The 52047-nt window shown below is 43.2% G+C and overlaps 1 protein-coding gene across 2 annotated transcripts; it reads left to right on the top strand.

Annotated features, from left to right (window-relative positions):
• The first annotated feature begins 7273 nt into the window (after positions 1-7273).
• FERMT1 (FERM domain containing kindlin 1) lies at positions 7274-40858 on the top strand. Of its 2 annotated transcripts, XM_006749420.3 has the most exons (15): positions 7274-7367; positions 11034-11202; positions 13252-13485; positions 16649-16795; positions 17904-18117; positions 19062-19164; positions 24108-24215; positions 24639-24770; positions 26380-26429; positions 31410-31534; positions 32523-32629; positions 34058-34279; positions 34861-34985; positions 36503-36644; positions 38534-40858. In XM_006749420.3, exons 2-15 carry the CDS (start codon positions 11049-11051, stop codon positions 38705-38707), a joined length of 2037 nt encoding a protein of 678 aa, XP_006749483.2. In that variant the 5' UTR covers positions 7274-7367; positions 11034-11048; the 3' UTR covers positions 38708-40858. The 2 variants fall into 2 exon arrangements, with proteins under 2 accessions (XP_006749483.2, XP_030876452.2); XM_031020592.2 differs by lacking the exon at positions 7274-7367 and having other exon boundaries at positions 10751-11202.
• The last annotated feature ends 11189 nt before the right edge of the window (positions 40859-52047 follow it).

The following is a 52047-nucleotide window of genomic DNA, read 5'->3' as shown; positions in this document are numbered from 1 at the left end:
CTGAAACAAATAATGCAATATATGTTAAGAAAAAAAAAAAAGAAGAAGATAGCAGGAGGGGAAGAATGAAGGGGGGAAATCGGAGGGGGAGACGAACCATGAGAGACGACAGACACCGAAAAACAAACTGAGGGTTCTAGAGGGGAGGGGGGTGGGAAGATGGGTTAGCCTGGTGATGGGTATTAAAGAGGGCACGCTCTGCATGGAGCACTGGGTGTTATACACAAACAATGAATCATGGAACACTACATCAAAAACTAATGATGTAATGTATGGTGATTAACATAACATAATAAAAAATAATAATAATAATAAATAAATAAATAAAATTAAAAATTTTTTTAATTAAATTAAAAAAGGCCTTGGTCCTTATGTTTTCCAAAGTCTAATGGGGAGAGTTTACTTGGTTCAATTAACTGTACCTTCATATCCTTACCATAAACTCCATTTAATTGTGTCTTTTTACCCTTTTAAGACAGAATTGGTTCATGCTGCCTACAACCAAAGTATCCTAACAGCTAAACCCAGTCTTCCAAGACAAAAGGGCTGAGTGTGGTGCGTGTGCATCACTCCCATCTCCCTTCCCTTTGGACCTTGAAGAGTGAGTTGGCAAGAAGAGGCCAAGGGGTTCCTTTGTCAACTTAAATGAAAACAATAGGATGGGGTGCCTGGCTGGCTCAGTCAGAGGAGCGTACAACTCTTAATCTCGGGGTTGTGAGTTCCAGCCCCACACTGGGTGTAGAGATTACTTAAATAAATTTAAAAACTTAAAAAAAAAAAGAAGAAAACAGAAGGACTTTCCAAGTGACTTTTTATTTAACAAGGGCACCTTTTTCCCTCTGTATTTTAGTTCAAGAAGCATGGATGGTTCACCAGCTAGACTGTGTTGAATTCCTGCCTAAACTTATCACAGGGCTATTGTGACAATTAAACAGGAGATTAAAAACATGAGCTTCAAAGTGTTACACAAGAATGAAGGCCCGCATCTTCAAATGAGGAGGATCAAGCAGTAAACTTTAGACTGAAAAGACCCCTTCAGTTAAAAATCAATCCCTTATCCTGCTTTATTTTCCTCTGTAATCTGATATTATGCTTTATCTGTATTTATTTATTTACCCACTGTCGGTCTTCTCCACTTGAAGACAAGTCCCGTAAAGGCAAGGGCTTGATTTCACTCACTGCTGAACCCACAGTGCCAGAGGGAATAAATGAGGGAATGAACAAATGAATGAAAGCAACAAGCTCCAAACCAGCCTTATTGTTAGCGCTGCAGATATATTACTTCACCTGAGTTTTAATCTCCTCATCACTAAAATGGGAATGCTAAAATCTACTTTTTTAGGTAATTACAGGAATTAAGATGAAGTAAGGCTAGGGCGCCTGGGTGGCTCAGTTGGTTGAGCGACTGCCTTCGGCTCAGGTCACGATCCTGGAGTCCCTGGATCGAGTCCCGCATCGGGCTCCCTGCTCGGCAGGGAGTCTGCTTCTCCCTCTGACCCTCCCCCGTCTCATGTGCTCTCTCTCATTCTCTCTCTCTCAAATAAATAAATAAAATCTTTAAAAAAATTAAAAAAAAAAAAAGATGAAGTAAGGCTAACTATTCAAAATGTAGTCTGGAAAGTATGGTACTGGCACAAAAACAGACACATAGATCACTAGAACAGAAGAGAAAACCCAGAAATGGATCCTCAACTCTATGGGCAACTAATCTTCGACAAAGCAGGAAAGAATAGCCAATGGAAAAAAGATAGTCTTTTCAACAAATGGTGTTGGGAAAACTGGACAGCAACACACAGAAGAATGAAACTGGACCACTTTCTTATACCATAAATAGAAATAAATTCAAAATGGATGAAAGACCTAAATGTAAGACAGGAGTCCATCAAAATCCTAAAGGAGAACACAGGCAGCAACCTCTTTGACCTCAGCTGCAGCAACTTCTTCCTAGACACGTCGCCAGAGGCAAGGGAAACAAAAGCAGAAATGAACTCTTGGGTTTTCATCAGGACCAAAACCTTCTGCACAGTGAAGGAAAAAATTAACAAAACTAAAAGGCAGCCTACGGAATGGGAGAAGATATTTGCAAATGACATATCTGATAAAAGGTTAGTATCCAAAATCTATAAAGAACAAACTCAACATCCAAATAAAAAATAATCCAGTTAAGAAATGGGCAGAAGACACGAACAGACGCTTTTCCAAAGAAGACATCCAGATGGCTAACAGACATATGAAAAGATGTCAACATCACTCAACATCAGGGAAATGCAAATCAAAACCAGGATGAGATACCAACTCACATCTGTCAGAATGGCTAAAATTAACAACACAAGAAACAACAGGTGTTGGCGAGGATGTGGAGAAAGAGGATCCCTCTTGCACTGTTGGTGGGAATGCAAACTGGTGCAGCCACTCTGGAGAACAGTATGGAGGTTCCTCAAAAAGTTAAAAATAGAGGGGTCTGGGTGGCTCAGTTGGTTAAGCCTCTGACTCTTGGTTTCGGCTCAGGTCATGATCTCATGGGTCATGAAATCAAGTGCCACTTAGGGCTCAGCACTCAGCAGTGAGTCTGCTTGAAAAATTCTCTCCCTCTGCCTCTCCCCCACTCATATATGCTCGCTCGCTCTCTCAAATAAATAAATAAATAAATCTTTTTTTAAAAAAAAGTTAAAAATAGAACTACCCTATGATCCAGCAATTGTACTACTAGGTATTTACCCAAAGGATACAAAAATACAAAATCAAAGAGGTACATGCACCCCAATGTTTATAGCAGCATTACCAACAATAACCAAACTATGGAGAGAGCCCAAATGTCCATCGACAGATAAATGGATAAAGAAGAGGTGGTATATATACACATTGGAATATTACTCAGCCATCAAAAAGAATGAAATCTTGCCATTTGCAGCGACGTGGATGGAGCTAGAGGGTATTATGCTAAGTGAAATAAGTGAGTCAGAGAAAGACAAATACCATATGATTTCACCCGTATGTGGAATTTAAGAAACAAAACAGACGAACATATGGGAGGAGGAAAAAAAGAGAAAAGAGAGAGGGAAGCAAACCATAAGAGACTCTTAACGATAGAGAACAAAGTGAGGGGTGATGGAGGGAGGTGGGTGGGGGATGGGCTAGATGGGTGATGGGTATTAAGGAGGGCACTTGTGATGAGCACTGGGTGTTATACGTAAGTGATGAATCACTGAATTCTATTCCTGAAACCAATATTGCACTGAATGTTAACTAACTAGAATATCAAATAATCAATACCATAATAGTAAGAAATACCAGGTTACTTACAAAGTCCAGGTTGTAGGCCTGTGCCCCAGCTGCAGGGGAGGTTGGGAATTTGAGTTCCGGTTTCTAGATGGGGATACTAATGAAAGGATTTCTACAAACATAAAGAGGACTTTCCAAGGATGGTAGGTAGTCATGATACCCACTATAATCACAAGATATTTTAAAGTGAGAAAAACAAAAACACAGAACAATATGTATAGGATACAATCACTTGTATAAAAAGCAAAAATAGTCTACATGCATAGACTATCTCTGGAAGGTTCTAAAGGAAATAGGTAACCATTTTCTCTGGGGAAGGGAACTTTATTATCAAAGAGGAGGAAGACTTGATTATCAATGTATACTCTTTTGTATGCTTTGATTGAGATGGATGTAAAGGAAGGAAGGAGAAAGAAAAGGGGGAGGAAGAGAGGGAATGAAGGAGGGAGTTGACCACCTTCCTTGCTGCTCTCATCCTTGATGGTGAGCTGAGTGTGGCCTCCAGCAAGGCCTGCTGACTTTTCTTTCTCCATCTAGTGCCTATAGATACATCAGGACACACCCTCTCCACCCTCGCAAGGAGAAAATTATAGAACTTGCCTGGGCATAGAAAGCGCTCATTATCCATCCAGCTGGAAAGGAGGGTGTAGCTTTAATAGGCACATTCAGCTTCTTTGCGCTGAATGGAACACGTTCGCCGCAAACATGAACACAGCTCCTGAGTCCCAAGGACTGGGTGAAAATTAAAAAATACATTTTAGGTATCCGTTGTCATTTCTTAGTTGCTAGACATTCAGCATGTTGATAATACCTAATGAAGAAGATTACACTGGACAACATCCTGTCTGGTCAAATAAAACCATCAATCCAGAAAAAAAAACCCACCCCTTTCTCCTCCCAGCAGCTTTTTCTCATTTTCTCTCAATTAATTATATAGAATTTTTTTTAGCTCTGAGGGCTCACCTAGTGAAGGTGGAAAGGTGCTAGAGGAAGGAAGTTGCTAGTATTTAACAAGACAACTAGGACCTTCAAAGGTCCTCTACTTGTTTACTTACTTCCCCTTTCCATTCAGTGAATAAGAACGTGGTCATAGCTGTCACCCAGTCCAATCCACTCATATCCCATACGATATTGCAGGCGTGACTAACTTACAACGGGAGGACACTAATCTTCACGTCAGTTTTTCAGCATATGGGTGTCTGATAACAGTTATTGTTTCAATATTTATTTGTACCATGAACAAATAACATTTTGAGGTCAGGAGATATAGCTCCTCTTTATCGCTCACCTTCTGCCAACTGAAGCTAACTATAACTATTTGTTAACTTAAAAACATCTTAAAACAGGGTGCCTCAGTCGGTTAAGCGTCTGCCTTAGGCTCAGGTCATGATCCTAGAGTCCTGGGACTGAACCCCGCGTCAGCTCCCTCTGCCCCTACCCCTGCTTGTGCTCTCTCTCACTTGCTCGCTCACTCTCTCTCTCAAATAAATAAAATCTTTAAAAAAAATCTTAAAAGTTTTCTAGAGACTTCAGGTTATTATAGGCAACTATCAAGCTCTTACCCAATGCTTCAAAATCCATCTCAAAAATCATCTCCTTTCCGAAATCTTTTCTCACACTCTCCCAACTCTGCAAAGTTGGCTGAAATAGATAGCCCTCTTCTGTATTTCCTGGCATCATAACTATGATCTGAAGATAAAGTCTCTGTGCCTAGATAATCTGAGTATTTTCAGCACATATCACAGTGTCTAGCCCACAGTAATACAATGGCTGAATGAATTAACAAACTAATTCATTACTTAACATGTGTAAATTAATTAAATAGCTGATTCAAAGTTGATTTTGCTTGTTTATACATATAAACATATGAAATTTTAAAGTCCAGAATGCACTTTTTAATTCATTTCTAACCCAGGACCTCAAGGGATGTGTTAGACCTGTGTCACAAGAATGGTAATAACCAGGGGTTCCTGGGTGGCTCAGCTTGTTAAGTGTCAGACTCTTGCTTTTCACTTGGGTCATGGTCTGGGGTTTGTGGGATCCCTGCTGAGCATGGAGTCTTGCTTGGGATTCTCTCTCCCTCTGCTCCTCCCCCTGCCCACTCTCGCACTCTCTCACACACACACACAAAAGAATCTCTCTCTCTCTCACACACACACACACAAAAGAATGGTAATAACCAGGAAGTAAAAAAAAAAAAAAGCTTAGGACACACGATATAGATGAAACTCAAAAACATAATGTTTAACAAAAGAAACCAGACAGTAAATATTTTGTTTTAATTATAAAATCCCACATTTGCTGACAATTATTCAACTGATTTTTTACTTTTTAAATTCTTCTAAAGATTTTGTTTGAGAGAGAGATCGAGAGAGAGAGAGAGAGAGAGAGAGCGCGCACAAGCAGGGGGGAGGGGTAGAGGGAGAAGCAGACTCCCCGCTGGGCAGAGAGCCCTATGGGGGGCTACGTCGCAGACCCTGGGATCATGACCTGCCCAGAAGGCAGATGCTTAACCCACTGAGCCACGCAGGCACCCCTCAACTGATCTTTTTAAAGATTTTATTTTTTTTTAAGTAATCTCTACACCCAGTGGGGGCTTGAACTTACAGCCCTGAAATCAAAGTCAACTGACCTTTTTAAAATTAAATGTAAAGGGGCGCCTGGGTGGCTCAGTCGTTAAGCGTCTGCCTTCGGCTCAGGTCATGATCCCAGGGTCCTGGGATCGAGCCCCGCATCGGGCTCCCTGCTCAGCGGAGAGTCTGCTTCTCCCTCTCCCACTCCTCCTGCTTGTGTTCCCTCCCTTGCTGTGTCTCTCTCTGTCAAATAAATAAATAAAATCTTAAAAAAAAAATTAAATGTAAAATACTTTCAAAACCATTATAACGGCTGAATATGGTAATGTGCAAGCAAAAACAAGGATTCCACTTCTAAATTTGATAGCATTTTAAATTAAGTTATCATGAGCCTATGTACTCGGTGTAAATCGCTAAAGCTTGTATTATACTGCATGAAACCTTGGAATGGTGGTGGACATTCCATCTCTACCCATTTCACAGATGAGGAAACTATCATTGCCTTGACTGTCTCATTAAACCACTGCATCCTTAGAGCTCAGCCCCATGTCTGGCACGTAGTAAACACTCAACAGATGTGTGTAATATGAACCAAGGAGGCTTGGACAGGTTGTGTACATTGCCCAAAGTCATCCACCCAGCCTTCTTTGGGAGTAAATCCGACAGGAAGGTGACCGGCGAGACCAGGTGGTGAATCTGAGGTGAGCCACCCAATTCCGGCCTGGGGCGTGGCCTTGAGTTGCCCCGGGGTCTTGCATTGTGCGTATTTTGGGTGCCTCGCCCTTGTCGGCGGTTTACATCACCCTCTTACTCAGAGATGACCCGCTCTCGTTTCTTCCACCTGGCGATCGCAGGTCCCCCAGGCTCTTTAAAGGGGAGAAGGGAGTCTCCGGACCTGGACGCACCCCGGGGTGTGAGTGATGGATATACCTGGAGGGCAGGGCACGTAGCCGTACTTCAGCCACCTGGGCTAGTCCCCGAAGGGCCTCGGGGAACCGGAGAAACTGGAGGCGGCCTGCGAGGGGCCGGTTGAGAGTTCGCTCGAGGGGCGCAGGCGGCGTGCGTCCGCCCGGGTTCTCCCTGCCCTCCCGCCGCGCCGCAGCCCTTCGGCCACCCTCAGCCCTCCCAACTCTGCCGAGCGCTTCCCTCTCCCGGAGCGAGACCCAGCAGGCCCGGGGCTGGGCGTGCCCTCACCTGCCCCGCCGCGCGCCGTCCTCGGCCGGGCCTCCGGAGGCCGCGCAGGGCGGAGACCGTGCACCCCGCGTCCTGTTGGGGGCGGGCGCCGCGCCTCGCCGGGAGGTCCGGGGCGGCTTCCCCGCAGCGGCCGCGCGCAGCCCAGCGGGCCCAGCCTAGCCGAGCGGCCGCCGCGAGCGCGGACCCCGGCACCCCGCTTCGTCCGCTTCGCCCGCTTCGCGCGCCCGCCCGGCCTGGGGCGCCTCCGGCGAGACTCGGGGGCGCAGGCGTCCACGTGCGCGTCCGTGAGGCTGCACGCCACCCGCGCGGGGAAAGCAGGTGGGTGCCGGGGGCTAAGGCTAGGGGCGGGGGGCGGGGAGGCTGTGACGGGCACCGCCCAGGCTGGAGACCCTTGCCCCTTCCTTTCTTCAGCGCTTGCACGTAAATAGCTGCTGAATTAAAAATAACGTCCCCGGCGTGTGGCCACTTTCTCCGGCCTTGCCTATCTGGCCTTGCAAAATAAACTCTCCTTGTAGCCGCGGGGGCTGCCCTATGGGTCAGGGGCACCCACCTCACTCCCCCTGGCCCCAGGACCCTGCAGGACTGGCAACCGACAGGCGGAGTGGCCTTTGGACAGGCACACTCTCCGATCTTCCAGGGGAAGCATCAGGGGCTATTTCCCTCATCTTTCTGGCTGGCTGGCTGGCTGGCTGCCTGTCTGTCCTTTGTTGCATTTTCTGTAGTCAAGGAGGAAGGAGGAGGTGGACAGCTGGTCTTCCCCCAGGGAAGGCAGGTCAGCCTGCGCGCTTTGCCTTCTGTTCTCGTCTCCTTCGATGTGCTTTCCCGGTTGGTGTTTGCTGCTCCCCTTAACAAGTAGCAGCTTGCTGCGAATGAGAAGTTCACTCAAAAATGAAGGTGCAGAAAGATAGAGGAGAGGAATGCGGGGAAACCGGATTGTCCAATTTTAGCCTGAATTTCGCTGTAAGGGAGTCACCATATGTTGCCTACATGCGAAGTGGGTTTTCTTTGTTTTTTTGGTTTTTGAGAAGTGTTTTGATTGCCCAAGTTAGGAAAAGACCAATGTGTGATACTCATGAAACAAGCAGTAAGGAGTCACTTTAAAGTACAAACTTTTTTTTAGTGTTCAGTTAGCCACTGTATAGTTCATCATTAGTTTTTGATGTAGTGTTCAATGATTCTTTAGTTACCTGTAACACCCAGTGCACATCACAAGACGTGCCCTCCTTAATACCCATCACCCTGTTACCCCTCCCTCCAACCTCCTCCCTTCTGAGACCCTCAGTTCGTTTCCGGGGTCTCTCATGGTTCGTCTCCCTCTCTGATTTCTCCCCCTTCAGATTTTCCTCCCTTCCCTTGTAGTCCTCCATGCTATTGCTTATGTTCCACATATGAGTAAAGTACAAACTTTTAACTCGACTATACCTCGAACCATAGCAGTTTAGAAATTGTGAGGGTCTTAAAGTCAAATAGTTCAATGCCATGTTATGGTGTTATCTTTATTGCTTCCTCACTGGGAAAGATGTTAGTTGAAATGCTTAGTGAAGCCTCCTGAGAGTTTAGCTAATGTGGTTTTAAGAGTTTTATTTCATGTTGGTGTTGCAACTTTATGAAGGACGTGTCCCAGTGTAGTGGTTAAGAGTTTGGGGCTAGAAAGACCTGGATTTCTGTCTGGGCTCCACCATCTAACTTGCTGTGTGGCTTCCAATGAGTTGCATAACCTCTCTGAGCCTGAGTTTCCTCATTTCTAATGGGACTGCTGAGCAGATGAAGGAGATAACACAAAATAGTGGTTCACACAGATTATATATCCGGGTAAGTACATAACAAATGATATTTGAGCCTGATGATGACAGTGAAGCAAGTGGTTAGGCCAAATATAGTCATTACATGGCCTTCACTGCCCAAGCAGGAGGTCTCCACGTGTGGCTCTGTGCATGGGGAGGTACAAGCATTATATCCCTTCTGGTCATACAAACACAAGGAGCTACTTCTGAACTCCTGAATTTGATTTAAACAAATAAAATCTGCCCTGAGCCCATTCAGATTTAGTGTATCTTTGTGTATTTTGAGATTCTCTTATGCTTTCAAATGTGAATAGTTTCAAATGCACACAACACTGGTATGCCACTCGTGGGGTAATTATTATTATTTTTTTAAAGATTTTATTTATTTATTTGACAGAGAGAGACACAGTGAGAGAGGGAACACAAACAGGGGAAGTGGGAGAGAGAGAAGCAGGCTTCCTGCTGAGCAGGGAGCCCAATGCGGGGCTGGATCCCAGGACGCTGGGACCATGACCTGAGCCGAAGACAGACGCTTAACGCTTAACGCTTAACAACTGAGCCACCCAGGTGCCCCTGGGGTAATTATTATTAAAAATAATGTCCCTCAGGTGTCACCACAGTCCCTGGCTTCATATTGATTTGGGTAGATTGAAGGGTGGAATGGAGTCCTGAAGCTAATTTTTCACGTGGCTGTTTGGACTCAAAAGTGTGAGCCACAGACCTGTTAACCTGAAGCTTGTTATAAATGCAGGGTCTCCACCTGCACCCCACACCTGCTGAACAGAATCTGAGGTGAATAAGATCCCCAGGGGATTCATGCACGTGCCCTTGGAAAAGCCCCTCAGGAGTTTGAGTGCGCTGATGTTTCTCAAAAATAGGCCTTATGAAAACATGGACATCTCATAAGCTGTCTTTACATAGTGAAGTGAAAAAGATGTATTAATGTTTAAATGACTGATTTTTCTTTTCAGTATTAAAATAGTCAGGAATGGTAAGATCATTTGTTTTCTTTTTAGAAGTAAGACAGAGCCCTTATTTTAATTCTGCCAATTTCAGGTTCTAGTGTTCCTATTACCCCTGAAACATTCCAGTTTTGATACTGCGTAGCTTGTTTTATTCTTGTTCCTCCAATAAGAGGAAAACTCTGATTTTGAAGTTCTCACCCCATCGGTATTTTGAAGAGTGGGCTTGGTATGTCTGTCACTCCTGTTTTAAATCTTTTGCCAGAGGTATGTCCAAAAACTTAATTGATGCACTTAACTTATCAACTTTGATATGATATAAAATGGTAGCTCAAATAAGTCAAATACATGACAATAATTATTAATGACCTATATCTTCATAGGCATTTAAGGTACAACTACATAGTGTATGACTGAAATAGAAACTATTTTGCTGTACTTCCATTTTTTGAATTGTCATACCAGAAGATGTCATCAATATGTATGGGAGAATATAATAATATAGATAGATAGAGGAAGATTTTTACGGCATCCTTTTCTAAAATAAACTTTAGCTAAAGGCATAATTTGCATATAACAAAGGCATCAAACTGTACATTTAAAATCCGTGCATTTTTGTGGTGAGCACAGCATAACATAGAGTTGTTGAATCATTATATTGTTCACCTGAAACTAATATACTCAAAAAAGAATCTGTGCAGAAGTGCCTGGGTGGCTCATTTGGTTGAGCATCTGACTCTTGATCTCAGCTCAAGTCTTGACCTCAGGGTCGTGAGTTCAAGCCCCATGTTTGGCTCCATGCTGGGCATGGAACCTACTTAAAAAAAAAAAATCTATGCATTTTGTTATATGCAAATTACACTTCAATGAAGTTGATTTTTTTTTTAAAGATATCAAGGATTCCCATGATTTGTTGCCTATTGCCACAATAGTTCAGAGAAAGTCAAGAGAAGTCAATAGAGACAGAAAGTGAAGATTGATGCATTGGGCAGGCACGGAAAATAAATAGGCAAGTGCCTATGGAAAGATAAAGTTACATACATTTGGAAGGCTTGAGACCATTTTTATAGGACTTTTTATCTTTAAAGATAAGATGTTGAATTTAATATGGAGCACTGGGAACCCTGCAGAGTTCCTGAAGAGGCTAAAATGAGAAAAAGTTTTGCCCTGCAGGGTCTCCTGGCAAGCTCCAGCTACCTTCTCATATTCTGATCTGTGTCTGCCTTTTTATGCGGCAGACACCTGCGTTTGCCATGATGCTCTCCTCCAGCGACTTTGCATCTGCTTCTTGGGAGCTCGTCGTCAGAGTTGACCATCCAAATGAGGAGGAGCAGAAAGATGTCACACTGAGAGTGTCCGGAGACCTGCATGTTGGGGGGTTGATGCTCAAGTTAGTAGAACAGATCAGTAAGTTACTGTTTTTTTATGGTTTCCCTACATTTGAAACCCTCTCTATTGCACTAACAGTAAATGGCTGATCGAGGTTGTCTGATCATCTAAGTTTTTCTGCTTTTTTATCTTGTAATGGCTCAGAGAACAAGCCCCCTCCCACAGGAAGAAGAGAAATAGAGAATCTTACAAAAGCCATAAACTGAACCCCCCAACTACTCTTGTAAAAACTGGAGTCTCTGGTGGCAAACTAAAACTCCTCAGTAGGTATGAAACCATGTTTCCACAGGCTCATCCCACTGGTGGCATCTGAAGTGACTTTATGTGACATGGCATTAGATTACTGTGTCAATTCTCTTTGTTAATATGTTTGATTGCTCAGCGATGAAGTCCGCTCAGTGCTAATGTATCTTCTAACACATATCCACCACTTGCTACTCTTCCTGTTTAAACAAAGAAAGAGAAGTCTTAAGGGTCAGTCTTCACATCAGGAATCAACATGATCGACCTAAAACTTAATAGTGTTCTGTTTTCTCTTATTTGTTTTTACCTTCTACCCAAAGTTGTCCAGATGTTGGCTTTTCACTTACACTAATGAGATAGAGATTTTTTTAAGTAAGTCTTCATTAAAGTATAATATGTACACAGAGAAGTGCACTTATCATTAAGTGTACTGCTCAGTGAATTTTCACAGTCATATAACTTCCACTCAGATCAAGAAATAGAATATTACGGACTTCCCCCACCCAAGTAGCACATCTGACCCCCTCTCCCAGTCACTGCCCCATGAAGGGAAACCACTATTCTGACTTCTAACACCATAGGAATAATTTTACTTGTTTTTAAACTGCATATAGGTGTACTCATGTGAGGACATACTCTTATGCATCTGCTGTAAGATTTACCCATATTGTTTGTTTTGTTTTGTTTTTTAAGATTTTTTTTTTATTTGAGAGAGAGAGTGAGAGAGAGAGCATGAGGGGAGAGAGGATCAGAAGGAGAAGCAGACTCTCCGCTGAGCAGGGAGCCCGATGTGGGACTCGATCCCAGGACCCTGGGATCATGACCTGAGCCGAAGGCAGTCGCCTAACCAACTGAGCCACCCAGGCGCCCGAGATTTACCCATATTGTTGCATACAGTTTTGGTTCATTTACTCTCATTGCTGTGTGATATTCCATCGTATGATTATGCCACAGTTTACCCATTTACCTAGTGATGGGCATTTGGGTTGTTTCCATTTGCAGGCCCTTACAGATAGGGCTGCTATAATACATGTCTTTGGTGAGTAGATTTCTGTTGGGGTACAGCTCAGAGAGGAAATGCTGCATAATAGGACTTTCTAAAATAGTTACAGCATTTATATTTCTACTAACAGCATTGAAAGAAAGGTTTTCTAACATAAAGTGAGAGAACAAGAGAGAAACATTTTTTTAAAAAAACAAACAAAAGATTGAATATTGGTTCCAGCATTGACAAAGGAAAAAGATTCAACTTTGCTCTCAGCATTGAAGGAGGGGAAAGAGTTCACGTTGACACTGACATTGAGAGAAAATATTCAGCTGATCTCAGGTAGACATTTTGGAAACTGGGAATCTGGTGGTGCTGATAAGAGAGCTGGTCATTATGCAGGGGGGGAATGTCGACTTTATGGTCCTTCTGTGCAGACTTTGGGAGTTATTGATATTCCTTTGTGATGCAACAGTGTAAGGATTCATTTCTTATAGGGAAATAATCTTGATTAAAGTCAAATGCTCCTGGCTTTCCCAGAAAGGACCATGCCCCTAAGGGATTTTAGGGAAAAGAACTCCAGCTATTTTATCAAGAACAAAATGTGTATGTTTCTGTTCCTTTCACCGTGTTAAAATATAATCATGATAAGGTTCAGTCTCTGTTTTCTACCTGCCCCACCTTAGAGACTTTGAAGAGAGTCCCAGGCTTGTGGAGCCTCGGGTTGTAAAAGGAGATGGGGAGCTGAAGACCATGGGTATGTTTCAGCTCTCGCACACAATGGAATGGACTCCAGAGTTCTCTCTCATTTCACTTCATCGTATTTTCCATTTTTGCAGACATATCCCAAGACTGGTCAGACTTTGCCCTCTGGTGGGAACAGAAACATTGCTGGCTTCTGAAAACGCACTGGACTCTGGACAAATGCGGGGTCCAGGCAGATGCAAAGCTTCTCTTCACCCCACAGCACAAAATGCTTCGCCTCCGCCTGCCAAATGTGAAGACAGTGAGGTTGCGAGTCAGCTTCTCAGCTGTGGTTTTTAAAGCTGTCAGTGATATCTGCAAAATCCTGAGTGAGTACCCTGGAGGGGCCCCACGCCCTTTGGACTGTTGGGCAAGGAGGACAGGAAAATTATGTGTGCTTTCCGCCTACACTTCCCTTACTAGGAACCATACTTTTCAAGCTTTTTCTGGGGACTTTAGCCATGTAAGTAGAGTTAAACCAAATGAAACATTATTGGAATAAATCAGGTTCATTTCCACAAAGCTTAACACTATTTCAAAAGAGATCTGTAAACAGAAGAAACAAACCCATTAAGATTTCCCCCCCAAAAAAAATTCATTCCTCTAAGCCATAGTAATATCATCATTATATTTAAGGCAAACAAGAAAGTTCCATTCCATCATCATCACCATAGAGCTGATATATCTTTATTGTTTTTGAGATAATGGTGTTTTTTAGTGTCTTAATTGCTTTATTAACACTTCACTGCAGTAAATATTCTAGCCACAAAAATTATTTGTGGAATTTATTTTAAGCAGGAAGGTACACTTAATTATGGATTGAAAACTAATTCTTATGGTTTTAACAGTCATTAGGAACAACACTGCCAAACCATGTATTTGGGGAACTTCTATAATGGAAGTGAACCCTGTGTCATGAAGATTTTCTTGTTTTATACTTTTTGAAAGTGTGTAGGTACATTCTTTGGTTCCAAGGCTAAGATTTAGCATTTACAATATCTGAGTGCGTAATCTCTCTTCCCCATTAAACTATAAACCGTTCATTCATTCCTTCAACAAATATATACTGATTAGGCAGGCATTGTGGCGAGTGCTAGGGATCGGTTAGCAATAAAAATAGTCCAAACCCCCTTCCCTCCTTGAGCTGACATTCTAGGATACAGAGACAGAAAAGAAAGAATGAATGTAAAAGTAATTTAAAAATAAGATATTAAAAGGAGATATGTGGTAGAGAGAAAAAGAAAAACTCTAACAGTATATGCAGGATTGGGAGTTCCAATGTTGGTCAGTGGGGACTACTATGGTATTAAATAGGGTGAAGACAGAAACCATTACTTGAGCATGCCCAGGTTCCTAACACCTAGCACAACACCTCGCACACGTTCGTTGCTCATCAACTGTTAAGTGAACAAGTGAATGGAACCTTCCATTACAGAGCTCACCAGCAGTGCCCCTGGTGCATGATGGGCAAATGGCAAGTAGCAGGGCATGTTGTTTCCAGCAATATTCCAATGACGATTGGAAAACAAAGGAAATGATGAAATAAAACCCAGGCCACAGTAGACTGGAAACACACATTGTGGCCGGGACCAAAAACTTGAGGCTGCAAAATATATAGAAGCAGTCAGATGTTCTTCTCTTTTCCAGATTATATCTTCATAGTAGTTCTAAAGGGCTCAACCTGGCATTTCTAATCATTGTATTTTATATCTGTTCAACTGAAGCTAAATCAAATTTAGCAATATGATGGGTTTTCTCACAAAGAAAAGACACAAATCTTGGGCTTGGAGATGCAGGTTTGGTTTGGTTGTTTTGTTTCTAATGCTCCTACTGGAAATTCTGATTCATCTCCTGGTCTCATGTATAAATTATGCATTTGGAATGGGCACAGGTGTGTGCTGCCACCTGACAATCAAGCATCCTTGGTTACAGGGGAAGAGGATGGAGCTGAACTGCTAGCCTCAGCCTCGGCACTAAGCAGCGTTTGAACTGAAAAATGGCCAGACCTCTGGCATCAGTGCATTTGCCTCCAGGAAAACTGCTTTCAGACTCTAAACATCCACATTCCTTAGCTTTTACTTGGAATCACATAGCAGCTCAGTGTGGTTAATGGTTATCAGGAGTTCTGATTAGCAGTGGTGGTTATAAATATATTTAACTAATAGAGAAAACTGGGAATCATCTTGGTTTCGTTGCTCCAGAAGCAGACCCTGAGATAAGAATTCAAGGACAGGGCGCCTGGGTGGTTCAGTTGGTTGGGCGACTGCCTTCGGCTCAGGTCATGATCCTGGAGTCCCGGGATCGAGTCCCGCATCGGGCTCCCTGCTCGGCGGGGAGTCTGCTTCTCCCTCTGACCCTCCCCCCCTCATGTGCTCTCTCTCTCATTCTCTCCCTCTCAAATTAAAAAAAAAAAAAGAATTCAAGGACAAACAGTTATGGGGGGTGGGGTGATTCCAGAAAACACTGGTTGGGGGGTGAGGAAGTAAGACTGGAAAGAGAAGGCCACCCATAAGAGAGTGTCACCAATCCAGTCGCATTTGGGGGCTTCTGGGAGATGATGTCAACATGCCTCAGGACTAGCCCACCCAAGGGGCGAGGGAGCGGGAGTGTTAATATGCCACTCTCGTCAGTCATTGAGGGCTGCTTTTGGGGAGTGTTAATTCTCTGAACTTGTGTGGCCTTTTGCATCAGCATTTGGGCAGTGCAGACTGTGGCATCCAGAGCAAGCCCTCAGGCAGAGAGATACTTGTCCTAGCTGCCACCGGAAGTCGCCTCAGAGTGCACGGAAGTGGTGAGGGCCACCAAGAGATGTGCGGGGCACCAATGCTGTCTGCCGTAGGGATGAAATTAGCGACTGGGCCCAGTGTAAGAGAAAGGCTTTCAGGATCTATGTTCTATAAAGAAAAAGGTGGGATTCTTGGTTGTTATTTTAGGGAAAAAAACTGAAAAAAGAGGAAAAAGAGGGAGGGAAAAATGGGTAGTAAATAGATAACGCAAGAACAGCTAAATGTTGGTAGTGGTTGAAGCTGGCTGATAAAAATATGAGGGTGCCATTATACTATTCCCTTTGCTTTGGATATCTTTGAAATATTTTCATAATAAATTAAAAAACAACTAGTAATTTTATTAGACTAAATCTCCCTCCACTCTTTGACACCCCCCCCCACACACACACACACATGCACCCATTTTAGGAGTCTCTGGTCCCCTTCTATTTCTTCCAAAGGGATATAATTTAGTTCCATCTACTTCTCAGGAATTTCCTGAGAAATGATTTCAGATGCCCAGCATGACTCTGGGTCTTAGAAGGAATTTTCTTTTTACTTTTTTTTTTTTAAGTTTTATTTCTTTTTAGTAATCTCTGTGGCCAACGCGGGGCTCGACTCACAACCCTGAGGTCAAGAGTCGCTTGCCCCTCCAACTGAGACAGCCAGATGCCCCCTCTCTTTACTTTTTGATAGTTTTTCATTCTTCTTTATATTTGTTTGTTAGATATCAGACGATCAGAAGAACTTTCCTTGTTAAAGCCTTCTGGTGACTATTTTAAAAAGAAGAAAAAAAAAGACAAAAGTAACAAGGAGCCCATCATTGAAGATATTTTAAACCTGGAGGGTTCTCCAACGACTTCAGGTCCACCAGGTATGATTCCTGACAGCTGTTTTATTGTTGTGTTTCATTCTTGAATCCAAGGATTTCTTAAATCCCAAGAACTCTCCTTCCCTCTGCTCCTCTTTCCCTCGTCTTCTCTTCCCTCACCTCCCTTGCCCCAAACAAAGAAGGACTAAAATTGCAGGATTCCTGTGAGGAAGAAAGGATATGCAATTACTTTTAGAACTCACAGAATTTTTTTTAATAAGGTTTGTTTTATAGCTCATTATTTTTTTTAAGTGGGCTCCATGCCCAGCACGGGGCTTGAACTCACGACCCTGAGATCAAGAGTCACGTGCTCTACCAACTGTATAGCTCATTGTTTTAACTGTGTATATTATGTTGCTGATGAACGCAAAGCTTTAGGGGAATTGGCTGTGAATTTGGGAGGAAAAGAGATTAGTTGGATCACTCAAACCATACTTTTCTCTTCCTGAGTCTGTCTTCATGTGACTCTTTCCTGAATTCAATTTAAATTTTGCATCGGGCATGTAACAAGTGGGCAGGTAAAAATTCTGGAAAGACACTATCCTTGTCTTTTTACATAAAAGCAAATCAATCTCTAGCTTGCTTGCGACAAAGGTCTTCTTGCATAGTATATTCCAGTGCAAAGAATAAAAAGCATTTTTTGCATTTTCCTTACACAGACCATGTGATTTATTAATCATCAACTAGCTGGATTCTTAAAATTGGCAAGTACTATTATTTGTTTAAAGGATTTGCCCAAAAATATAGTCTGTATATGCACTCTTGTGAGATCTTCTGTTCTCTGATGGTGCCAAAACTCACTGCTGAAATAGAATTTTGAATTATTGACAAGGAGATAGTCCCCAGCATTTGCCTGTGTTGGTTTTAGAAGCTTTTACGGCCTGTGAGTTCTCTGCCTTTTCAGGCGCTAAGAACTCCTCTCCCATCAGCCATAACTTACTTAAATGTTACAGACATTTAAATTCAAAATCCATTTTAGTATAAGCAATGTTAGTACCTATTTTTCCAAAGATGCCTCCCTTGATCTTAATATTCTTAAGATCTTAATGATCTTAATATTCATTAAGATATGAATCTCATATCATAGTGCATGCTTCCCTTTGCCTTACAGTCAGCCCTGGCTTGTACAGTAAAACCATGACTCCCACATATGACCCCATCAATGGAACGCCGGCGTCCTCCACCATGACTTGGTTCAGCGACAGCCCTTTGACAGAACAAAACTGCAGCATCCTCGCATTCAGCCAACCCCCCCAGTCACCAGAAGCGCTGGCTGATATGTACCAGCCTCGGTCTCTGGTTGACAAAGCCAAGCTTAACGCAGGGTAAGGACATGGCTCCGGTTTGCTTCTCTCTCACATGTTCCTCTATTATGAGGCTCACTCACCCCCACTGGACTGTCCAGAGATTGTATCTCAGTCATCTTTATTTCCCCCCAAAGCCTGGAATAATAGACATTCAGGCCATCTTCACTCCATGGGACTGGATGGCATTCATCCCCGCCTCATTCTGTTGCTCACTTTTATTCTCCACCCCTCACCACCACCCAGTATTTATTTTTCAGCTCTAGAACTGCACCATCCAATACAGGAGTCACTAGCCACGGGTGGATATTTACATTTAAATTTGAATTTAATTAAAATTAAAGTGTGGCCCTAGCCACATTTAAATCTGCAGTAGCCACATGGGACTAGTGGGTACCCTATTGGACAGGGCAATATAGACTATTTCCACTGTTACAGAAAGTTTTAGCCAATACGATAGACCCAGCATTGAGTCAGACCAGCTTGTGTAGAAGAGAGGCAGTGCGGGAAGTCAGCAAGTACAGATTTTCATTCTGGCTCCACGACAGGGCACGTGACCTTGAACACGGCACTTAATGTCGCTAAGACTCCATTTTCTCACCCATAAAACTGAGAAAATATGAACCGCCTTGGCCCTTCACTGGGTTATTTTAAGTATCGGTGTAAACAAAATATACATACAAAAAGCACTTGGAAAGTTATAAAAGCTATAAAATTAAATGCAGATATAAGGTATTACCAAGTCCTCTCCCTTACAGGTTTTTGGTTATATTACTTACTCAGACTTTGTTCAAGGAAATACACACACACACACATACACATGTATGTGTACATCTACATCTATATGTATATAAGTGTGAATACATGTATATAAGTGTAAATATGTATATAAACATATTAGGTAATACTCTAATATATGTGTGTAAAATTGATTGACTTTTAAAACTCATCCTGTTGTTTTCTAGTTGGCTGGACTCCTCACGTTCCCTTATGGAGCAAGGCATCCAGGACGATGAGCAGCTACTGTTACGATTTAAATACTACACGTTCTTTGACTTGAATCCCAAAGTAAGATACTTTTTATCTTCTTTTTTTTTTAAGATTTTATTTATTTGAGAAAGAATGAGCAGGGAGCAGGGGTAGCGGCAGGCAGAGGGAGAGAGAGAGAAGCAGGCTCCCCACTGAGCAGGGAGCCAGATACGGGACTCGATCCCAGGACCCCAGGATCATGCCCTGAGCCGAAGGCAGACGCTTAACCGACTGAGCCACCAGGTGCCTCTTCTCTCTCTCCTTTTTTCAATGTGAAGGCCTGGAAGTGGAAAACTGAGTCATTTAGTTCTCAGAATTAGGGTTAATTTGTATAATCTTCTGTTTAGCTCTGCAGGGTTAGACCAATGAATATATACTGTCTTTGGATTTTCGTCTTTAAGTTTCTAATGAGCATGGTCAGCTGCCCCTGAGTTAGCAGGAGTCTCTTGGGGACTTCCTGCCCAGCATGGTGTGCACTGCCCCTCTCCATCCACACGATCAAGGAACAAGAGGAGAGTGGCTCACAGAGCTGAAATCTCCTTCTAGGAAGGAAGGATCATCAGAGCCAAGGTTAAGAGCAGGCTCTCATGAATAAGACAGGACTCCCCACTGCAGGGCTGAATAAGTCTTTGGTAATGAGAGAGAGGGATCATCTGTAAAAATAAAGACCCCAGCTGGTCAGCAACTCCCATTAAGTGCCCATCTGCCACCTGAAGTTTACTAGGACAACTGAGTAGTGAAATAAATCCTCTGAATTTCTGCCCCTTCCTTGGCCCTGCCTGGCCTGTTTGTGGAGTTGTGAGTCAGCACTTAACCTGCCAAATGTCAAGAATATAAACTGAGTCACGGGCCCTCCAAGTGCCCCCTTTCTCACCCACAACAGTGATTCTGCCTCTCGTGGCACTCTCTTCTCCTTGATCCCGATGTTAAGTCTGGTCTTCAAAGGTGCATCTCTGGTCCCACTGGCATCTTCTTCAAAATGAGCCTTGTTCCTGGTCAGTCTTTGCTTTAGATCCTGGTTTAATGCCCCTGGACCTAGCTTGTTTCTGGAGTGCCTAACTTCCACCGAATTATGGCAAACGAGCAAATTTTGGCTCTTTGATAAAACCTTCAGGAGAAACTACTCTACAGCTTCTCCCAAAAGGGAGGGGTTTTTTTGTTTTGATTTTTTTTTTCAAGGGTGCTATGAATGATCATATTTGCTTAATTGGTAAGGAGTTCTCTCCACATGGCTCATGAACGAAACCTATTTGAATCTAACAGCCAAATAGAAGCTGTCAACCCAAAGGTGACCAGAAGACTCAGGCTTTGGGGATATGACTTTGGGGCACAGGAGAAATGATCCCCAACCACTTTAGAGTTCCCTTCTCCCCCCTTCAAAAGTATGGATGCTATAAATATAACCAGGTTTAGTTCCAAGTTTCTACTAGGTAGATAGAGGGATACAGAAACTTAAGATGCGCTTTATGTTTTCATAGAATCTACAATCAAATCAAGAGCAAAGATAGCACCCATGAAACCTTGTAAAACAGACAAGGCACCTCCAGATGGGAACCAGACTGTATAGTAGAATCGAGGAGTGTCTCCTCTCCAGCTTTCAGCAGAGAGATGCAGGCAGGCAGTGACACCAGGGTTACAAGTACTGATTAAAATCTCAAATTTACAAAAATACTAGAATATACAAAATTTCAAAAAATAATATACCCTAAAAATGCAAAATCCAGAATCCAAAAAAAGATAGGTGCATTTTCATAAATTAAAATTTTATGCATGCCAAAAAACCATATACAAAGAAAAAAGGTCTTTGCAACACATACTACAAACAAAAGGCTAATTTCCCTAATAAAGAGCTTCCGGAAATCAATAAAAAAAAAAAAAAAAGACCAACAACCCAGTAGCCTAATGAGCAAAGGATACGAACACATAGTTCACAGAAAAGGAACTAGAATGGCTTTTAGCCTTGTATTGGCAAAGATCAAGAAGTTTCATACACTATCTTAGCAAGAGTGTGGGGAAAATGGCTCTCTCGTACCCTGCTTATAGATCAAAGTACAAATTAATCTGATCCTTATGGAAGGCAATTTGGCAATATCTATCAGAATTACAATTCTACATAGCTTTGATGCAGCAAATCCACTCCACTGTATTTACACCACAGTTATACTCAAATATGTGCATTAATATGTCTGTACACAAGAACAGTTATTGCTACATTATTTGAGGAAGAAAATTGGAAACTACCTAAACATCTATCAGTAGGGAAGTGGTTAAGTACATTATGATACACCTATATAGTGCTGTTGCTAAGAAGAATGAATCAGCTTTCTTTTGATGTAGAACATATTCAAGGTATATTATCGAATGAAAAAGAACAAGGTACAAAACAGTCCGGAACAAGGAAGAGAAGGAGACTAACTTTTTATTGTACCTTCTTTTGTCCCTTGAGAATTCATTCAGAATGAATTCCTTCATTATCTCTTATTTTGCCCTATTTGAATGTGTGAATAAAAATAACTTATAACTCCAATAATCAAAGTATTTTTTTAAATGTTCAGTAGAGAAAAGGAACAACAATTTTAATAAGAGTCCTGGAGATACTGAAACCTGCCTCCCAGCTAATTGGGAATCCTCAGTGATTAGATCTCCCTGGTGAGAGAGTGAAACTCTGGGAAGCAGGTCTTGTTATTTGTTTATATTGGTGGTTGTGGGAAGGAGAGAGGGGTTAACCTAATTGCCTGGATGAAGAGAAACAGGGATTCAGGCCATGGAGGTGGCAGAAACCGTGTGCTTCCCACTCTGGGATTTCTTTTTTTTTTTTTTCTAATTTTTTTTTTAAGATTTCATTTATTTATTTGACAGAGACACAGAGAGAGAGGGAACACAAGCAGGGGGAGTAGGAGAGGGAGAAGCAGGCTCCCCGCTGAGCAGGGAGCCCCATGCGGGGCTCCATCCCAGGACCCTGGGATCATGACCTCAGCCAAAGGCAGACGCCTAATGCCAGTCTGGGATTTCTATTTTCAGTAAACTGGAAGACAAAGGAAATCGAGAGCCAAGGAAGGGCGAGAGTAGCCAATCCCCACCAAGGGGAAAAATTTGTCTCTAAGTCAAGGAAACCACTGACAGAGTTCTCAGAGAGAAAAAGACCTACTGGGGTGCCTGTTAATACATGACCCATGAAAACCTGGGACCTGTGATGTTCTTCTAGAGCCTCGGGGGGAACCTGAACAAGACTCCAGAGAAGAAAATCCAGAGTTCTGCTGGCTGCCACAGAGAAATCCAGTGTTCCTCAGTGGGAGCCAGGGCTTATCCTGTCCTTTATAACATCTTGTACTAGATCCTGTTCTCCTAATGTCAGTTTGCAAATATAGGCCAACTTTTGTTTAACCAGCGTTCTTTCAAGGAATTGTTTTATTTGGCTTTGGGGGGTGCTAGGGGAATTAGGTTTGTTCAGGTGTGGAAGCTTTGTAAATCTTTACTGACTGCATTTGAGAGAAAAGCCTGATCGGGTGATTTAACTTACTCTCACTAAAACTCCTGCAGCATTAGAATTGTAGACACTATGACTGACTGGTGGACAGACAGAGACAGACAGATAGGACAGTCCAATTCAAATTTTAGTGGCTGCACATACTATTTAGATTTTGTCTTTAAACTGTTCATGAAGCAGGAGTCTTTTGGGGGGGGGGGCAGGGGTTGCTTGGTTTTTGGTGTGCGTGGTGTGTGTTTTTTTAGTTGTTGTATCTTGATTGCCGTATCATTTACATGCCATAAAATTCTATTATAATGATTGTAGTGCATTCATATGGTTGTGCAACCATCACCACAATCCAGTAGTAAAACACTTGCATCACCCAAAAAAGTTTCCTCATACCCCATCTGTGGTCAGTCTGGCTCCCAGCCCCAGCCCACCACTGGTCTGCCTTCTGTGTCCAGGTTTGCCTTTTCTAGAAGTTTCCTATAGATGGACTCATACAGTATGTCATCTTGTGCGTCTGGATCTTTCACTCAGCATGTTTCTGAGGTCCCTCTGTGTTTTTACGTGTATCAATAGCATGTTCCTTCTTACTGCTGAGTGGCGTCCCCTTGTGCATGTGGCCCACGTTTCGTTTATCCATTCACCAGCCGAGGCACCCTGGAACGTTTCCAGTTCGGAATTGTTATGAACAACGCTGTTGTGAATATTCTCACGTGTGTTCTGTTTTGGTTTGTTTGGGGAGGGTCCTGGGGCTAGCTCCTGTGGTGTACCCTGCAAAGTTCACAAAGCAAAGACAGACTCTCTTAAGGTTCTTAGTCCTCCAGCTTCCTGAGGTCCACTCACATGGGTTCGCATTTGTCTTGCTTTGGCGCTGCTGAGAAGGAGCATGCCTCTACGATAGGCCCCATTTCCCGCTGACCTGATAGCAATGCTCTTTGCTGGTTTGGGCTTGCTACAGATTTTTACATCCCCTATCACCTTTTTTCTCGTGTGTATAAGGTTAATGCAAAAGGAAAAATAAACTAATGCTTATCAACCTGTGATAAATCTGTTTAGGCACTCTTTCTATTCCTGCTCCGTATTTTCCTCACCTTTTTTCCTTAAGGATACGGTAAATCGTATACTCGGGGGAAAAAATAGGAGTTACGGTTTAATCAGTACAGAGTTGCAGTTTTGCCAGATGAAGAGAGTCCTGTAGACAGGTGGTGACAATGGTTTTTCCTACAGGTAGAAATGTGATAAAAGAGAGGGAGAAATAATGGAATCTGAGATGGGTCAGTTTGGCCCCTTGAAGAAGCTCTAGAAAATAATCTTGACAAAACAAGTTCTACGTTCAGAAGTAAAATGAGCTGGGGCAGTGGAAAGATAGGCATTTCTTTCACTTACCTGAGCGAAAGTTTACTGCATTAACAAGGAATGGCCTCCGTGTTTCCAGAGTTTTCATACGGAGGAATATAAATACGTGGCCCTCCCCAACACATACACACCTACCTGTTTCTTTCTTTAGTACGATGCTGTCCGAATCAACCAGCTCTATGAACAAGCCAGGTGGGCCATTCTCTTGGAAGAAATTGATTGCACGGAAGAAGAAATGTTGATCTTTGCAGCACTGCAGGTATGGGGACTCTAGTACCTTCTCTCTGGAAGAAAACAAAGCAGATTTGTTTTCTTCAAGTTTCATTTTCTTCATACTGTTTCTTTTCTTTGAAGAAAGAACTCAAAGTGAGGGGAGTCCATTTCAATTTAAAATTTTCCTCATAACCCCCACACGCGCCCATCTTCTATAAGGCATTAGTCTTGCAATTCTTATCTCATCCCCACTACAAGCTGAACCAGTGATGAAGAAGAATCGAGTTTGACCATGACTAACCATACCTCTCAAAATAATTCAGATTAAAATGTCATTTTCCCTTCAGAGGAGGGAGACGTCTTTCCAGGAGACATTCGGAACTACAGGGGGGATTGTCTTCAAAAAGAGAAAGGGCTGATGGATACATGTGTGTTTATAACATTTCTAAAACCTCTGTTTGCATCATAGTATCACATTAGCAAACTGTCGCTGTCAGCTGAAACACAGGATTTTACAAATGAGTCTGAGGTGGACGAAGTAGAAGCTGCACTCTCTAATTTGGAAGTGACCCTAGAAGGTGGAAAAGCAGACAACGCTTTGGTATGCACTTTTCTGGTAACTCAGAACAGTGGCTGTGTTCTCATGGACTGACACGTGTAAATGAGCTCTCTTTTATGAGAAATAAGAGAACCTTGTGTCTGATTTTGAAAAAAGAAAACATACTTGTCACAAGCTTAAAGCTAGCAAGACCTGACTGGCTTTTCTCGGGTCAGTTCTGGAAGGGACAATGAGATATGTTCAATGCTGTTAATGGGAGTACGTTTATATGTATTTCTTAGGGAGAATCTGTGGGGTATGAGGCAAAGGCACCCACCACCAGTGGCTTTTCTTCACTCGCGGGGAATATGGAGACGGTCCCTCCCCTCAGGTCTAGAGAGAACCACCCAGCGTGTTGTATGGCTAGCTGTGAGCATGGACAAGATGCTTCACAGATACAGAGCCTATTACCTATTTACCTAGTCATTCACTGCAACTGGGCAAGGTTGACACAGTGAGGGCCTTTATTCTGGGACACTTTAAAAAGCCCCTGAACCCTTCTGACTTCAGGAAATAGACAAAAATCTTCCAGTGAGACATAAAGTCATACAGCTATTTTGTCATCTCCTTATCCCTGAAATGTGGCCGAATGGCGGCTTTATGACCGGCATGCCTCTCCTGTTTGATTCACCTGTTGAGTGCCACCCTTTTGTTTAACTAACTACTTCAGTCATGGGAGTAATTATTAGTTTAGTGCACATTGAATCAGAGAGGTGGATCTATTGTAATTGGATATAAATAGTAAGAGATAAAAATGAGTCACTGTATTTTTATGGATTTAATGCATGTTTCCTTATGATTAATTTCCTTAAAATGGGAAGTTGGTATCATGCAAAAGAAAATACTTCATACAAACTAAATGCCAAGATTCTGTAGAGATTCAAAGCCCTGTCTCACATTTATAGGAGACACCAGGCTCATTGAATTTGAGTGTTCTCACTTGTTGACTTCCTCCACTGAATAGATAGACTGTGATCCTTCTCAGAATAAATGGAAAATTCCCCCCTCCCTTCCTCCCTCAAAATTTTCATGTGATGCTGAACAATAGGCTTTTCATTTAGAAAGTAGACACCAGCCTACACCGCACAATGAACTTTGAACCGGGTTCCTTTTGAGAAGTTAATCAGTGAACTAGACGTAGCTAGATTTACTCCCTCCAAGGTAAAATTTGTAAAATATTTTGTTTGTACATAAAAGTAGCAGTTTCTAGCTCAAATTTTTAACTTGAATGGTAGTGCTTGGTCAATTTTTTAAATCTCTTTTTTCATTTGTGTGACACATGACACATACAGAAAAGTGGGGAAAAAGTGTACAGCTTAACAAATTTGTATTAACACCCAAGTCACCACCCAAATCAAGAACTAGAACTTTGCCAGCCACCCAGAAGCCCCTGCATGTCCGCCATCCCCCCGCCCACTCCTCACCCACTAAGGTCACGACTAGAAATGTGGCTCGTGTGACTGAGGGACTGCGTTTCTCATTAATTTAATTTTAATTAATTCACATTTTAATAACCCCATGTGGTGAGTGGCTACAGTATTGGGCAGTGCAGGTATAGAGTATCAATACCACCTAATTAACTACTTATGAAATGTTATCTGTTTTTCCTTAGGAGGACATTACTGATATCCCTAAACTTGCAGATAATCTCAAATTATTTAGGTAAGTCACCCTCAAAGGGGAAATGGATTACCCCTAACAAGGCCTCACAGGTAAAGAGTCCAGGAATTTAAATTGAACCCGTGCTAGGCAGGTTCCTGGTTCAAAGGCAAGAGCACGAGCTTTGGCATCACACAGACGATGGGCTGAATCCCAGCTCAACAACACATACTAGCTGGGGTACCTCGGGCATTGTCATGTGCCTGAGCCTCAGTTTCCTGATCTATAAAATGGGGGCATACCTCCTCTTGGGTTTATTGGGGGGATTGAATAAGATAACATATATGAAGCATTGAGCATGGTACCTGGCTCATAGTACGTGCTCAATAAATAGTGGTGTAAACACGGCCGATGTCAGCAGTTAGTGAACAAATATGCTAGACTGGTCATCTGTGAGGCTCAGGACTTGACACCATTCAAAGGTTCTTTCATGGTTGAAAAATCAGTTGTCTCTAGAACTTTGGTCCTGGGCTTATCCAGAGTAGTCACCTCAGTTTATCTACCTTTGCCTGTTAAGTGTTTCTGATAAACTCCCCAGTTACCTTACCTCAGATCAATCTGAAACTGTTAAAAAGGCAGAGGAGTTTTTTATTTCGTGGAAAGAAAGAAAACATTTGTGATGGTGCCAGGGTGCGTTAAGATGAAAAGAATAAGGCCCCTTTGAAGTTCTATCAGTTACTCATGTCACTTTATGGTTCATTGACTTTTCTTAACACACTGACACTTCAGTGGGTCAGTTGGCTTGAAAAGAAACGCAAGTTGTTTTGGGAACACGTGATGCAAAGAAAGACTTAGAAAGAGTGAACAGTGAATCAGGTATAAGTGAGAAGCATCCAAAAGTAACCATTTTTGTCACTAGGTTTCTACAGGTTGCTTTTTTTTTTTTAATGTGGTCTCAAACAATAGGATCATTAATTTAACTTTTATGGCATAAATGGTTGCAACCACATATATTGTTATAGTCAGAGCTACAGAAAAAAAGTAATAATTTGAATCCACGAATACATCTTTATGATTTTTTAATAATCATTCTGTGAAGAAAGTAAGTTGCCATATTCTCTATCTAGAGCAAATCTGGCTCTTCACAAACCAAATAATGGCCCTTCCCTTCCTATCAATGTTTTCAGTGAAGGAGATGACATTCCAGAGTTAAGCCCTCCATCCACTTCACTTTAATGTGATTGCTTTGCTCAAACACACAAAATTGTCTTCTGTTTCACAGTGGTCGCTATATCTACCAAAGGTCTGAAGATATTGACTTTAATAGACAATATAGTTCATGGAGGAAGCAAAGAAGAAAGGAGACAAGAAGGGGGGGAAGGAGAATGGAGAGTGGAGCTCCACTCCTACTTATTAGCGTGCGTAACCCTTAAAGGCCCTTCATTTCCTTGGGCTTCCTTTCCTTATCAGTAGAAGAACATTGAGCTAGTCCTGTGAACCATTTTTTTTTTTTTTAGATTTTTTATTTATTTGTTTAAGAGAGAGAATGAGAGAGAGAGAGAGAGCACATGAGAGGGGGGAGGGTCAGAGGGAGAAGCAGATTCCCTGCTGAGCAGGGAGCCCGATGTGGGACTCGATCCCGGGACGCCAGGATCATGACCTGAGCCGAAGGCAGTCGCTCAACCAACTGAGCCACCCAGGCGCCCCCTGTGAACCATTTTTAATCTTTTTTTTTTTTTTTTTACAGTGAAGCTCTTTTTTTTTCTAAACAAAATCTGTTGAACCCGCTATATAAACAGTAGACTTCAGTTTCCAACAACTGATCTAAATGCATCTGATCTAATGCAAACTTCAGTCTTGCTATAAATATGCGTGAGTGCTGGATAAAGTAAAAATAAAGGAATTGTACAAGGTTGAGGTGAGACCAGGGAAGTCCAGCTTGCAGGAAATGCAGAGGGAATCTAATTCTACATATGAAGCCTCAGATGCAGAGAGGGATTTGGGCCATGACATAGATTCTTATGGTTTGGGGCTGAGATTTTAATCCCTGTGAGAGGAGATGACACTGTAGGCCTATTGTAAGGTACTGACAAGGACTGAAGCCCGTGCCTAAAGGCAGAAACTTGCAAGGGTGGCCTTCTCTGTTTAACAGGAAGTAGAAAAGCTGTCCATCCGCGACAGAAAGCAGTGAGGAAGTTCATCCTTGCATGGGGTCCTACATGGGGAAATGAAAAGTCCCTCTGGAGGAAATTGGAGCCAGGTCCTTTGCCACACATGGATGTAGATCTAAATTTAAATGTCTTATATGATAAGTGAATTCTGAAAAAAATAAAATAGAAACTGGCCCAGGACCACAAAACCTGTGAAGCCCTAGCAAGTGTAATTACAAAACTATCTGGAGGGAAATATCCACAATCTAGCATGCATGGGCCTTCTAGAGGAAAAAATAAACCCCCAAAAATTGAACTCCTGATAAAAAGTACTAACCATGTGAGCTCATGTACCATCGTAAAGGAAAGACAGCCAACCCAACAAACAAGAAGATTAGCAGTTTCAATAATTTTAGGTAATAGAACAATCTGAGAAAAACATAAAATGAGTATGTTTCGAATCCTTATGGAAATTAAAAGATAAATATCATCATGAAAGAGAAGAGGCAATATTGAAAAGGAACCAAATAGAAACTCTGGAAATGAAAAATTTACTCATAGAGAGGCTCCTGGGTGGCTCAGTCGGTTAAGCATCTGCCTTCAGCTCAGGTTATGATCCCAGGGTCCTGCTTCTCCCTCTCCCTCGCCGCTCTCCCTGCTTGTGCTCTCTTGCTCTCTGTCAAATAAATAGATAAAATCTAAAAAAAAAAAAAGTAAGGAAGAAAGAAAGAATTTCCTCCAGAGGGAAGTTCCAGGCCAACTTACACGATGTGCCATGGGAGATATCAGGGAGAGTCACGTTATAAATACAAGACACCTAAAATACAGTGGAATCTTTATAATACTTCATAAAGAAGGAGTGACCATGAAAACCTTTGGTCCCCCCACCCTGGTTATCACATGGAAAAATACCTCTAAGGGGAGTGACACACTCTTGTTTTTTCAAAAGAATGTGTTCCAAATTTATGACCTCTCTGTGATGACAAGTGGCCATCAGTGGTCAGCCTGCAAATGCTTTCAAAATAATAAACACTCTTCACCCCTCCTTTAAGAAAAAGGTGATTGTGAAATGAGTGAGAACGCAATTCATGTTTGAAAGAGATTAGTGCGGTGGAGAGGGCATTTCGGAAGCACTTATTTGGAAATGTTTCCACTGTCACAGTGTTGCCAATAATGATACTGCCCATTAAAACAATATTCTCTTGCCCAAATTTTGATCACCTCTCTCAGTTAAGCTGAGAGTCTGTTCAAAACAGGGGAACTGTTAAAAACAAAACCACAGGCCCAAAACAGCATCACTTAGACCAAGTCCCCAAACTTGGGCTTAATACCTAACCTAATTGCAATTTCAGCTTCCCCCAGAAATGAGTCTTAATCGGTCAGAAGGGAATTTTCTGATCAGTACCAATGAGGTCCTCTGTCACATGGGCCCTCCGTCTCCCAAAAGATGAGGTAATTGCCTAATAAGACCTCCTGCCCTTCCCCACATGGAAGGTGACCTTGCCTGGACCAGTCCTTTCTTTTGCTAATAACTTCCTTGCCCCACCTTCCTTCCTATGACAGCTTTCCACTCTGTACCCCTCCTCAGAGCTCCCCTCTACTTGCCAGGTGCTATGCTGCCCAATTTATGAATCACTTCATAAAGCCAATTAGATCTTCAAAGTTTAAAAAATAATAAAACAATGCTGTCTGCACACCTTTAAAACTCGGAAACAGGGGCGCCTGAGTGGCTCAGTTGGTTAAGCGTCTGCCCTCGGTTCAGGTCATGATCCCAGGGGCCTGGGATCGAGCCCCGCGTCGGGCTCCCTGCTCAGCGGGGAGCCTGCTTCTCTCTCTCCCTCTGCCTGCTGCTCCCCTTGCTTGTGCTCTCTCTCTGTCAAATAAATAAATAAATAAAATCTTAAAAAAAAGTTGCCCCAAATTATGTACGAGTGGGGTTAACACACGGTTTCCTCTCTTTCTCTCATCCTTGAATGCAGAAATCCACTGCTGTAGCATGAGAGACCCTGATTCACCCCCCACGGCCAGCACTGTTCCACGGAACCATGGACAGCTCATATTGTCTTTTCTCTGCCCAGCTGTACCCCCTTTCCTTACTCCCCAGCTCTCTCTCACGTTCTCTATTTTGAATGGCCCAACTGAGACTTACCATTACCAACCTTGTCCAGCCCAGAGTATAAAGTGTTCCGGCCCCCACAGATCTCATTTTTGGGGATCTTCCCCCCAAAATTTTTTTTTTCTAGTAACAGTAGAGTCTATGTAGATTAGCTGTAAATTTTTGTTGAGTTCCATGACTCACTGGGAATTCGGTGGTGGTTTCTCTTAAGGATCAGAGGAAACTACAGAAAAGGTTTCTTACTTTTAGATCTAGTGTCTATGCCTGATACCTTGAAAGCTGTGCTGTCCATCTGGACAGCTTTTTCAGATCCAAGAAGTATACCGAAATGACAGATGTCCCAGATTCATGGATGTTTCTCAAATTATAATAATTTATTGAGCACTTCAGTTATGCCAGGTGCTGTGATAAGCACTCTCAGAGATTACCTCGTCCCCTGCTCACAGATGCCCTGTGAGTTGGAGGCTGGACTGTCCCCATCACACAGACACAGGACACGTGGCCCAGGCAGGGAAGTGTCTTCCCCAGGGTCCCATGTTAGAGGCAGTAGCAAGGCCAAAGTGGTCTTAATCCTGAGATTCTGCATTAACTTCTATATCTATTAAAAACCCCATTTTCAGTTTTTAGGAACGAGTTAGCAATGTGAAAATTACTTTCCACAATAAAGAGTATGTTGTTTGAACAGGTTTCTAGAGCGTCTCGAGCCACTTGAAATTTGCGATGTGTCCCTGCGTTTCTGGATGGCTGTTAAAATGCTTACTGTACTTTAACTTGCAGGCCCAAGAAGCTAATATTGAAGGCTTTCAAGCAGTATTGGTTCATCTTTAAAGACACATCTATAGCCTACTTTAAAAATAAGGAACTTGAGCAAGGAGAACCAGTAGAAAAACTAAATCTTAGAGGTAAGAGAGTCCTACATCTGGGTATGGCTTGTCATGACCCAGCCATGAAAGCCAACCTCCTCCCCAATGAAGTAGGGCTCACTTCCAGAGGAACCTCTCTATTTCACTGGTTTCCACATGGCAGCCTGCCTGCAGCTCCCTTCCCCATGGAGCAGGAGCCTGGAATATGGTGTGATAAATGTGATTATTTGCATTCTGCTGTCCCTTCTTCCCCGGTGTGTCCAGTTCTACGAAGTGGTGGTAGTTGGTGTCATCCATGTAGTACATGAGGCATTGTAGGATCCTGAAAAGCTTTCTAAATTCCAGAATGGTTGTTTAATTCAATGTCACTTTAGTTTCTGTTCTCTTTTTTTTTTTTTTTTTTAAGATTTTTTATTTATTTATTTGACAGAGAGAGACACAGCGAGAGAGGGAACACAAGCAGGGGGAGTGGGAGAGGGAGAAGCAGGCCTCCCGCTGAGCAGGGAGCCCGATGCGGGGCTCGATCCCAGGACCCTGGGATCATGACCTGAGCCGAAGGCAGACGCTTAACGACTGAGCCACCCAGGCGCCCCTCTGTTCTAATTTCTGAAAGTGGCTGTGAGTGTGCTGGTAACTCCATTAACTGAAATATTTAATTAACCAGTGCACTCAATTCCCTTATCATTGTGACAGTAAGAGAATTCTCTCTACTTTGATTTATTTAAAAGTTAATATTCATAGCTCCATGTTACTATGAGTTAGCATAGCCAAATCGACCTGGAAAATGAATTCAGTTGATGAGATACTTAAGAAAATCATAACAGAAGATATTTTCTCTTATCCATGTGAATTGTTCATGAGTCTTATTTAGTTACCCTTTAATTAATGTTGTCTGCCTGCTCCTCAGTTTTTCAGAGGAAAACCAAATCTGAAGGGCTTATGTTCAAAGTGTTTCTTTTAGATGCACACCTAATTTATATAACAGATTTCTCAGAACTCAGTTTTGTCCCTGCCTTTTATCATTCAGGCTGTGAAGTTGTGCCAGACGTCAACGTAGCAGGGAGAAAATTTGGAATCAAGTTACTAATCCCTGTCGCCGATGGTATGAATGAAGTATATCTGAGATGTGACCATGTAAGTTAAAAAAAAAAAAAATGCTAAGTCCCTTTACCTTTCTTAAGCCTAAGGACAAACCAGCTGAGATGTCTTCTCCAATGAGAACACTCATCGGTCAGTTATTGCTTTGTAACAAACAACCACAAAATCAAACGACATATACCAATAAACATTTGCCTCTGAAACATCGACGAGTAGGCCAGGGCTCAGATGATCCAGCCTCACGTCATCTGGACGGATCTGCTGCTAGCTGTAGGTCTGGCTAGGCTTGGCTCCTGGCTCACAGTTAAGCCCCTTGTATTTATTCTGGGTGCCAGGCTGCCTGGGGAGGCTCTGCTCACAGCGATGGCAGAAGTGCAAGAGAGGAATTACAAACATGGCAGACCTCCTAAAGCTTGGGCCGGCAAGTAGTACACTGTATTTCCACCCACATTCCATTGGCTAAAGCAAGTCCATGGTGGGGCTCAAAGTCAAGAGGTGGGAAATTATACTCTGGCTCCAGTGAGACAGACTGTAAAATCCCATGGCAAAAACTATGGATACCAGGAGGATGAAGACTGAGGTCAGTAATTCAGTGCACCACACCAACTATTGCTCTGAAGAATTCCTCTCTTCAGCTGCATCCCCTCAGCTTCTAGCACCATGCCTCTTGGCTCCCTGAGGTAAAAAATGAACACAAGGGGCGGGGGCACCTGGGTGGCTCAGTCGTTAAGCATCTGCCTTCAGCTCAGGTCATGGTCCCAGGGTCCTGGGATCGAGCCCCACATCGGGCTCCCTGCTCGGCGGGAAGCCTGCTTCTCCCTCTCCCTCTCCCACTCCCCCTGCTTGTGTTCCCTCTCTTGCTGTGTCTCTCTCTGTCAAATAAATAAATAAAATCTTAAAAACAAAAAAATGAACACAAACATTCAAGAGCAATAGAGGTCACCATTGACTGGTTCAGAGCCCATCAGTGGACCTGATTCCTCCCTTGGGATTAGAATCTTTACTAAGGATAGGCCAGGGTAGACATAATATGGGAAATCAGTTCATGATCTTTTTCCTCCTTTCCTTCTGTCATAGAGATCAGACATGATATGAACATGGAAATAGGTATCAAGGAAGGCAGTCAGGTAGCTTGGGTTTTCACCTGTCTGTCCTCCATGGTGCTCCTGTGTTCTTGGTTCATCTTTCAATGCAAAGTTCTCTGCATGAAATGGATCCCAACCGACGTTCCTATTCTCTAGCCCCTTAGCATAGAGAAACTCAACCCAGGACTCAAGAGCTCTTGTTGGGTGTTAAATTAGGTGATTGACAGCCACTCAGAATATGTGGCACTTCACATCTTTCTTTGCTTGGTAGGTGACAGTTTCGTGTATTGTAGAGATGAAAAGCCCACGTCCTGTTCTGTTCCCAGCAGGGTGGCTTTGCACTTGAATTTGTGTCTCAGTCCTCTGATGTTTGCTGCAGGAGAATCAGTATGCCCAATGGATGGCTGCCTGCATCCTGGCATCGAAGGGCAAAACCATGGCAGACAGCTCCTATCAGCCAGAGGTCCTCAACATCCTTTCATTTCTGAGGATGAAAAACCGGAACTCAGCATCTCAGGTGGCTTCCAGTCTTGAAACCATGGACATGAACCCTGAATGTTTTGTGTCACCTCGGTGTGCAAAAAAACACAAGTCAAAGCAGGTACTGCTAATCTTGTTGGAGCAATTATTTGCAGTAAACTCTATTTTCTGGGGTAAAATGAGGAATTAAAATGATCGAGGCCATCATCATGAAAAATCGGCTGATGGGGATTTTTGACTATGGACTCAGTATTAGACGATGTTAAGAAATTATTGTTCCTTTTGTTAGAGCTGACTGCCGCTAACTGAACATGGAAGTAGTCCCAGATTTCATTAAAATTATTAAATCCCCACAAATTAAAAATGTAAATTATGCTTCCATTAGAGGGGGTTAAAAGTTACACAGATAAACTGATATAAGAGGAACCATTGTCCACAGACACCATACATATCCCAGAAAAAGGGACCCAGAACTCTCCATCTCCATGAACCTTAGAGTTGTTCCTTCTTCTCCTCAGTGATTTATGTGTTTTATGGAAGGACAGAGAGGAACAGAGGATGAATGAATGGGAATGAATTGTCTTCGTAGAGTTGCAGTTGGGCCTTGCATTTATTTTTCTCATTGGGGATCTGAGATAAAGGGATGATTACAGAACAGTAAGTGTATGCCAAGATGGTTCAACGTTTTCCACTTCTGCTTAGCTGGAAGCCCGGATTCTAGAAGCCCACCGGAATGTGGCCCAGATGCCGCTGGTCGAAGCCAAGCTGCGGTTCATCCAGGCCTGGCAATCTCTACCTGAATTTGGCCTCACCTACTATCTTGTCAGGTGATCATAATGTTCACTTGCCTCTCTCACTTCCTGTTCGTTTCTAAGTGCCTTTCTTGGAGCCCGGTTTATTCTCAGTCTAGAATGTAGAACTCTTTAATTTTAGAATACTGTCCTCTTGGGTGCCTGGCTGGCTCAGTCGGTTAAGCGTCTGCCTTCGGCTCAGGTCATGATCCCAGAGTCCTGGGATCAAGCCCCACGTAGGGGCTTCCTGCTCAGTGAAGAGTCTGCTTCTCCCTCTCCCTCTGCCCCTCCCTGCAGCTTGCGCTCGCTCTCTCTCTCTCTTTTTCACTCTCTATCTCAAATAAGTAAATAAAATCTTTAAAAAAATAATAAAGAACACTGTCCTCTCACAAATGGCCCAAACACATTGGCTGCTCGTAATGATCTTCCACACCTTCTCTTCACAGTACTTACCTGGGCTCCCTGCTTCTCCCCTTGTTCCCCTAAGTTTTCAAGTTGGCTGCTAGAGTGATCCTTTTAAGACCTGAGTCAAACCATAGCAGGCGTCTGCCCAGAACCATCTGAAGGCCTCCTGGCTCACGCAGGGTATAAGCCAAATCCTTAAAATAGCCCTATAAAACCTTAGCTCTGGGACTTCACAACTTCTGCCCCTCCTTTATGGTGCCCAGCCACCCTGGCCTCATGACAGGTCCTTGAGCATGCCCCAAAAAAAGGAAAAAAGAAAAAGAAAGCTGCAGCCTTTCACTGGCTGTGCCCTCTGCCTACAGCTCTTTCCCCAGATACCCATGGGACTCGTTCCTCACAGACATCTTTAATCAAATGTCCTTTCTCGCTGCAGTCTTCCCTGACTTGCTTTTTAAAACTGTAACCACCTCATTGCCAGTATTCCCTGTCCCCCTTCTACACTTTATTTTCCTCCGTGATCTTACCTGCCATATATATTTCACTTATTCATGACCCTCTTCCCCCCTAGAATACAAGCTCCATGAAGTTAGACATTTTCTATCCAATTAGGTCACTAATGTATTCCCTGTGCCTAGAAGGGTGCCCGGCATACACAGCTGATTTTATTTTATTTTATTTTTTTTAAAGATTTTATTTATTCATCTGAGAATGAGAGAAAGAACACGAGAGGAGAGAGGGTCAGAAGCAGAAGCAGACTCCCCACTGAGCAGGGAGCCCGATGCGGGACTCGATCCTGGGACTCCAGGATCATGACCTGAGCTGAAGGCAGCCGCTTAACCAACTGAGCCACCCAGTCGCCCCACACAGCTGATTTTAAATTCATTGACTTGACCCTCTCTTACTTTGGTTTCCTCTGATGTCAGTTTCACGTAAAGATGTCTGCAGGACAGCCTCAATTCTCTCCATTCTTCATATTCCCTTCCTATCACAGTAAAAAATCCCTTCTGTAGAAAAGTTAATCCCTCTCTGTCCATTCTTTGGATATCATTTAGAAATGTTCCTATTATCTTCAAGAGGTTGTAGTATGAATGACCATCGTATTATAGGAAGCAGTTGCCTCTTTTAATTCATATTAATTTTTTTTTTAGATTTAAAGGAAGCAAGAAAGATGATATTCTGGGAGTTTCATATAATAGGTTGATTAGAATCGATGCAGCCACTGGGATTCCAATTACAACATGGAGATTCACAAATATGAAACAGTGGAACGTCAACTGGGAAATCCGACAGGTACACTAAGTTTTCTGTATATTCAGTGTTGAGGCTATAAATGTGTGTTCCATCAGAGTTGTAGATTACTCTGTTCATATATGTAGAATTCAGAAACCACAAGCATGTGCCAGTTGTCTGCTAAACTAATCATAGGCAGTTCTGGGTAGTTCACTAACAAGTACAGGCCAAATGGTTTTGAATTAATACCACAAGTTGGCTTAGCCTCCATCTGGACTTTCCATACAGACTCTAAAACTGCTGAGCAGTTTGATTAGTTTCCTTCAACTCAGCATAGGATTATGTAAGATGCTGATAACTGCTTAGCAGAAATTGTCTGAGATGGGGCTGTCATCCAAAATGATTCCAAAAAGGCTTCATCTGATTGGCTGCCAAGAGGTCTAACCTGTCGAGGACTCAGAGGCTCAACTGCCCACCTGGAGAGCAGTCCAGCCCCCAAAGGGAAAAACTGCTAGAGAAGCAAGAGACGTGAGCAGGGATGACTAAGGAAAGCTTTGCCCCCTGAGTTAAGGAACCCCCAAACCCTCTGTCTCCCATCAATTGCAGTTGCACCCCGGGGGGCTAAGGTGAAGCCAGGGCTATAGCATGGGAAATTCTAGATCAAGTCAGAGGCACCTTAGCATCCAGCTGATTTAAAACATTCTGATGGGGCGCCTGGGTGGCTGAGTTGGTTAAGCGACTGCCTTTGGCTCAGGTCATGATTCTGGAGTCACAGGATTGAGTCCCACATCAGGCTCCCTACTCAGCAGGGAGTCTGCTTCCCCTCTGACCCTCCCCCCCTCATGCTCTCTCTGTCTCGTTCTCTCTCTCAAATAAATAAATAAAATCTTTAAAAAAAAAAATTTTGATGTTGCTGATCTAGAATTCTCATTTCTCCTTCGTTTTCTCATTTTTCCAGTAGAAAGCCTAGAGGAATGGGAGGAGACTCACACCTTTTTTTAAAGAACTGTGGATTCCTCTCAGCAGGGCTGTTAACCATGTGGGCACCCATTTATAGAATAAAAGTTTGAGATTAGGTGACCTCTAAGGCAGTGGCTCTAAAACCTTGTTGCATATTAGCATCACCCGGGAGCTTTAACATCCTACCGCCCGGACCACACCACAGACCCATCAAATCCCAGTCTCTGGGAGTGGGAGCCTGGCAGCAGCTTTTAAAGGTCCACCAGTGATTCCAATGGGCAACCAAGGTTGAGAACCAGTGAAATCTGTTTCTTCCAGTGTTTAGAGTTTATGACTTTGAGCTGGGAAGGGGTGCAGGGCTGTTGGGTGTAGGAAAATTCAGGTGAGCCTTTTAGTCTCCATTAAAGAGTCTGCAAAGCACCCTGCCCCTTGACAGAGGGAGTGCTTAGGAAGTTCTTAATATCTAAATATGAGCGACCAAAAATAAGCATGTGTGTTGGGAGCTGGAATGTTTTGCCAGGTGTGCGGCATAGTTGAGACCACCAGAGGGCGCACAGAGAGCAAAGACTTGTTGGCTGTAAGCGTTTAATGGAAGTGGTGATTGGGGGTTTTTTTTTGGTTGGGTGAGGTTTTTGTGGATTTTGGGGGAAGGAGGGGAGGGAAATCATCTATAAGCCACCTAAGCAATTCTCAGCCCTGGGGTCATCACAAGGCAGTTTTTGTCTTTTTTTTTAAGATTTTATTTATTTGACAGAGAGAGAGAGAGACAGTGAGAGAGGGAACATAAGCAGGGGGAGTGGGAGAGGGAGAAGCGGGCTTCCCGCCGAGCAGGGAGCCCAATGCGGGGCTCAATCCCAGGACCGTGGGATCATGACCTGAGCAGAAGGCAGACACTTAACGACTGAGCCACCCACGTGTCCCTTTCACAAGGCAGTTTTTTCCTCATTTTCCTTGAAGTGTTTAAGCTTACCTGTGCCTTCCTCTTCCAGGTGGCAATCGAATTTGACCAGAATGTCTCCATCGCGTTCACCTGCCTGAGTGCGGACTGCAAGATCGTGCATGAATACATCGGTGGCTACATTTTCTTGTCCACTCGGTCTAAGGACCAGAATGAGACCCTTGACGAGGACCTGTTCCACAAGCTGACTGGTGGTCAGGAATGAAGCAAAGCCGACCTGCCTACACACAGAGGGTGAGCCAAGGATGGGCCTTCCTGGACAGATGGGATCCTTGGCTCGCACGGTGTGTACATTGCAGACTGACAGCACATACTCACCACTGGTCACTCAGATGAGGATCCTCATCCCATTTCAGACACACTGCCTAGCATATCCTTTTCCTTTCTTTACCTTGTCCTACCAGTGATGGAAGGGGCCTCAGTTGCCTTTTCTGTAAAATGGGTGGGTGGGAAACAGGCTAGTAGACAAAGATTGCGCTGTGGCCCAGGATGGAGCTATAGTTCTGTGACTTGCAGACCCTGCAGGTCTATGGCTAGAAGTCACCAGAATGCTTCTCTGCTTTGTTGCTAAGTCAGCAAAAGACAGAAAGGTCGAAAGCACAGTAGCCAGGGACGGATCTTATTCCTTAACTCAGGTATAAAAAGTAATTTGTCTTTCCTAACAGAACCACTTTTAGCTCCTATCTTGTGAAAATGGCAGAGGGAGTCCCCACACACACATAGACTTTCTCCCTATAGGTCAAGGGAGGGGAGAGGTGGAGTTACCTGGTGCTGTTTGGTGACAAGGGGTCAGAGCAGTGAGCTTCAAGGTCATCAGTTCACAGTGACTTCCGCGGAGGTGACTACTGCCCCATCTGGCCTTGGACATTGGTCCCCTCAGGTTACTTCTACCACCTGCAAGGCCTATTGCGTTCCTGAGGGTCCCTCAGCCACCTTTAAGTCTTTCTGGATGACAGGGGTGATGCAGAGGTACAGGGAAATCCATTCCTCAACGACGCTGCAGGTCTCAACTGCTGTTCCTCTGAGCTGGGGCTCAGGAAGATGGGTCCAGTTCTGTTTATAAAAACCACATCCCCACGTCGGGGCTTACTACGGGGTCTCCCTCCCAGCTGGTCAGGGAGAGAAAGACAAGCCCATTCTCAAAGACCACCAAGTTCAAGGGCTGATGGCTCCCCCCCTCCCCTGGCTTCTATGTACATTTTGTAAATCAGGAGCCAATAACAGACTTCTGTTTTCTCTGCTTTTTGCTCTGTCATCTCTGCCTCAAGACATGGGCATGAGCCAGGTAATCACTGCCTCAGTTGTCATTTTCTGCTTTGCTTTGTCAGCTTTGAGAGGAGTGGGTTTTGAGAAGGAAAGAAGTGCTATCCGGGGTAGAGGGAAATATCAGATGGTATTTAATTATGTTTTTATGAATGTTCTGCTGCCACAGAAGGGACTTGGACTGCAAGGGTAAAGCAGAGGCTCCATTTCCATTTTGAAATTCTTTTAGGATGCAAAACTCTGGGGGCCTGGCCAGAGCTCAGATGCCCCAAAACATCACCTGTTGCTTTCTTTTGAGACCAGAGATCTTCCACAGCTCTAAGAGACACATTAGGACAGCCTTGTCTAGGGAACCCCAAGCCCTGAGCTGGAAGCTGTTACTGGAAATTCCTCTTTAAGCCTCTCCTTAGAGGTGAAGGCTCATGAAACTCCCCAGGCACCAGGTGAACTTCTGAGGCCTCACTTAAAGCTTGGACGTGGCTTAGGCACTTGGCAGATCTGGTCCACGTCATAAAGACCTTAGTTTGAAATGTTTTGTATAGAAACTAGCGCTGAGCATACTGTTCAGCTTGGTGTTGGTCATTTCTGTATAGTCTTAGGCTCTATTATTTTAGAACCTAAGTCAGGTCTTTAAGAGTATGTCAGGCCCTACATGAAAATAATGCTCCTGGATGTCACATTTTACCTGTCTGCTGCCCAGTACAGCTCTGTATCCTTTACCAAAGCTGGACCTTCAGTGTGACCCTCATTCTTAGCTTTTCATGGTTGTCTGATATTTCCATGAAAACATTCAAAGGAGTTGACTGGTTTTAACCAAACTTTCTGAGGAACATTTCTTCCCTGACCTCACTGCCACATCCCAAAGGAATAAACAAGTGTGACAAGAAAACCTTAAATGCTGCTATTCCAAAGAGCAACTTAAGGACTTTTTTTTACATTGGGTACAAAAGGTCATCAGACTCCCTGTGATGAAATTTTAAATTAATGTGTGCCTTTCAGCCTCATATGCTTTCTTATCTACACTAGATGGGGAAATCTGCATTTATTATTATTTTATAGGACTTTTTTAAATAAAAGCTTTATATGGATTTGAGTATGGTCTGGTTGCGTCCTCTCCACTCTGCTGTCTCTGAAAAGGTGAATATTTTCTCCCCTCTGAAAAAGGAATGTAACTTTCAGGTTAAAGGCATACTTTCCCTCACAGTTCCAAGATCCGAGCCCATTCTTCCCAGTGAGATTGACTTAGAAACCTCACTTAACTGTTGGTTTCAACTCCTTTCCCATTGAAAGTCCCTAGATTTCCTGACATCCTGAGCTCTTTTTTCCCAGGTCTACCTTTTGGAAAAAGCACCAGAAATCAAAGAAATATCCAGAGGCGGGAGAGCATCAGAGGGCCTCTGATTTGAGGGACGAATGTCCGGGACAGTTCTTTGATTTAGTGGTAGAGGGTCTGTAACAGATAGTGACATGCAGTTTATAGATGTCCCTTCACAATTCTCACATCAACCCACTGGCGGACAGGAATGGCTTGCCTTCTTATTTCACAAAGGAGAAAGGCTCAGAAGGTGAAGCACTTGCCTAAGGTCACACCACCAGTAAGCAGCAGAACCAGAATTCAAAGCCAGGTCGTCTTACTAACACCATCCAAAGACACACGTTGGCGTTTTGGGTTGTGTTGTATCTTTCCAGCCTTTAGACCATCTCATATACTGGTTTTTGTTTTTGTATTTTAATATGACATCTATTAAGTCATTTCATATTCATGGAAATTGACTAATTCATGAGAGATTCACTGAGAAAAAAAAAAAGTAGCTATTTAAGTGCTGGCTGAATGCAAAGTATGGGGCTATGATCCTGCCCAAAGGCAGCTTAAAACTTCTGATGTGGAATATGATGCCTCCTCTTTAAAAAAAAAAATTTTTTGGGCGCCTGGGTGGCTCAGTTGGTTGGGCGACTGCCTTCGGCTCAGGTCATGGTCCCGGGGTCCTGGGATCGAGTCCCGCATCGGGCTCCCTGCTCTGCGGGGAGCCTGCTTCTCCCTCTCCCACTCCCACTCCCCCTGCTTGTGTTCCCTCTCTCGCTGTGTCTCTCTCTGTCAAATAAATAAATAAAATCTTTAAAAAAAATAAAAAATAAAAAATAAATAAATTTTTTTTTTCCTATCTTCACCCATTTCCTCTACCCTCCATCTCCCACGTCTGGTAACCATCAATCTATTTCTAGGAGTTTGTTTCTTTTAGATTTCACATATAAAGTAAGATTATACAGTATTTGTCTTTTTCTGCCTGACTTATTTCACTTAGCATAATGCCCTCAAGGTCCATCCATGTTGTTGCAAATGGCAGGATTTCCCCCTTTTTTATGGCTGAATAATATTCCACTGTGTACATATACATATATATTTTATCTTTATCCATTTACCCATTGATAGGTTGTTTCCATATCTTGGCTATTGTAAATAATGTTGCAGTGAACATGGGGATGCAGATATCTCTTCAAAACAGTGATTGCATTAGCCTGGTCAAAAAGGAAACCAGAAGGGGACCTGGGTGACTCAGTCAGTTAAGCATCCAACTCCTGGTTTCAGCCCAGGTCATGATCTTAGGGTTGTGGGATTGAAACCCCCATCAGGTTCCACACTCAACATAGAGTCTGCTTGGGATTCTCTCTCTCCCTCTGCCTGCCCCCCCGCCATGCGACCTCTAAAATAAATAAATCTTTACCAAAAAAAAGGAAGTGGTGCCTGGATGGCTCAGTCAGTTAAGCATCTGCCTTCTGCTCAGGTCATTAACGCCGGGGTCCTGGAATTGAGCCCAGGGTCGGGCTCCCTGCTCGGTGGGGAGTCTGCTTCTCCCTCACCCTCTGCCCCCCCACTCATGCTTGCTCACTCTCAAAATCTTAAAAAAAAAAAAGGCGGGGGAGTGAAACAACAATAGCAGAGGAAAATCCAAGCCCCCATCTGAGAATGTATGTCTCCTCATCTGTAGAACAAGGGTTTGGATTGTGTGGTTTCTTATAGCCCTTTGTACCCCAACATCCTTTGGCTGTGGTCCCTTTTCCCCCACAATCAGGTTGAGGTACATCCCCTACTTCTATGCACCATGCACATGCTTTTCTTCCGAAACTCTGCCACCACTGGCCTGTTACCTGAGTCGGGACACATACTTCTAGAACTCGAATTTCAGAGCAGGTTGACTGGCTGCCATGACAGTCAAGCCCCAGGGGCAAAACAGATACCAGGAGGCTAAATGGTTGTGCCAACCAATGTAAGAGCAAGTCAGATCTTGCTTCTGCACCCCCTCCCAAAGAATATTCTCAACGATGACAGGGCTCTTATTACATGGCTTAAAGAATTAGAACGCCAGCATGTATTAAGGGCTATCACTTGTGCTTCCCATGAGTCCTTTCAATTCAACTTCTAGATGCAGTAGGTGTTATCAACCGCATTGCACAATGAGGAAATGTGAAGTGGTTGCTGGTAAATGTTTAATACTCTGTGTGTGAGGGTCAGCAGGGGGAGACCCGATTCGCCGATTTTCCACCATAGCTGGCGTGGTGTCAGTGAACACAATTGGGAAGACATCCGAACCCCCAGCCCTCTGACAGGGACAAGCCAGCTCCAGCACACACCAAATCTGTTGTGGACAGAGAAGTCAAGCAGCTTGGCAAGGTCACCCAGCTAGAGTGTGGGAAGTCAGGATTTGAACCCAGACCTTCTGACTTGAGCTGTGCCCTTTAGTACTGCTTTTGATAATTCCGTGTGAATGGCAAGGCCCTCTTGAGCCAAGAGCCCTAGATTGTCTTTATTTCTGATAATCCCCTTGAGGTGATTTCACCCCCCCCCCAACCTATTGCTGTAAGGCCTACAAAACTCCATAGACATTTTGTCCTTCATTTACATTATACCAGATTTCAAATGTCAAAATAGTGAAAATTTCTACTAAAAAATCTTCAGACCCCAAGTGCTGGCCCACTTGTCCAATATGACATTTGATTGCAAATCTGTGTCAGAGGTGGCATTCAGGAGTGGGGGAAAGAGTTCTGCCTTCTTCCCAGCAGAGAAAACACCAACCCATGACCAGAGAAAACCCCCTCCACCCCCATCCCCACAAATGGTTGGCCCTGGTCCCGCCATTGCATGTAAGTGATTAATGCCAATTCCACCAGAAAGAGGTGACTTTCCCTCAGGGACTGAGCTCTGCTTTTAGAGGCAGAGTGAAATGTTTTTATTCTGACCTTTTCCTCCCTTTATAAATGGTTCTTTCAATCGGGCAGACATCAGAAGAGCAAATGGGCAGCCAAACACTTGGCAAGAAGCTGTTAAATAATCCATTCCTTATAACCTAAGCAAAGTTCATTCTAGGACAAGTGGCTACAAATGCTAACGTGCTTGGGGTTAGGTAGTGTACCCGGGCACGTTCAGTCGGCTATGAGACCACGGGGATGTGGGAGGCATGCCCTGCCTAGTATTCACATATCTTAACATATATGAATACATAGCTAATATATCTGAGAACCTGATGTTGCTTATGGGCCTACAGTTGTCAAGCCATGCTAGGTTTCAGCCAACTGTATTTCAACCAATTCAGTTAAAAACACATATACAGGGGCACCTGGGTGGCTCAGTCAGTTAAGCGTCTGCCTTCAGCTCAGGTCATGATCCTGGGGTCCTGGGATTGAGCCCCGTGTCGGGCTCCCTGCTCAGTGGGGAGCTTGCTTCTCCCTCTCCTCCCTGCTTGTGCTCTCTCTCGCTATCTCTGTCACTGTCTCTGCCTCTCTCTCTCTCTCAAATAAAATCTTTAAAATAAATAATAAAAATAAAAGCACATGTATACACACACACATATATACTATATTTTTTTTTAAAGATTTTATTTATTTATTTGAGAGAGAGAGAATGAGAGACAGAGAGCATGAGAGGGAAGAGGGCAGAGGGAGAAGCAGACCCCCTGCTGAGCAGGGGGCCTGATGCGGGACTCGATCCTGGGACTCCAGGATCATGACCTGAGCCGAAGGCAGTCGCTTAACCAACTGAGCCACCCAGGCGCCCCCATATATACTATATTTTTATATTATATAAGCCAGGTAGCTTATATAATATATGGTTGATATAATTTATTACATTTATTGTATATTTATGTACTAGTTACATATTATATTATATAAATTATATATAATATATAATATTTTATATTTATATTTTTATATATTTATATGATTATATATAACTATAATTATATATAACATATATTAAATATATATTAACATAATAATATATAATTATAAATATATTTCTATCAGTTAAAATTGCTTAGCTACAAGAGACAGAAAATTGAAAATAATAGTGACTCAAACAAAAGAGGTTTTTCTCTCTTCCACTGGAAATTCCAAAGGCAAACCTAGGCCAATAAAGCGTTATATACCATGTCAAGGACCCATGTCCTTTCATCTTTCCCATCCCCTATGCACAACTTCTATTCACAAGGTCATCTCATGATCCAACATGGCTGCTTTAGCTCCAGCCTTTATGTTCCATGGCTTCAATGAACTATAAAGGAGGTTGAAATATTTGGTCTTTATTCAAAGTCACCATAGGCTCAACTAAAAATAAGAGTTCCTTTACTGATAAAGAGGGTGAGAATAGATATTAAGAAACAAGTAGCTCCCTCTGCCATAAGCACCTGCCGTGCGCTAGGTACTATGCTAGCTGCTAAGGATAATATAATCTAGCAAGAGACAGACATCTGAGCAAATAACTCTGTAATGTTATATAACAGGCATTATTCTTGATATGTGAAAAAGATACATGAGAGGGGCACCTGGGTGGCTCAGTCGGTTAAGCATCTGCCTTTGGCTCAGGTCATGATCCCAGAGTGCCGGGATCAAGCCCCACGTCAGGCTCTCTGCTCAGCAGGAAGCCTGCTTCTCTCTCTCCCACTCTCCCTGCTTGTGCTCTCTCTCTCTCAAATGAATAAATAAAATCTTAAAAAAAAAAAGATATATGAGAACAAAATGAAGGGAGTAGTTTTGTTAGAGTCAAGAGCAAACGAAGAAGGATTTCCCAGAGAAAGGGATATTTAGACTTGGTTTTGAAGGATGAGTAAGAGTTTTCCGAGTAGGGAGAAGGACAGGAATAAGGTCAAGCTTGGAAGAGAGGTCATTAGTAGCGAGAGAGCCAGTGAAAGTTCTTATCTATGGGGTGCCATGATCAGACTTGCGTTTTAGGAGTGTAAGTCTGGCAGCTGATGGAGAATGGGTGGAGGAGGGTCACGCCGGAAGTTGATGGGTCAGTTCAGAGGCTGCCTCTGATAGCCAAATTAAAAGACCCTGAAGACCAGAGCTAAGCCAGTGGAAAGAGGTAGGGAGAACTGAGAGCCGTTTCCGAAGTAAAATCAGCACACCGCGATTGTGGCCGACACTATTAGGTACCTACCAACACAATTTTCCCTTCTTCCTTGTTAACAGAACCTTTTGGCTGAACCAATGTGTCCCGCCCCAGTGATGGATCTTAATGGTCTACACCAGTTGTGACAATCCTATTCCCCAACTTCTCAGTTTCCTGTGCAGGTAGGAGTGGCCATGGCCCAGTTCTAACCAAATGAGGCCTAACGGAAAGTATGCTGCGGAGATTTCTGGAGAAGTTTTTTCTATCCTGAGAGAAGGGAGATGCAGCTGGCTTCACCTTCACCCTTTCCCGTTCTGCCTGCCTTGAGTGTCTGGATATGATGCCTGAAGTGACAGCAATTATCTTGCGACCAGAAGGCAACAAGCTGGAGGATAGAGGAAATGCACTAAAGATGGGAGAGCCTAAAAACAGAAGAAGTCTGTGTCACCATGGAGTGGCTGAAGGGATACCAACAGCTGCCTAATTCTGGACTCTGTATATAAGAAAAATAAACAGATGTGTTTAAGCCACTATTAAGTGGCTTTTCTGTAACTTGCTGCTGAATATATTCCTGATTGGGCTGAATACTAAAGAAGTGAATTTGTAGAGTATTGGAGAAGATGGTCAAGCTTGACCTACAGTGGATGGAAATCCAAGTGGTAAATAAATATAAGGATACCGGAGAGAGGGGATGTCAGTGGGCACAGCTAATAAGTTTGGTTTGGGGGACCCTAGGATCTCAAGCTCTCCTAACACGGTATGATTTTATAAAGTTATGTGTGTGGACCTTTGCAATAGTGCTGCCCTAAACATCCTCAGAGCTCCCCTTTGGAAATTCTCAGCAAAGCCTGGTTCACCTTATTTGGGATATCCTTACTGCTGACAAATCTTCTTTACGTTCACAGGGGTTCAATTTTTGGAAATATCCAACACTAAATAGGGTGAGTTATGAGATTGTGACTAATAAAATATTTTGGTGAACAACTGAACAAACAAAAGTAACCCTGGTGATTGTTTTGTGTGTGTGTAAAAAACTCATTCTGAAAGCAATTCCAGAACAGTAATTACAAAAATATTTTCAACACTTGAAAGCATCACTTGCAAAATGACATCATCTACCACATAACTCTGCTCAAGACCAACCCTTGCCAGATAATTTTTTTAAATCACTCTCGGAAGTTGATGATTCAAATATCCTCTTCAAGTAAAATAAACAGGTATTTTCCATGTTCTCAATTGCCCATAAAAAAGGAAATGATCTCAGAGTTCTAATCTTGGGTTCTTTCTCAGACTTACCTTATGAAATTAATGCCAGTTCCTCCAGAAACAAAATGGAAATATAGTATCATGTGACTCCTACCTAAAAGAATTGGTCAGCAACTTCCTAGAATTTAGAGTATCTCAAATAGGTTCCAAAGACACTCAGCATAATTAATAATCACCAAAAAAGTAATTTTGTTATTAATATATTATTAAGGATTAATAATCATGTACTTACAATCTATACTATTTTCGGTGATGACAAAAAGCCATCACTGTTAAAATCTGCCTTTTGAAAGAATACTTCACATTCCAAGTCTCTGAAATTACTATTTTGTACCTTTTCTTCTCAACCCGCCTCAATACCGTCCCTCAGCTGATGATTTGTAACATAATGACCTGTACATTATTGAGCACAGTGATGTCATCAGAGGGGAAGAGCCTCATCTTTTCACTCTTCATCTGTCCTCACAACGTCTTTCTTCCCTCCTGCCCCAGTTGGAAAAGCACCCAATCCTCAGCCTTCTGAGTATTGTCCCCTCATGACCTCCAAAGGACTTGATTCCTGCAGTTTTTCTTCTCTCTTCGGCATCCTTCACCTCTCCCCATCTCCTGCTACATCCCCATCCAGACTGCAAACATGTTTTCTATCTGTGGGGCTTTTAAAGCATAGCTACGAATTCTCTGAGTGTCCTCCCGTCAAGAGATGGGATCTATGTCCCTTCCCCTTAAATCTGAGTAGGCTTGTGGCTGGATTGGCCAATAGAGTACAGCAAAAGTAATGCTATGTGTCTTCTAACTGTAGGTCACAAAAGGCCATGTAGCTTCTGTTTTGTTCACAGGATACTCCCTCTTGGAGGCCTGAGGCCACCGTGCTAGGGAGGACACATGTAGGCACTCCAATTGACAGTCTCAGCAGAGTCCAGCCCTCTAGTCAGCCCCACCCAGGTGCCAGACCCATGAGTAAAGCCATCTTGAAGCCTCAAAACCAGCCCATTCAGCAGCTGAATACTACCACTGACTCCAGCCAATGCAGGGGCAACAAAAGAAACATCCAGCCACACTATGACCAAATTCCTGACCCTCAAAAATCATGGAATAGAATATAATAACTGTTGCCTTAAGCCACTAAGTTTTGAGGGAACTTATTGGAAAGCTGTAGATAACTACAACAGTATTTCCCACCTTATAAAGGGTTCGAACTCTACTTTGCCCCATTTTTCTGCTCCCACTCACAGCAAAAGTTCTCCAAATAGTTAGAAGGCCAGTACATATTTTCTCATGCCCTTAATTCACTCCTCTCTGGCTTCTGTCCCTCCCCCCACTAAACCGTACTCTTGTCGAAGTCATAAATGTCCTCCATTATTCAGTCTGTCAAAACCTGGTTGGCTGTGCCCTCCGTAATGAAACATTGTTGTCTCTCAACTTTCATGATTCCAAATTTTCCTGATTTTTCTCCCACCTCCCTGGCTGCTCCTTCTCAGCCTGGTAGGTTGATTCGTCTTCCTCTGCTCCACCTTCAGATGTGGGCTTGGTCCCCTTCTCTTCTCTCTCTACACACTTGCCTTAGGTAGCCTCAACCAGTCTGCTGGCTTTAAGCACCATCTATACGGTGCTGCCTCCCAAATGGAACACTCCAGCTCTGACCTCTCCCCAGAATTCCACAGTTGGATGTCCTGTTATCTCCCGCAGCATCTCCATAGGTCTACCAGACATCTCAAACTTCATATGACCAAGACAGAGCCTGTGATTTTCCTACCGCAAATCTGTTGCTCTCTTAGACTTCTCTTTCCCCGTAAATGGCATCTCAGTCCATCCAGTCCTCAACTCCAAGAGCCTAGAGATCATCCTTGATACCTATTCTCTCATCCCTCATGTATTTGTTTCTTATGGCTGCTATAACAAATCACCACAAATCTGGTGGCTTAAAACAACATACAATATTACTCAGCCATAAAAAGGACTGAAATTTTTATAAATGCGACAACACGTTGGATCTTGGCATAAACATTATGCCTAGTGAAATAAGCCCGATATAGGACAAATATTGTACAATTCCACTGATAGAAAGTTTCTAGAATAGACAAACATAGAGACAGAAAGTAGAAAAGAGGTTACCAGGAGTTGGGGGTGGGGGGGAAGGGAAGTTATTATTTAATGGGTAGAGTTTTTGTTGGGATGATGAAAATGTTTCAGGCATAGATAACAGTAATAGTTACCCAACATTATGAATGTATTTAATGCCACTGAATAGTACACCTAAGGAGTGGTTAAAGTAATACGTGTGGTTATGTATATTTTACCACAATAAAAACACCAATGACATACGCATTTATTCTCTCAGAGTTCTGGAGGTGAGAATTCTGAAATCTGTTTCCCTGAGCCAACTACAAACTGCCAGACGGGCCACACTAACTCAGGAGGGGTTGGGGACAATCCATTTCCTTGCCATTCCAGCTTCCACACTGTTCCTTGCATTCCTAGGCCCCTTCCTCTATCTTCAAAGCCAGGAGCATAGCACCTTCCTTCAGTGTCCACATGGCCTTCTTCTCTGTAGTAAACTCTCCCTCTGCCTCCATCTTATAAAGACACCTGTGATTCCATTCCAGGCCCATCCAGATAATCCAGGATAATCTCCCCATCTCAAGATCCTTACCTTAATCTCATATGCAAATTCCTTTTGCCATATGAGTAATACCTACCAGTTCCCGGAATTGAGACACATGTATCTCTGGGGGCCATGATTCAGCCTACCACACCTCACTTCCAATCCATTAACAAGTCTTGTGGATTCCACTTTCATGACATATTTTAAATATGAACACTTATCTTCACTTTCACTCTCATCACTCCTGAGCCAGCATCATCTCCTCCCCCGTGGATGCTTTCAACACCCCCCTCATGGAGCAGTCCAGCTTTACTCCTGCCTACCACAGACAAAGCAACTAGAGTGACCTTTAACACAACCTACTTGTGTAATCACATCCCTGCCCACCCCTCCTGTCTCCCACTATCCTCCAGCCACAAAGATCTGCTTTCTGTGATTCATACACAGCAGGCTCTTTCCTGCTTCCAAATCTTTGCTCATGCTATTCCCTGGAACATTATTCCCAGGACCCTTTGCATGTCAGCTCCATCTCATCCCCAGGCCTCAGTGCAAATGAAGCCATCCTTCCCCACGGCCACCCCCACTCACTTCCCCAATTCCTTTATATCACATCAGCCTGTTGATTTCCTTTATAATTCTTAACTGCAATCTGTAATTATCTTATTCACTTACTTACTTCTTGTCTATTCCCCAGTGGAGGCACAGAAGCATCAGGGGAGCTCCGGTCTTCCCAGGGACCCAGGCTGATATAGCAGCCACCTTCCCTAACACTGCCAATGCCAGAGGGGAAGAGCGAGCCCTGGAGGGTCTCACACCAGCAATTAAATACATTGTCTACAAGTGACGCACATAGCTTCCTGTTACCACTCATTGGCCAGAAAAAAATATGGAAACATTCAACCACAAGGGGCCAGGAAGTACAATCTTACTGAGTGACCAGAGGGAGAAAAGCTGACATATGTGGCAAATAGCTCTAATGACCACCACAGGGCCTTTTATGACATGACCCCAAATAATGTTTCCAATGGCTTCTCCCCACACTCCTCCACCATGGCCCCTGCTAGCCTCCCGCCATATTGAACTGCCCGTTCCCTCCACCCACCATGTCTTGTCATACCTCCAGTTCACACCTACTGGGTCATGTACTTGGGATGCTCTTCAAAAATAAACACTATTCTGACCATGGATTAGTTTTGCCTGTTCTTGAACTTCACATAAATGGAACGATACAGTATGTATTCTTGTGCCCACCTTCTGTTGTTCAACGCAGTGTCTTGTGAGATTCATCTGGGTTGTTGTTGTTATTGTTTTGTGACTGTGTGGAAACCCGCTGTATGACTACAGCATACTATACCATAATTTATGTACTCATTTTCCTATTTATAGCCCTTTGGGTTATTTTCAGTTTGGGGCTTTTATGAATAAAGTTGTTACAAACATTCTTTTGGTGGGTATATATGCTCATTTCTCTTGAGTATAAAGAGTGCATCTGCTGAGTCATTACGCAGATGTATGCTTAGCATTCATCAAAACTGCCAGTTTTCCAAAAAAGTTGTACCATTTGACAGTCCCGCCAGCAGCATATAAGAGTTCTAGTTGTTCCACATCCTTCCCAAAATTTGGTACTGTCAGGCTTTTTAATTTTGGCCATTCTGGTGGGTGCACAGGTGTATTTCATTGTGGTTTGGATTTGTATTTCCATGGTAAGTAGCCCGTGCTCATATGCTTACTGGATAGCATGCATTTTTCCTTTCAACAAAGTCTTATTGTGTGTGTAAGTTGCTGTGGCAATGGGGAATAAACAACATCCAAGCTCTATAAGATTCTAAATCTTGTTTGTGGAACTCAAACGCTTTTGCTTTGGGAAGGATTTTCTTTAACGTACTGAAAATCTGAATAAATACACAGGCAAACCATCACTGCTCTGTGGAAAATCCCAGAAAAGGCAATGTAACTGATCAGAAACCAAAGAAGGGGAAGACACAGTTAATAAACACTCATTCACTCTGCAAATATTTCTTAAAAACAC

The sequence above is a fragment of the Leptonychotes weddellii genome, chromosome 10, assembly GCF_054177405.1.
Source record: "Leptonychotes weddellii isolate Sample4059 chromosome 10, ASM5417740v2, whole genome shotgun sequence".
NCBI classification, from domain to species: Eukaryota; Metazoa; Chordata; class Mammalia; order Carnivora; family Phocidae; genus Leptonychotes; species Leptonychotes weddellii.
Note: the sequence above shows the minus strand (reverse complement) of the source record. Positions and strands in the feature narration are given on the sequence as shown.

Excerpts from the sequence above, each read along its gene's own strand:
- FERMT1 (XM_031020592.2), top strand. The coding sequence starts at position 11,025 with ATGCGGCAGACACCTGCGTTTGCCATGATGCTCTCCTCCAGCGACTTT. Across the intron at positions 11,203-13,251 it reads CAAGTTAGTAGAACAGATCA|ACATATCCCAAGACTGGTCA; the intron begins GTAAGTTACTGT and ends CCATTTTTGCAG. Across the intron at positions 34,280-34,860 it reads AAAAACACAAGTCAAAGCAG|CTGGAAGCCCGGATTCTAGA; the intron begins GTACTGCTAATC and ends ACTTCTGCTTAG.